The sequence below is a fragment of the Daucus carota genome, chromosome 3, assembly GCF_001625215.2.
Source record: "Daucus carota subsp. sativus chromosome 3, DH1 v3.0, whole genome shotgun sequence".
NCBI lineage: Eukaryota > Viridiplantae > Streptophyta > Magnoliopsida > Apiales > Apiaceae > Daucus > Daucus carota.
The window spans coordinates 36210005-36282093 of record NC_030383.2 but is presented as its reverse complement, the minus strand read 5'-3'; the positions used below and the strand labels follow the sequence as shown (position 1 = coordinate 36282093).

General features: G+C 35.6%; 3 protein-coding genes across 3 annotated transcripts; 1 reads left to right on the top strand and 2 right to left on the bottom strand.

Annotated features, from left to right (window-relative positions):
- Positions 1-11235: 11235 nt before the first annotated feature.
- Positions 11236-15992, bottom strand: LOC108211438 (fatty acyl-CoA reductase 3). Its single transcript, XM_017383040.2, has 10 exons — positions 15757-15992; positions 15575-15678; positions 14935-15137; positions 14451-14551; positions 14115-14307; positions 12611-12778; positions 12404-12485; positions 12055-12324; positions 11661-11788; positions 11236-11463 (listed from the first exon to the last, which is right to left on the bottom strand). Exons 1-10 carry the CDS (start codon positions 15833-15835, stop codon positions 11307-11309), a joined length of 1485 nt encoding a protein of 494 aa, XP_017238529.1. The 5' UTR covers positions 15836-15992; the 3' UTR covers positions 11236-11306.
- An 8822-nt stretch (positions 15993-24814) lies between these two features.
- LOC108212405 (uncharacterized) lies at positions 24815-25609 on the top strand. The gene has a single exon (XM_017384132.2). The coding sequence runs from the start codon at positions 24815-24817 to the stop codon at positions 25607-25609; it is 795 nt and encodes a 264-aa protein (XP_017239621.1).
- Positions 25610-32694: 7085 nt separating this feature from the next.
- LOC108212404 (subtilisin-like serine-protease S) lies at positions 32695-36708 on the bottom strand. The gene is made up of 11 exons (XM_017384131.2): positions 36576-36708; positions 36235-36326; positions 36024-36121; positions 35478-35630; positions 35273-35384; positions 34532-35069; positions 34359-34456; positions 33994-34233; positions 33796-33910; positions 33484-33688; positions 32695-33409 (listed from the first exon to the last, which is right to left on the bottom strand). Exons 1-11 carry the CDS (start codon positions 36654-36656, stop codon positions 32862-32864), a joined length of 2280 nt encoding a protein of 759 aa, XP_017239620.2. The 5' UTR covers positions 36657-36708; the 3' UTR covers positions 32695-32861.
- Positions 36709-72089: the final 35381 nt, after the last annotated feature.

Here is a 72089-nt window from a genome sequence, read left to right as displayed (position 1 = left end):
AATGCGTTGATTAATAGACCACAAAGAACTCTTCCTAGTGATACTGAGGCCAATCCGGGTAAGAAAGAGGTGAAGGAACAGGTACAGGCTGTCACCTTGAGGTCCGGAAAGGTTACGAAGGATAAAGAATCAGCAACAGAGCGAAACAAGGAAGAGAGTGATCATCAGGTTGAAACACCAGTGCTCTCATCTGAGTCTGATAGTGGAAAAACTGTTGTTGAAGCTGACAAGAATAAAATCAACGAGGAAGCAAGCAAGGATTCAGCCGAAAAGTCTAGCCCGAAAACTGATACTGGGGTAAATCAAGTATATCCACCTCCACCTTTTCCGAAGAGACTTCAAAAGCATAAGTTTGACAAACAATTCGTAAAATTTCTAGAGGTCTTCAAGAAATTACAAATCAACATACCTTTTACGGAGGCTCTAGAACAAATGCCGAGTTATACTAAGTTCATGAAAGGTATTCTATCTCGGAAACTCAAACTTGAGGAGTTGGAGACTGTGGCTTTGACCGAGGAGTGCAGTGCTGTATTGCAGCAAAAATTGCCCCCGAAACTGAAAGATCCGGGAAGTTTCACGATACCTTGTACTATTGGGCAATTATCTTTCGACAAGTGTTTGTGTGACTTGGGAGCTAGTATCAATCTGATGCCGTTGTCTGTCTTCAAGAAACTTGAGCTGCCGGAGCCGAAACCTACAAACATGCACTTACAACTGGCTGATCGGTCCATTACATACCCGAGAGGTATAGTGGAGGATGTCTTGGTTAAAGTGGATAAGCTCATCTTCCCTGCTGATTTTGTCATCCTAGATTTCGAGGAGGATAAGAAGATTCCTATTATCTTTGGAAGGCCGTTCTTAGCTACATGCCAAACTTTGATCGACGTGCAGAAAGGAGAGCTTACAATGAGAGTTCAAGATCAGAGTGTCACTTTTAAGGTGTTCAACGCAATGAAATTTCCAACCGACGAAGAAGAATGCTTTAAGGTGGAGCCACTAGAAGCTGTTGAAAATTCTGAGACGGGGCAAAAGCTAAGGCCAGGTACCTTAGAGAGAGTATTAACAGGGGATTCTGATTTCAAAGATGAAGGAGTAGCAGAGCGTAAAAATTTTCAGGAGCATCTTAAACCATCTATCAAAGAAGCTCCCATACTCGAGCTCAAACTACCAGCGGATCTCTTAAGTGATGTGCAATTTAGAAGGTTGTCACGGCGCATAGATGACATGCATGACATTCACCACCGTTTTGCAAAGGATTTGATTCAGGCTCTTGGGAGTGATTTTCGAGCCATTGGTGTTGAGGTTGATTGGCCAGTGTTTGGAGATGGCATGGTATATTCACCACCTGATCCTCCACCCGAGGAGGGTGATCCTCCCTACATCTAGGTACGTGTCTATCCTTATTATCACCTTCAATGAGGACATTGAATATTTTAAGTTTGGGGGTGGTAATCTAAGGACTAGTAGTAGTGTGTGTTCATATAGGTTGCATGTTGCATTTAGTTTAGCATATTTTCTCATATAGTTTGCATATTAGTACGTGTTTTTTTTATGCTTCTGTTTAGTATGTGTTAGTAGTTTCATATAGTTGCATTTGAATGGATCTTGAAGTTGTTTTCCAAGTTGATTTCCTATTATGAGTTTATGTGCATAATTTCTTGGCTAGTAGTCTTTATCATATGTGATGCCTTGGATTTGGAAACTGCTTGTGTGGAAATTTTTATTACACTTATGCTCTTGAGATAAGACTTAGACTAACTTATTTCTTGAGTCCTCGCGTTGAGTCGGGCGTAGAGTTTGGATTATTCCCTTTTTGAACTTAGAGTTTGTAAATCTTAAGTTTGGGGGAGTTAAGGGATGAATATGCCTTTCTAAAAAAAAGAGAAAAAAAGAATAAAAAGAATAAAAATTATCAGGTACTCCTTTAAGATCAATGGGTAAAATGCAATGTCATGTGAAAGGGACGATCCATGTCCTTGTGCTGGTATTAAGTGCAAATGTATTAGAATAAGCATTTTCTTGGTGACTTTTCACAACCCTTGATTACTGGAGAAATAGTTGATTAAAAAAATAAGCGAAGTCGAATGGCGGTCGTGACTCACTTACACTGAGAAGCGTCCCAACCTTAGACTTAGCAAGAAAAAGAGAAAAAAAAATAGAAAAAAAATAGGAAAAGCATAGGAATTCTTTAGTGACCCTAAATTGTAGTTGACTCTTTAGTAAAGAAGTGTTTAACCTTGATTCTGATTAACGGCTCATAGTGAGGACTCTGTTGAAGTTTGATAGTCTTGTCTTGTTTCACTTGAGAGCATGCTACCACACACGATGCACTTCACACTTGTAGTGGAAGAGAACATGGCTAATATGTGAAAGAGATGAATGCCGAGAATGTTGCATATTCTGAGGATTCTATGTTAACAAGGATTACACTTCAGGATTCGAGTAGACGTAGGCATATAGTTGCATTCATGCATTGCATTAGTAGTTTGTGTGTGTCTATGCTTGAGGACAAGCATCGGTTTAAGTTTGGGGGTGTGATAAGTGGATTTCATATCCACTTGGAATGCCTTCGTTTTGACTTAAATTGATGATGTGGCCTCAAGTATGTGGTGTTTTTGATGTGTTTCTTGTGGTGTTGTGTAGGTTTCCTAGAAGGAGGATAAAGGGTGGATTCAAGGCTAGAAGGTGGAAGAAACGGCGTAGGGATCGAGCGAGCAAGGAAGGAGAAAAGGGAAAGGAGGTTCCAAAAGCATTCGGGGCTGCCCAAATGGGGTCTCCACCCCGTTCTGAAGAGGAAAAATCTGCCAAGATGGGGTCTCCACCCCACTGATGGGGTCTCCACCCCACTTCAGCAGAATAGGGGCTGCCAAGACAGGGTCTCCACCCCACTGACGGGGTCTCCACCCCACTGACGGGGTCTCCACCCCATTCTGATGGGAGAAAAAGCCCAAATTGCCTATTCTTGATCCGTTTGAAGGCCTGATCGTTGTGGGACTTAAACCAAAGCTCAAGGGAGAAGTCTAACAACCTAGAACCATTCGGAGAGCACGTGACGGCTACAAAGAAGATCTAGTTTCATAATTTCATCTTTGTAATTCTTCGAAGTAGGCGTAATTGTGGATGCTCGTTCGGATTTGTTTCATAACTCTTTCTTTAGTACTTTTGTATTTGTTTTAGACATCTAGTATAATGTTTACATTCGAACCCATGATGATGAGTAGTTCGATCAAGAACTAATCGTTGTCATGGGGTTTTAGCGGATTTATCGATGGATTTCAGTAATTAATTTGTCTTATTCATATGTGATGGTTTGATTTCCTCGTATTGGTTGTGCTTATTCGTCTTGGATGCGTAGCTAACATCTAGGATTGCTTGTTAATCTTTATTGAAGCGACAGTGAATATATTGATTTAGAACTTGCCATGCGAGCATAGGTTTTGTATTCGATAACATGACTTGTGATGTGATTTTACCTGTATTGCATCGCCCTGTGTTATCTTGATAGATAACTTGCTCTTTAACCATTATGTTTTCAAATTCTATAGACATATAGGGTCTAAGCATAATTGGTGTCTGTTTACCTTCTATTTTAATTGTGGATGTGTAACAGTATGGTGCACGTATAACGACAGTTAGCGTGTATCAGTCTCGTGTTATCTGATTAGTTATCAACCATTACAATCGAATATAGGCATAATTCTGAATGAAGTTGTTAATGAAGCTAGAACTCCATGTTTTATTCTCATTAGTAATTTGATTTTAATTCTCTTAGTTATAATTCGACTTGATTTAGTTAATTTAGATAAAACCAACCAAATTGTTATTTATCCAAGCATTGAATAATAATCATACATTGGTGCATAAGTGCATATTTCTGAATACACCAGTCTCTGTGGGAACGAACTGAACTTGATTCTATACCACTTGTAACCACGTACGCTTGCGTGATTTTGTGCTAACATAAGGGTGGAGAAGGAGCAAGTGGAAAAGATTCGTCAGCAGCTGACAAAAGTTATGACAAGTCAAAAGGCAAAATGCCTGAATCTGAGAACATCTTCACTAATCAGGATTATGACAACATTCCTGAAGATGTTAATGATGATGATGCATTTGATGCTGTTTATTTTGAAGCTGAGGAAGAGGGTCGTTTCGAGGAAAGCTTTCTCTTCACTGAAAATCAGTCTGTGGATCCTGAGCACTTGGAAATGGTCAGAAAGTTTAAAGCTGAACATGAGGCTAGCAAAGCTAAGCTTCAGGAATTACAGAAACTGGTGGATGAGAAGAGGACAACTGATGAGTTGGTCAAGTTTGAGAAACAGAAGCTATGGGATGCTAAGTGCAAGGAAAAGAGAGAAGATATCTCCAGAAAAGTTGGTGAAAGCTGGGATATTGCTAGACAAATCTTCTCTGGACCTCAAAGGGAACCTTTCAATGATGGTAAGTTCAAATCTTTCATCTATGACCTGAGAGAGGCTAACCCTAATGAGGATATGTTTATGCGTGCTCTTGCTCTCGAGTTAGAATATGTGACTATAGGTGTCAAGAATCTCCTCAATGAATGGGAGATCATTATTTCTACTCAGAGAAACGGAACATTCAGAGTTTCAATTGATCTATTCAAGTTTCTATCTCTTACTGAAATCTGGGTGATTCGTAACAAGATTAGACGCAGCTCAAATCTGAATGAACTCCTTCGTGACAGACTTATGGATAATGCTATTCATAACAGTCCACAAGTTGTCATAAATCCTTATTGTGTGAAGTTTATCCACGAGAGCAAGTTTGGAACCTTCTACCTGGACTATAAACATCTTCTCAAGTATGATGTTAATCAGATGGTTCTTGTGTCGACTATTCTACGTACCAAGGGCTTCGCTATGAAAGCCAAAGCTGATGCTGATACTGAGATTGTGAATTACTGCACAAGGAGGAACATTCAACACTACTTTAGAAAGATGAAGTATATCAACCAATCTCAGCCAGCAGATTTTATCGAAGACCCTGTGGACATAGAAGTTCAATATCATCTTTCTTTGGCTCGTGAAAGAAAGAAGCGTGGAGAATCCACTGCAGCTGAAGTACCTGTTCAGAATGAGCCTTCTACTCCAATCATTCACTGTTCAGATACAGAAGAAGGATAATTCACTCGTTCTGAGTGAATAGATTGATTAGGATATTTGTTAGATATGTTCAAAGAACATCCTTTTGTAATCTATCTATGATCATGGTTTAATGTTTAATGCAAAGCCATAAACTTTTACTATTTACATTCCTATGTTTAAATCTTTGTCTTATATTTTAGTTGAGTTATCCTCTAGGAAATTTGCATGTTATGTTAACAAACAAATAGGGGGATATTGAAAGGCATATGTTCAGCCTATTTGTATTTAAAGAGGTACAACTCAACTCAGATAAGAAAGCTCAGTAAATAGCAAGTCATCGGAATCCGTACGAAGAATGTCAAATGATTTATGGGAATTATATGTCAGATAAATTCCAGGATGCTGCTGCACACCACTGAAAGAAATTCATTAATATGTTCAAGTCTCAGTGCACAAATAATATTTTGTGGCACGTCCAGGAGTTCAGAAGATATAAAGTTTCTATACTTTATTTTATCAGAAGATTCCATTCAATGAAGAAGTACTTACAAGACGAAGACTCGACGAACAAACCAATTTCTTATTGTTTATTTGACGAAGAATATTTGATTTAACTAGATACAGATGAACTAGACAGTACATCTGTGTATCAGTTATTCAAATTAAATATTTGAAGTCAAGCAGAAGTGGTAGTTCGTTCGATCGACAAATTAAGAAGAAGTTATTAAAGTTTAAAGAAGACCGGAAGCAGTTCTACTGAAGAATGGGTGATTAAATATTTAATAGATTATTATTTCACTTCACAAATAATTATATTAATTATGTAATTTATTTATTAAATTAAGTCACTCTCGAATTAATTTAATTTATGAATTTATATGATTAATATAATTAAGTGGATAATTTTCTATTTAATATATATGTCAAATTACTTTATTTAATCACCTAAACCATCTCAGCAAGACAATTCAGAATTGTCTTGCCGAGTGGCTTCATCAAACTTTCAAGACAATTCTTTCTAATTGTCTGACCGTAGGATATATTAAGGAAGCAGCAAGACAATCATTTGTGATTGTCTTACCGAAGTTCAAACTGCCAAGACAATTAGTTTGTCTTGCCAAAATTATGAAGGGCTTCCAAGACAATTGGATTGTCTTGCCGAAAGTGCTAATGTGATCAAAACATTTCTGTTTGTCTTTCTGCCATATGGATTGTCTTTCCTTCCCTCTAAATTGTCTTTCCCTTTAAGCAATTGTCTTGCTGGCGAGTTTAAAGCTTGGTAGACAATCTAAAATTGTCTTACCTTGCCTTGTGTTGTCTTGCCCAAGCCTAAATTGTCTTTACCCCTCTTGTATTTGTCTTTCCAAGCTTGTAATTCTCTTGTCTTGTGATTGTCTTTCATGTACAAGGCTTTGCCTATAAATATGGCTTAGTTTCTTCATTTCTAAGTGTTCATCACTTTGTAATTCAAAGCATTTGTAAAGCATTCAAGTTGTTCGTAACTTGCTTGATCGTTATATCCACAGTTTTCTGTGCTTTCAAAACCCGATTGTTTTAATCACTAAATCTAGCATATACCCTGTCGAATTTATTCTACGAACTTTAGTGGACATTAAAACTGAACCATATTAATTATATAACGACTTAAAACATTGTTATATTAATTAATTATAATCTGATTAACAAGTCATATTCCAATCAGATTCACTTCCGCGATTATTTGGTATCGATTGTATTCAACCCCCTTCTACAATCGTATCTGGACCTAGCAGATACTCTTAAATACAAATAGGCTTAATATGCCTTTCAATTATCCAAACCAATATCCAAAGACCTAAAGCAATGAAACTCATTGAAAATGCACCTACTACCCAAAGGACATATTGATTTTCCATTGATTGAGTGGAGAAGAGAAAGAGAGAAGATGAAGAGACGGGAAAAAAAAGAGAGAAGTGCACTAGGTTAGCCTTGATCCTTGTGTTTGATGAGATGGAGGTGACAAGTTGGGGGAAAAGAAAAAAGATGCAGAAAGATCAGACACCTCTGTAATACTCGAGCAGCGTAAACTCGTTGCAAAGTGTGTAGCAGTGCATTGCTGATGTGACTAGGGTGCAAACAAACTGGGCTAGTAAAATATTCGAATTTAATTCGGTTATAATCGGGACATTATCCAAACCAATATCCAAAGACCTAAAGCAATGAAACACATTGAAAATGCACCTACTACCCAAAGGACATATTGATTTTCCATTGATTGAGTGGAGAAGAGAAAGAGAGAAGATGAAGAGACGGGGAAAAAAAGAGATAAGTGCACTAGGTTAGCCTTGAGCCTTGTGCTTGATGAGATGGAGGTGAAAAGTTAGGGGAAAAGAAAAAAGATGAAGAAAGATAGGACACCTCTGTAATACTCGAGCAGCGTAAACTCGTTGCCCAGTGTGTAGTCGTGCAATGCTGTGACTAGGGTGCAAACAAACTGGGCTAGTAAAATATTCGAATTTGATTCGGTTATAATCGGGACATTATCCAAACTAGTATCCAAAGACCTAAAGCATTGAAATACATTGAAACTGCACCTATTACCTAAAGGACATATTGATTATCCATTGATTGAGTGGAGAAGAGAAAGAGAGAAGATGAAGAAGCGGGAACAAAAAGAGAGAAGTACACTAGGTTAGCCTTGAGCCTTGTGTTTGATGAGATGGAGGTGAAAAGTTAGGGGGAAAAAAGGATGAAGAAAGATCAGACACCTCTGTAATACTCGAGCAGCGTAAACTCGTTGCCCAGTGTGTAGTCGTGCAATGTTGTGACTAGGGTGCAAACAAACTGGGCTAGTAAAATATTCGAATTTGATTCGGTTATAATCGGGACATTATCCAAACTAGTATCCAAAGACCTAAAGCAATGAAATACATTGAAACTGCACATATTACCCAAGGAACATATTGATTTTCCACTGATTGAGTGGAGAAGAGAAAGAGTGAAGATGAAGAGCCGGGAAAAAAAAGAGAGAAGTGCACTAGGTTAGGCTTGAGCCTTGTGCTTGATGAGATGGAGGTGAAAAGTTAGGGGAAAAGAAAAAAGATGAAGAAAGATCGGACACCTCTGTAATACTCGAGCAGCGTAAACTCGTTGCCCAGTATGTAGTAGTGCAGTGCTGTGACTATGGTGCAAACGAACTAGGCTAGTAAAATATTCGAATTTGATTCGGTTATAATCGGGAAATTATCCAAAACCAATATCCAAAGACCTAAAGCAATGAAACACATTGAAACTGCACCTATTACCCAAAGGACATATTGATTTTCCATTGACTGAGTGGAGAAGCGAAAGAGAGAAGATGAAGAGGCGGGAAAAAAAAGAGGGAAGTGCACTAGGTTAGCCTTGAGACTTGTGTTTGATGAGATGGAGGTGACAAGTTGGGGGATAAGAAAAAAGATGAAAAAAGATCAGACACCTATGTAATACTCGAGCAGCGTAAACTCGTTGTCTAGTGTGTAGCAGTGCAGTGCTGTGACTAGGGTGCAAACAAACTGGGCTAGTAAAATATTCGAATTTGATTCGGTTAGAATTGGGACATTATCCAAACCAATATCCAAAGACCTAAAGCAATGAAACACATTGAAACTGCACCTATTACCCAAAGGACATATTGATTTTCCATTGATTGAGTGGAGAAGAGAAAGAGAGAAGATGAAGAGGCGGGAAAAAAAGAGAGAAGTGCACTAGGTTAGCCTTGAGCCTTGTGTTTGATGAGATGGAGGTGACAAGTTGGGGGAAAACAAAAAAGATGAAGAAAGATCAGACACCTCTGTAATACTCGAGCAGCGTAAACTCGTTGCCCAGAGTGTAGCAGTGCAGTGCTGTGACTGGGGTGCAAACAAACTGGGCTAGTTAAATATTCGAATTTGATTCGGTTATAATCGGGACATTATCCAAACTAATATCCAAAGACCTAAAGCAATGAAATACATTGAAACTGCACCTATTACCCAAAGGACATATTGATTTTCCATTGATTGAGTGGAGAAGATGAAGAGGTGGGAAAAAAAAAGAGTGAAGTGCAATAGGTTAGCCTTGAGCCTTGTGCTTGATGAGATGGAGGTGAAAATTTAGGGGAAAAGAAAAAAGATGAAGAAAGATCGGACACCTCTATAATACTCGAGCAGCGTAAACTCGTTGCCCAGTGTGTAGTAGTGCAGTGATGTGACTAGGGTGCAAACAAACTGGGCTAGTAAAATATTCGAATTTGATTCGGTTAGAGATTGGTGAGAACCTTGAAGATCAGAATATGGGAAAATATCATCCACAAATTTGACATGACGAGATGTATAATTTTTTTTGTTGGGAAATGTAAGCAATAATATGCACTTTGAGAGGAAGAGTAACTAACAAAGATACATAGCAGAGACCTATTTTCAAGCTTGTGAGAAGCATATGGACGTAACCAAGGATAACAGAGACAACCAAAATTCTTAAGTTTATAATAATATGGAGGGGTACCAAATAATCTTAAAAATAGAGAATCATTATTGAGAGTAGGAGTAGGGAGACGATTTATCAAGTATGTTGCTATACCAAAAGCATGTGTCCAAAATGTGAGAGGAAGATTAGCATGGGATAGCAAAGCGAGACATGTTTCAACTATGTGCCTATGACGACGTTCGGCAAACCCGTTGTGTTCAGGGGTGTGTGGAGGTGATGTGAGGTGTGATATACCATTTGAAGTTAGGTGATGATTTAGTTTTACATATTCCCCCCATTGTCAGAAAAAACTTGTATTATTTCTCTCTTAAATTTTTTTTCTATTAGACCTCTGAATCGTATAAAAATATCAAGGGTGTCTGATTTTTTTTTAAGGTGATATAACCAAGTGTACTTGGTGAAATGATCAACAAAAATTCATATAGTATTTAAAATTGTCATAGGAGTAAAGAGGAGATGACAAAACATTAGTGAAAATTAATTGTAGAGGTGCAGCGGAAGTAAGAGAAGAATTAGAGAAAGGTAATTTATGACTTTTATTAATAGTGCATGAATTGCAATGAGATGACACATATTTTGGCATACATAAAGGAAAATTAGAACTCAAAGTCTTAAGAACAGAATTAGATGGATGCCTAAGCCTATGGTGCCAATCGTGAATAGGTGTTTTGAAACTTGTGAAGACTCTAGGAGGACTTGGATTCCACTCATAAACCCAGCTTTATTTGGTCCTTGGAGGAGTGTTGTTCCCTTCAAACGCTCCTTGACACGGAAAAGAAGAGGTAAAAATATTTGTAAATCTCCATATATATACATTGATGTCGGTGATAGAGGCAGGAGGTGAGGGAAAGGAACCATCGACATACTTATAAAGATCATGTCCCAAGAGTTGTGCTTCAAGTTGTGCTTTCCAGGCTATATAGTTTGTGAGAGTAAGTTTAATGGTGTTGGGAAGGTGGAGAAGAGTAAAAGGCTTGGTGGGATCTGCAACATTGGTTAGTTGATTGTTGGCCATAGTAAAAAAAAGAAGAGAGAATGAAGAGGAAGAGAAAAAATAATTATATATCAGTGGCTTTGATACCATATAAATGCTGAAACAATTCTTGTTATTTCCATTAACTATTGCAGCCCTTCATATTGTTATACATGGTATATAGAAAAGATTGCCACTAACTAAGCTATTGACAAACTAACTACAACTAATTACAGGAGGGGAAAATATATAGAGATATACAGAATATATTCTATCTACAATCATGCTACAAATTTGCGTCATAGTTAATGTGTAACAGAATCATCCTTCTATACGTACCAGACGACAACTAAATAGAGCACGGTTTTCTGGGGCATCAGACAACGGGCAAAAATCGTTGTCTAATGTTGTTTTTGTTATAGGCTTTGCCTTTTTGATTTTTCTCATGATCTTTGTCTTTTAGTTTTCTCCCATTAACACTTGAAACTCTTGACTTTTCATTTATATTCCAAGACCTATATAAAGACACTTGTATGTATTGAAAAAGAGTAAGAAATAGATAGACACATTCTCTCCTCTTTAATTAGTTTTATAAAAATATATCTTCTCTTGTATTATATACATAACACGATTCACGTTTTTTACGATACTAATTATAACACATTATGGCAATAAAAATATAAAAAAAACAATTCATTTATGTGTGGTAATTAAATAATACATCACAAATTTTCTGGATTGGATGAGTACTACTTGAGTACATATTTTACAAGTCCAGCTAGATGTGTATTGACAAAGTAGTCTTCCCAGTCAATACATTTGGGATCAAAATAGAAAACATCCGTCTCAGCATCACTACTTTCTTCAGCTGCCTTCCTCAGTTTCTCAGTGTTCATGTCATCAAATCTGAGCAACAGAATTAATCAAAAGAGAACAGAATTATAAATTTCTCAAAAATATCTATATTTTCAAACTTACTTTTAGAAATACGATTAAAGTTGCAAGCCCGGTTCAAAACAGTTGATTTTCAGATTACAAAAAGTATAATTTAGGTTGCATAGGATTTTCTAAAAAAGCCCAAAATATAAGGATTTGGTACTTACACTCCCTTGAAGAACAAGTAGGGTTCATACAACTCAACCATCCTCAAGACATACTTGACTTTTCGGCTTAGATCAACGTACTTTTCTTGCAGCAGCTGGCAAAGCCCTATATTCACTAATTGCAGTCCCTGAAGAAGAGAAAAGGGAAAGAGTTACGCGAAATTTTTCAACAAACAAAAACCTAACTAGCCACATTAACCTGATCTTTCGGTCCATGCCCTTCACATGATCGATCACTTTGCATTTTCTTGCCGAAAGCAACCTACAACTATAAATTTAATTTGTTGCCAGAAAGATCACACTGATTCATGCATAATCCTAACTGATGCCATTGCACACGCATCTTAATTTTTTTCGCGAAATTAGTTAGTAGATAAAAGTACGTGAGACGTGCCTTGAGCGGGAGCAGGTAACGGATGGCCATGTATCTGCGGAAGCTGGGCATGGAGCTGAGGACAGTAACATCGCCCACTTTAACAGCCTTGCCATCCTTGTTGATCCATGGAGTTCGGGTGAAATAAAATCGACCAAAATTTTTGACGTCATTGTACTTTACCGGGTTCGAAAATGAGGATCCGACATGATATATGACTTCGCATTCCGGCTCATTTGAGTGAGCTGCCATGGCCACAATCATTGTATTCACCACCATATCCGCTGGAATCTGTTCGTCAATTCAGTTAAATCTACTTTATATGTACGGACTTAGAAGTAATTAATTTTTTTTTTGAAATAAATCTCACCAGGTCAATATTCGAATCTGGATCACCGAGGAAGCATGTTAGCTTTCCTTTACCATAGCCAACCGCTAGGCTGTCAACGGTTCTGCATGTGAATACAGGGAGCCCGTTAATTAATTAATCAGCGTATCCAAACGGCCCCATAATATTATTATCGAACCAATATTCTTCGGGTTCTTAAATGTAGTGAAGTTTAACAGGGCGTTATACCTGATGCCTTCAACCCAACCAGGAAAGGGTTCTTCGTAGGTGCTGGTGATAATGGTGGGACGAACAATAACAAGGGGAAGCTGCTTGTTGAGATTCATCTCCCCGAGTAACATCTCTCCCATGGCTTTTGTAAAGACGTACGTGTTTGGCCATCCATAATGCCTTGCCCTGTAATTATTAATCATGTTCAGTTCCCCTAATAATTGACTACTGACATGTTTTTGATAATTTTCGAACTCTCGACGTCTAGTAAAAATAAACGATATAGATGATATTTGGACTCGCGGACAGTCAATTATATTTAGTTTTCCATTAATACCCTTGCACAGCCATTACAACAGTATCATACTACCCCTCTATCCTTTACACCAACCCTTACTAAATTAGTCATAAATAGACACAACTACAAATTTGATACTGTAAAACTGAAAAACGCAATAATTCATATATCATCCAATTGGTCCACTGGTGAAATAAAACTCTGACTTTGCACTGTGTGTTCTCTCGCTCTCAAGTTCAAAAAATTAAGATAAGTGAAACGTGACACAGAATGCACATGGGATTAGGGGTGATCAGAAAACCGCCCAAACCGCATAAACCGCCCGCACCGCACCAAACCGCACCACAAAACGCGGTTTTTAATTTTCGTGGTGCGGTTGCGGTTTGAATTTTTCACAAACCGCGCGGTGCGGTGCGGGTTGCGGTTTGACATATTAGTAGTGCGGTTCAAACCGCACCGCACCGCGATATTATAATATATATATATATATGGGATGGTGTTAGACATAAATGGAAATAATAGAGTAATAGTCCGTCTAGAAAAAATAAGATAAATTAAACGGAATACGGAATACACAGAATTTAGAAGAGATGGTGGTAGCCATAAATGGAAATAACAGAGCTTGCGCAGGTAATAATGCAAGATTGTTAGATTCAGTTGCGACTTATTTCTCCTAGAAGTTGGGCAGGATATTTATGGCCGTTTGAGCAAATTTAAAAAAAAATATTTCTTACTTTAAAGTAAAAAAATGGATTAGAAGTAGGAAGTAAAGAAATAGATTAAAAGTAAAAAAGTAAAGAAGTTAATAAAGTATTTAGAAAGGAAGCAAAAGCTTTAAAAGAGAAGTTAGTATTCTCAGTTTCTTAAAAATTGTTTCTACTTATTTATACAAATGGGTTAAGAAACGCAGAAGCCAGAAATTTCTGCTCATGGAAAACAAACAACCCCATAGTTTTATGGGTGTAGAATTCAATTCTTTATGAAGTGGTACAATAATATTAAAGCTATATTAATGTTTTCATCTGTCCTGCTGCCCATTGACAGAAGACATTGTTAATAATTTATTCCTCACAAAATAATGGATCCAATTTAACCTACCTCGCTCAGTCACTCATGTAGTTTGGTGACCTACGTACACATTAAAAACAATATTAAATGCACCACTTCTACTTAGACTGTACTTGGTATTCAATTCATTCATTATCTTGTTTTTAGTCTAATTACCTTTGGATCCCCAGCTCCTTCATGGCTGCAGTGATGGCTTCATTGGTAGCGTTTTGTTGATTCAGCTGAAAGAGTGCTTCCTCTATTACTTGCTTCTCGTGGTTTACGTCGAGCCCTCGTTCTCCGTTGAGCGTCTCCCCCATTTTATACGGATCCTCCACTATCAGTCCAGTTTTTTCACCGCAAACATACGCTGCAATATCATATAGTGCAGTTAGGACAAGAAACAGAACGAGGGTCGAACCCAAAATCTGGGACGACAGAGGATAAACTCTTAAACAGTGAGCTATCCAAACGTGCTCATATTATAAGCTGTTGACAGATGCATGATAATACCTGTGGACACATGCAAAAGCAACTTTATCTTGCTGCACTTCATAGCGAAGTTGTACACATGTTCTGCACCAAATGTGTTGAGAGCTAGCGAAATGTCATACCTATACAAGATTTCAACAACCATGTTAATTATGTGTACGTTGAAATTCAATGATATATCGACTACACATGAGTAGGTGTACCCTGAAAGTACCTGGTATTCATACCCATGAGTAACTTATAAGTCGAAAAATTTCATATATTTTCGAGTCCAGAATAAGTACAAACTTGTCCAGCTGACAAAAAATGTCAGATAAACACTAGGAGCCCGTTTGGATAGGCTTAAAAATATGGCTTATTAAGCCCGGACATATAAGCCGAGGCAAACACGTTCCAGGCAGAGCCGTCCAAATCAGTTTTATAAACAGTAATTAATCGACAAGAAATGAAAAGAGTATGAACAACACATTTGTGTATACACATGTTGAAAAGAGTAGGAGCCGACCTTTCGTCGAAGTTAGTTGTGGCAGCTATGTTGACAACAATATCAACTTCTCGACACATCTCTTGGAGCATCGCGGAGTCCTTGACTCCCAAGTTCTCGTGAGTTATGTCACCAGCAACGGGGGTCACTCTTTTCGACAGATGCGTGTATAAATCAGAGCCCAGTCGCTCTTTTAAAACCCTGAACAGCTCCTTTGCTAAGATCTGCACGTAAAACATGCATGTGTAGATTAGATAAGCAAGAGCATTTCCCCTTCTACATAAAAGCATGCAACTAAAAGATATGAATAAATCTGGTGCAAAATTGTAACCTTAAAACGTCAACGATAGCTTCTCAAATTAAATCGGATAAAAAAAAAGTGCCTATTTGGACACAACCGCTCCTGGCTTTTTCTGATAAAAAGTCGGTTTTTACTTCTCTTAACCCCTTTGTGTAAAAAGGCAGAAACACTTATAGCTGAGAATGTTAGTTTTTGTTTGAGGACCTCTGCATTTTTCCCAAACAGTTTAATTTTTAATTTATTTCTCACTTCCAGTTCACTTCATTATTTTAATTAGGAAACACTATTTTTTAAGCTTACATCCCAAAATAAAACCCATCATGCAAGATGGGAAGGTGAAGAGCTAATAATAGCAAGTACCTCAGTGTTGAGACGTTGTAAAGCTGCCTTAGAGTCCGGGGCTCGCAAGAGAAGATAAAGTTTCTTCACATTTGGCTGAGCCCTGAGAATCTTCTCCACGAAAACTGCAATATTTCCATAATTGTGAAAACCATAACAACTTATCATGAAAATAAAAATGTATAAAGAGAAAGAACAAGTACTCTTCGCCAGAAAGCCAGTGGCACCAGTGACCAAAATGGTCCTGTTCTCAAGGAACTGCACAATACTTCCCAACTCCATTGGAGAGAATGAATATTGACTACGAGCACTTGATACCAAGAGGAGAGATTTATTTTTATTTTTTTAATTTCTGTAAGCTGTGCGAGACTCCCAACTCTATGTAGTGTATATTTATAGCTAGTTGTATTTTTACAAATTTGTGAACTCAACACACTATGTATAAATAGGAGTACTATACATATTTATGTACGCTGCTGTTGAGAGTCCTATTAAATGCAATAAATGTTGGAGTGCACGCAAGTAGTTGGTGGTTTCCGCGGTAGATTGACAGATATTCATATTACGACATTAAAAATATTTAACTCGGACACTATATGGACAGCATAGATAACCTACTTTTGCGTTTTCATACCTCATCTTTCTTCAGTAATTAGATACGGTATATATGTTTCGTTTTCTATTACAAGAAACTAAGAAAGTAGCTTAGCGCATCAATAAATCTAGGGCGGCAAACTAACTTTGCGCATGACCGAGTTTGACTACATCCACGGAATAATAAGCTTTTCAATGGCTTCTCTTGCATGAGGGAACGAGAGAGCGAATTCGAACCGCGTCTAGTTTTCCACGGGCAATTCGTAAATATTGGGCTGTTTGAATGGGTTTAAATAAGCGCTTCTTAACCAAAATAAAAAAGTTAACTAGAAATTTTTTTTGTTAGAAGCAAGTTAACACTTATATGTAAATAAAATATTTGTCAAATAAAGTAGAAGTCATGAAATAAAAAAATAGTATTCTTAGATTTTTATAAATAATTTGACTTTTTATACAGACGATAAGAATAAGTGCTTATAACTTATAAATGTATAAGTTGAGTTTTTAAGCCATGACCAAGCACCTAGTTTCACTCGATCAATTCTACTTTACAGAATATAATTTGCTACTTTATGAGGTTCATCTAACAAACTATCTTAATAACTCCATCTTAATAATTATAATCACGATTCATTAATAATTTGTTTCAATTTCAACAGTTTATTTTAATATATTTTGGTTTTGACAGGATTTCGCCAAATTTAAACTCTGTCAAAATTATACTGTCGACATAAGCATTTTTTTCAGTAATGATTTAATTTTTATATATTAATCATAATTAGTAAAATATAATTTATAATATTAAAAATAGGGGTTTATATCAAGTAGGTCACTCATCTCGTCAAAAAGTCTCAAGTTGCACATAGATCTCCACGGCGACTGAATTAAAACACTAATCCATTGTTAAATATCCCACTATTAACTTCTTAACTAATTTTTAATTGCAAATTTTAAATTCAAAGCTCCTCCATTAGCAACGACTATATTTATACAGATGACACTACACATGGCGGTGACTTGCAAAGGGCGTGGCAGTGATATATGTAGTCGTGACTATTCAAGATATAAACACATGCAAACAAGAATCGTCGACTGCTGCGATTTGGGGAAAATCATGGAGACTTTGTATTGCTGTGATTGAGGGTTGTAAAATGCTTAAGCTTGGTATGACTAACGATTTAGATACCAAAAACAAAGCTTGGTTCGTCACTCCACTTCGATCAAATAAGGTTATTAAGGTTTTATGAACAATGAACTATATTTTACAATTTTTAGCTCATATATATTTGAATGGGTTTTGCGTATTATGCGTTTGAATGATTTATATACTGTATGTATGTTGATTGATGAATTACGATTAAGTTAGCTCAATTGTTATATTATACATGTACTGTGTATATTTGTTAGGGTTTTGTTATAGGGTTTTTACAATCTGAAGTAGACGATGCTAATTTTTTATGTGCACCAGTATGTCAAGCTTGATGAATATTGAAGTTAATCACCTTGGTAAATCCTCCCAAACCAATATGTTACTATACTGGGGAGAAATGTGATCTCATACTAAACGTAGACACGCTGAGCTTTAGAGACTTGGATGATTGGCCTATCTAGTTTGGGTATAATTATGAGAATTTAGTGTATTTTAAAACAAAATGTGCATGATTTTAGTAATGGTTTTAGGCTCATGTATGATTATGGGTCTATTAGAGATATTGTGAATTTATGTGGTCAATATGGTAAGATTGAAGTGTATGTGGATAGTTCATTGACTGATGAGGAACTTGTTGGGGAGAATCAAATGGGGGATCAGGCTAGGGATGAGGGAGGGAATGATTAATGGGATGAAGTAGGGGTGAACAAAAAACCGTTTAACCCGCAAAACCGACCCAACCCGCTCTTTATTTCGGCAGAACAAACCGAACCGTTCAAAACCGAAAAATTATTGGGTTCATTTTTTATCAACCCGAATAGATTGGGTTGGGTTAGGGTTTTTAAATTATTAACCCTCACCCAAACCAACCCAACCCGTTTAAGTTCACTAGGAAAGAAAGAATATTATTTTCATATTATAAGTTTGTAACCATCCTTAGATTAATATGCAAATGTTGTTTTGGGATTTCTGTTTAATGTAGCAGCCTTGTAAGTTCCTGATCAATGGTCACATACACTTTGTCTCTTTTTTCTACAATGTTTGTCTATATAAACAACTAACTAGGCATTCACTTACACATTCCGTAAGTGAATGTGTTTGTGTGTTTATCCATGTGATGCATGATTATTAAACTTATTAAACCGTGCTTGTACTATATTTTGATTTGTAAACCTTGCACATTATCTTTTTACTTTATACTCCTTTTACTTTTGTTTTACAAGAAAGTAATGGATTCTGAAGTTAATGGCTTTGTCTATATGAAGAAAAGTTTGGGGTGGTGAAGACAGTGATCTTGATGACCCTGCATACAAGTATGAGAGTGAAGAAGAAACTGATGAACTTTATAGTGGAGGGTTACATGTTGATGATGCTAGTGATGAAGAGTTTACAATGAACAAGGAAAATTATAAATCTGTTAAGGATGGGATGAAATATCTGAATTACAGTAAATTTGACTTTGATAGTGATAAGTTAAGGTCAATTGGTAGTTCAAGTGAAGATGAGAACAAGAAGACATGTTATGTTGGTCCACTTGTGATAAAAAAAAAAAGAGAATTGTGATTGGTGCTTCTTCTCAGAACAGAATGAGGAGAATCAAATGGGAGGTGGCGATAACATATGATAATATGATTGAATACAGAGAACAGGTTAAGGAGTATGGGATCAAAGAAAGAAGAGCTGTGAAATTCTGTGTTAATGATCCTAACACTTGCCAAGTGAAATGTGAACCTGGGTGTCCCTTCTACACTTGGGTTAGAAAGAAGAGATGCAGTGAAATGGTTGAAATCAGAACACTGTTGAATGATCATGTACACACCAAGCCAGACAAGAATAGACTTACTAGTGTCAAGTTCCTAACAGCAGTATGATGAGAGAATAAAGAAGAATCCAACTTGGAAAGTTAAAGAGATGATTGAAACCATAAGGTAAGAAATAGAAATTGATATACCATTGATAAAAGCCATGAGACTGAGGAAGACAGCTCTAGAAGATGTACATGATTCACTTAAACAACGCTATTCTAGAGTTCAGGATTTTGGACAAGAATTGCTCGAGATAAATCCACACAACACTGTGAAGTTTTGTGTCAAAAGAGTCAATGAAACTGATGAAAATAGGTTTTAAAGGATGTATGTTTGGTATTCAGAGTTGAATAAAGGTTGGAAATCAGACTGCAGACCTATGGTAGGACTTGATGGATGCTTCTTGAGGACTGTTTGTGGAGGTCAACTTTTGAGTGTAGTTGGTAGAGATGGGAACAACCATATGTTCCCCATCTATCATTCATGGATTTGGTTAATGGAATGGATGAAAGATGATTTGGAGCTTGGTGATGGAAATGGATTCACTATCATAAGTGATCAGCAGAAAATATATCATATCTCACATCTTAAATTGTTGATGTAGTTTGTATTTCTTTTTAAACTATGTTAATGTATTTTACTTCTTTATGTGCAGGGTCTTGAAAGTGCAATCAAAATTATTCTGCCAATAGCTAAGCATAGATTTTTCACTAGGCACATTTACAACAAATTAAGAAAGAAGTAAGTATTTGTGGAATAATTTTGTTAATTTAATTTTATGCATTCGTTTGTCCTGAATTAACTTATGTTTATATGTCCTACATTCATGTAGGTACCCTTCAACAATGTTGAAAAGACAATTTTGGATTGTTGCTTGTAGCACACATCCAGTTGCTAACCAAAATGCTATGAAACAAATCTTGAAACTATGCAAGCCTGCATATAGGCAGCTTAAGAAATTGGATCCTGTAGTTTGGACAAAAACTCACATTACCACAATTCCTAAGGTTGACAACATTGAGAACAACATGCGTAAGCGTTTCAACTCATGGATTATTAATGAAAGGTACTTTTACATTTTGGTAAGTTAAATAAATAAATTATCTACTTGTATATTAATAAATTATCTACTTGTATATTTCAAGGTACTTGACTCTACAGACCATAATGCAGGAAATACGTTTTAAGTTGATGACAAGAGTTAGAAAATAAGGAAGGAGATGTTGGCAACTGATATGAAAATCTGTCCTATGTCCTAGAATCAAGAAGTAGCTTGACCAATATGTCAAATAGACAAGGGAGTGGAGAGCATCTGGGGATGGAGCAAGTAGGTACTTGGTCAAGAGTGGCACTGGAGATGTCACTGTGGCTTTGGATAAGAGAGGTTGTGATTGTAGGGTGTTTGACCTCAAAGGGATACCATGTCCACATGCAATTATTACCATATATGATAGAAGGATGCAACCATCTGATTTTGTCTCAGAATATTTCAAAAGAGATATGTAACTTGCCTCCTACATTTTCAGCATTGAGTCACTCAAAGGGAAGGACTATTAGGAAAAGCATACCTTGGAGAAGCTCCTTCCTTCGGAAGTACCTACGAAACTCATAGGAAGTCTTAAAAGATTAAGGAGGGAAGAATGAGAGAGTGACACTAGTAATAAAGAAAAACGCCCAGCTGTGACTGATGCTCCAAAAGTGCAAAGATTTAGTAGTGGAAGAGTGCAATACTATAGTATATGCAAGCCATAGTAAAATCAAGTGCCCAAAAAATAAGGGGTTGGCGATAATGTTGGTGAACCTGTTGAAAAATCAGGGCGGTGTCCATATTGTTAGTGAAAGTAATGACAATCAGGAGGTAGAAATCATGTTGGTGAAATTGCTGACAATCACAGGGCAAAGTAATCCAACCATTAATAATGGTGCTAAAAATGTGGCCAAAGGGAGGCCTTTTAGTGAACAAGGGGTCCTATAATTCTGGTGTTAGATTCTTTATGAGGAAGAAGTTGGGGATGGGAAGACCATATGCTTGTGTTAACAATGTGTTTAGGCAGAAATTGCCTATTAGAGGGCCACAATCAACTCTCACCAACATGAATCGAGAAGTCATCCAATTCAGGTATCACAGATAAATCAGGATGTCACCCTTAATTAAGCTTCAGAAGCAAATCAGGTTGTTAATCCAACTCCATATCTACCTACAGAATCAGGTGACACTTCAAATTTCATGTACAATGTGTTGGGACCTCTAAGGTATTTTGTAGCGTACACTGAATCAAAAGAGAGCACAAGGGTTTAGAATCTTTCTCCTTAAGGCTGTTCAGAACACTACCTATGTAGCAAAATCTGCAAGTGAAAGTCAAGGCTATAGTGAGAGTGAGAGTTAATAGGTAGGTACTCCTAGGAGCAATGCAAGGTTGAAGAAGGTTTTGTTCAGAAAAAACAAGCCTAACAAGATAAACACCACCCCTGATGATCCATTCATTTTGGATCCAAAGCTACTTATTTTGAATAGACCCTTTGTCCACTTTTGGCACTTACTTTTCTATTGGTAAGTCATTAGGCTATATATATCTATGGTGTCCTTTGGTTTATGTACTTGAGACAATATTGGTTAATATTGGTTTTGCTCGGACAATGTAATCTCCTTTTGGTTTTTGGATGATAATTATGGAATCAAATTAATTACTATTAGATTCATCTGTTTACATGCAATAGTTCAAGCAAAATACTCCATCTTACCACTACTTATTTCCTTCCTAACAACTAACATATCATAACAACTGCTAGCATACACAATAGCACACTACATAATTATAATATATTGAGCTTGCTTTTGTGTTTTTAGCATCAATGTCTTCTTCTTCTTTCTGTTTGCATAACGTTCTCTCTAATTTTGAAATCTTCTCTTCAAGCATCGTAGTCATGTAGTTCCGCTCGCGTATCACACTCCTTCCTCTTTCACACACTTTTTCATCCATCCACATGAAAAAATCACAACATCTTTCATTTTAAAAGATCAAAATCACAAAATTGAAAGGGTTTTAGTTTTCCTAACAGCTCCAGAAACGTCTCCTTGGGTTCTTAGTAGTCTAGGAGGTTCGAACTCGAGAATTCAAGCCACAATCACAACCGACCCAAGCTTTGTTAGGGTTCGACATGATTGGCATAGTAGATGAAGAGTTCGACATGGCTGATATGGGGGGTTTAAGCTTTTGAACGATGCTAATGTTAAGTCTAAAAGGAATTAGATAGATATGTTATATCAAAGGAGATTTGTTGAAGAGAATATTGAGAAAAACCCTAACCCAAGTTGTTATCTGTCCCCTCTTTCCGTTACTCCGTTAGTGGTATTTAACAGAACCCATTCTTTTGAAAAGCGGAGACAAAGTGCGGCCATCTTTCTGAAAATTTGAAAATCTGGCCAACTTTTTCGAAATCAGTGTAAAGTTTGGCCACAACTTTAAATTTTACTCATATTTAAATTAGGTTGTTTTAATAAGCGGACTAAATTGAGGTTAGCTGAATAGCAGATATCAATTTCCCTTCACCAACATTTGCTTCCTTAACTGGGTCGGCCCCCAACTTTTTAAAATTGTCTTTTATATTTAATTTTTTTAACTCAACACATTGAATTTTATCCCCTCCGTCTCATTTTAAATGTCCATTTTGACGGTTGATAGGTCAAATTGACCAGATTTTGATCAAAATTTACAAGTATTATATAATTGGGAAAGATAACAAAAATTATATTATTAGAAAGTATTTTTAGTCTATTTTAATATGCAACTTTCAGATTTTAAAAAGAATAAATAAATAATTCATAATATTTAGTCAAAACTTAAGCAATTTGACTTCTCAAAAACTAAAATAGACATGTAAAAGGGGATGGAAAGAGTACTTCATAATATTCAAGTACTCTTGAGATACTTTTGTCAGTTTAATTTTTGGTTAATTATCAACTAAGTAACTTTTTAGACTAGAAAATATCCAAGTGGATCACTCAGAATTTTTTGATCTCATTTGAATCGTTAAAGTTATAAAAAATATCAAATAGATACCGCTAATATCTATCCGAGAAGTAAACTTTATTTTTCACAGAGTTTCATTTATTTTTCTTGACTGTTAGTATAATCAAATGAAAAGTGAGATCTAGTATTTATGATAATATATTTAGATTTTAAGATATTTATTTATTATTTATTTGATATAAACTCAACAAAATAATTGTAAATTAAAAATTAATAGTAAATAAATTTTCTAAAAATAGGAATATAATATCATAAATACTAGAATTATTCATTTGACTATATTAACAGCCAAGAAAAATGTGTGAAACTTAATGGAAAATAAAGTTTACTTGTCGAAAAGATATTAGAGCTATCTATTTGATATTTTTTTTTATAACTTTAGTGATTCAAATCAGACCAAAAATTTTCAATTGATCGACTTGATATTTTCTAGTGTAAAATGGGACCTAATTGATAATTAACCCGTTTAATTTTTGTCCAATATCAAACTCTAATATTAACCATGCATTTTGGACGAGCTATAAATCATATTTTATTTGTTGTATGTGTTTGAATAAAGGGAAATTTGCAAAAATAAATAAATTGTATTATAAAATTAGCCCGAGAGAGTATATATTGGCTTTAAGATCATTAATACGAACGCTAACAAATACAAATTTAGTTATTTAGTTGTTTGCTTCTGGAAAGTTTGGTTCATAGAGTTGATATTTTATGTTGCTGACCAGTTGGATGTGGGCGGGACAGCTTGAGGCTTGAGTTACAATATGGTTTAGAGATGACTACGTTGTAATTTGTGTGGGCATGACTCTATGAGCTTAATTAATGTATTCTAACCTACCTACTGCTTGCTCCATTTTTTGTTCAAGTATATATGCATTGTAAATTGACATGCAACTTACGTGTTTCATCATGTTTTTCACTATTCGCGACTTTGTTCAATAAGTTGCACAGACCATCCGACTCATTTCCATTTCCAGCTACCAAAATGACTGATTTGAGTAACTTATTTGCAAGTCAAATAATCAAACTTGAAAAAGTCAGATTTTATTCGGTTCCTTTCTTCATCTTCAATTGATTCTATGAATACTCAATTTGTTGCCGTTATATTAATTGTTTTCTTTTTTTTGTTAATTGTCTATTTTTTAGGGTTCTTTTCCCTTTGGATCGGGAAAATGATTGAAAATACCAGCACAATAACTCTTCTGCAAAAGTCTAAATTTAATAACAACTACAAAGTTTAGTCATCTTCTATATATACCTTCGTCTGATCATCCCGATCCACGGATCATCTTGATAATGTTGGAAATTAATCTAACTTGTTTTGTTTAGTTGTTTTATTTATTATGTGAACGTGTATTCAGTTTTCGTGCTAGTAACTGAAGACCAGGACGTGTAGGTTGGTCGAGTAGTTTAGGAGTATTGCAGTAGTGGAGCAGTTGTAGGTGTCTAGTAGTTGTATGAGTTTAGCAGTTAGATATTAGAGTTTGCTATATATTTCTGTAAACGTATTGTATTCAGGTTTCTAAGGAGAATAACAAGGTTCTGGTTTTCTCTGCATATTAACATACACATTGAGTCTGTCTGTTTGTACTCGTCTGTTTGTGCTCTGAATTCCAACACTTGGTATCAGAGCAACCAGGTTCTGTATGCCTAAATATCACCCAAACACATAAACAAAACCATGGAGATAACCAACACGAAAGAAGGCTCGGTGGGTTTAAGCTATCCAATGCTAACGAAAAGTAACTATACAACATGGTCCTTGAAAATGAAAGTTTTCATGAAGGCTCAAGGTGTTTGGAGTGCGATCGAAGGAGACCCAAAGATTGTTGCTGATGAGAGGACGGTACAGATAGCTCTTGCAGCTATATACCAAGGCGTGCCAGAAGAAGTACTGCTGACTATTGCTGAGAAAGAAACCGCAAAGGAAGCTTGGGAAGCCATTAAAACGATGTGTGTAGGAGCAGAGCGAGTTAAGGAGGCTAAGGTACAAACGTTAAAGGGAGAGTTTGAGTCTCTTACAATGACGGAGACAGATAAAATCGATGATTTTTGTATGAAACTGAGCGGGATAGCGACCAACATACGGGTTCTTGGAGAAGTGATGGAGGAGTCAAGCGTTGTGAGGAAGATCCTACGTGCAGTCCCTGATAAATTTCTGCAGATAGCTTCAAATATTGAACAGTTCGGAGACATGAAAGCTATGACGGTTGAAGAGTTAGTGGGTCGTCTTAAAGCTCACGAGGAGAGGATGAAGGGCAGGTCTGAGAGCGCAGACAGACAACAACTTCTCTTGGCATCACATAATCAGAGAACTAAAGGTGGTTATTTCCGTGATAAGAGTAGGATCAGGTGCTACAACTGTAACACCTTGGGACACTATGCATCAGAATGTAGCAAATCACCACGGGGAAGAGAGAAGAAGCAGGAAGTAAACATGGCAGTCGTCGAGGATGATGAACCAGCGTTATTATAGTCATAAGTAGTCGTAAGTTGATTAGCCATACGGGCTCAGTTGAATAGCCATACGGGCTCAGATTATTAGCCATACGGGCTCAGTTGAATAGCCACACGGGCTCAGTCGAATAGCCACACGGGCTCAGTCGAATAAGCCATACGGGCCGGAAGGATTGCTAGACAAGTTTAGATTATGGGGGAGATTGTTGGAAATTAATCTAACTTGTTTTGTTTAGTTGTTTTATTTATTATGTGAACGTGTATTCAGTTTTCGTGCTAGTAACTGAAGACCAGGACGTGTAGGTTGGTCGAGTAGTTTAGGAGTATTGCAGTAGTGGAGCAGTTGTAGGTGTCTAGTAGTTGTATGAGTTTAGCAGTTAGATATTAGAGTTTGCTATATATTTCTGTAAACGTATTGTATTCAGGTTTCTAAGGAGAATAACAAGGTTCTGGTTTTCTCTGCATATTAACATACACATTGAGTCTGTCTGTTTGTACTCGTCTGTTTGTGCTCTGAATTCCAACAGATAAGAGCTTGACAGCACCACCATTAATTAATGGTGATAATGAATGGAGAATCTATGTCTGGGAATCTCAATCAAAAATAAATTATTATTTTTAGTTGTTTTTTGTTTTTTGCCAGATATGTATTCATATAATGACTTGTATTAGAATATAATAACCGCTGACATGAAGAAGATTATCATCTGATGGTTGGATATGGGGACATGCACCAAAATATTTAGACAATATTTTAATATTTGATAAGAAAACATCTTTATAAACTTTTGTTCAGCCTTGCTTCAAGTGTCGTGAAAAATACAAAAATATAATTCGGATACATATTTCCTATAATTAGCTTAATGTAAATCAAAAAATTGTAAATTTGTATCTGAATTTAATAATATTTTGAAAACAATATCCCAATATGAGGATAATGTTTGGACCAGGATAATATCTGAATTCGTTTAGAGTAACCACTATATGGTTTAAATGAAAAAACAACTTAATTATTTATTTTATCTTGAAAATAAGAGTGAAATATAAAATATTATTAATATTACATATTAGTATATAATATATATGTAATATAATTTTTAAAAATACCTCACTTAAGTATATGTTTACAAAATATATTAAATAATATATATTATTAATTATAATTATAGTTATTATATATTAAATATATATTTTTTATTTCTGGATTCGAATATTAACAGATACGAATATGCCTAAATTTGTATCTGAAATTCTCTGATGCATATACAGATAATATTCGTTTTATTATGAATACAAATAATATTCTTTATATTTCGGATACGAGTGTAGATATTTAGAACAAATATTGGATTTTAAGAATTTGACACCCATACACTTATGTTATCATCAAGTAGTGAATATCATAATTGACAAAAAGTAATGCACAGAATGACTTGAAACATGAGATTAAAAATGTTATAATTTTCTCAAAACTTTGGTTAGGAAACCACTTCCAATGGTTTGATTTTTGGTCTGACTGTTTGTTTGACCAAGTCAACATCGACCAAAATTTCCAACCAACCATTTTTCTATATTCTAATATTTATCATAATTTTTTGAAATTTATTTAGATCGTTCGTAGAATTGTATCATTTAACGTAAAGGTTTTTTTAATCATTATCTCGATATGCTTGCCACTCTTCTTGAATATTTTAGGTGCTCAGATTTTTGTCACATGTTGGTGATCTACTCTTGTATAAAGCTACTTTAACCCGGACTTCCCGTCATGAAACTGGATTAGTGTGAGGTTTTCACTTTATTTTGAATTTTATTTAAAATTTCATTTCATTTCTCCACCAAATTTGTCTATAAGTGCTACCCTCCCCCAACCCATTTACACCAAGCTAAGAGCCAACAAAGTGATGAGATTTTTTACAAGGGTTCATGAATTCAAGTTTATACACTTCTCTAAAATACTTCTTCTCCGGAATCTTTTCTTTCTTATATATATATATATATATATATATATATATATATATATATATATATATATATCTGTGTGTGTGTGTATTCATATATACAAGGTTTTAATTCATAAGCTATCACACACCAAACTAGCTCAGTCACCACCACTTCCCGGCCTCCATAAGGGCTGCCCAAGTTCGTCCGATAAATTTTTCAGGCGAACTTTTCCGGATATTTCTTAAATTGGTTTTTTTAGCTTACTATATATTTGCGTCTTACTAACCATATTTGTTTTAGAATTTTGTGCTTAACCACTTTTCATCTTAACAAGTTCTTTAACACAGATCTCTATATGAGTCCAAAAGATTCGAACAAGTTGAAGATATTATAGACATATTTTTTTTCTTTCTACAAGAGATCAAAGAGTTGAACTAAGTTCACGAACGTACTTAATCTCTTTTAAGAGACAAAAGACTTGAACTAGATCCAACGAGTACTTTATCTCTGCAAGAGATTTATTTGAATTGACACAAGTCAAATTTGTTATAAAAGCATCATCAACTTCCATCTATCACCTTAGTATTGTGTGGAAGAGATCTACACGACAAAGGAAAAAGAACAAGAACAAGAAAAGAATTCTTCTAAACGAGAAATTGCTAAAGAATTGATGGCAGTTGAAGAGGACGAAGACGATGTTGCTGTTGTTGATCCTCCTCCGAGAAAATTGGTAAAACATAACCTATATTCTATAATTTCTTTAGTCCGTCACACGTAAAATATAGGTATAACTAAATGGATTTATACTTATAAATCTAGGGTCCGCGCAAACATGAGATGGCGGTGGCAACATTGAAAACAAGGTAGCATCTGGTGTTGCTTTTGATGAGGGGAGGTGATCAAATGGGTACCTCTAAGATCAATATTTGTTCGTGTCCGGGTGGATAGAAGCATCAAGGGAGATGCTTTGGTTCCTGTGCCAATAGTTGGTGAGACAGAAACTGTCAACCAAGCTATTCGCTCTCATTTAGCATGACCTAGAGACATGATTATCTTTAGCTCTACTGTTGAGGAATGCTATCATCACAATAATATGTAGATTTAAATGTACATATTTTTTGGCGTACTAAATATGCTTATTATGCGTAAATATAAATTTGCAGAAAACGAAAAAAGCAAAGGTGCAGGGTGAGCTGCAGAGAGTGCATGCCCTTTTTAATTCTGTGAAGCCAAAGGAGGATGTGCATCCTCGCTTTAGGGTGTTGTACAAATTTTCAAAAACAATGATGAAAGAAAGTGGCAACTCCATACTAGTTCCATATGATGCTGAAGTCTTTGGAATGGAAAGAACGATTATTCTACTCGAAGAGAATGTAATTTCGCTGTTAGAGTTTAATATGATTGGCCAATTTGTATTATCAACATATATGGCATAAGCTTTCTTCAAATTTTGTCTCATTTTATTTTGTAATAATTTTTACACAAAATGATAATATTTCATATTTATTTTTAGGTATAATGCATTCTAGGTTTAGGGATACATCGGGTAGAGACTTATCGTCGTCATTTGCATTTATTCATCCATCCACTTATATGTTGAATGATGAATTTAACACCTATGTTGTGCAAAGGCTGAAAGATGGAGTAAATCGGATGAACTTTATGCCTTTTAATTACAAGCACGTATGACTCTCTGTCATTTTCTTATTTGTGCGTCTTATTTTATAATAATAAATTACCTTGATAGCTAGTCATCCTGTTTCAAGATGTTGGTAGATTAAATTAGGGGTGAGCATGGGCCGATTCCGACCGGTTTTTGAATAAAACCGAAACCATATAACTTCGGTCTTAAAAATAAAAACCGCAACCGTAACCGAACCGATTTTAATTTAATTATTCCAAGTGTTCTAATATAATTTGTAAATATATTAGTTGGACCTTAATATATATGTGTATTTTTTCAAATTCTCACTTTGATTTATTTATAACAAAAAACAGTTTATATTGGATTTTGGTCATGATTTTGGAAAATGAAATATTCATCCTCAATTCATTGCCTCATTATCCACATCCTGATGAACTAGAAAATGCATTAATGAGGTAATTTATTTACTTTGATTTTCTGACAGAAGTGATTTTGGTTTTGACAACGTTGTTGTATTCTACTGGCCAGTTCGATCTCATAATGTTGAGTTATGACGGGTAAACAAGAATCCAAAAGTTAAAAACCTTGCAGTAAGTTTATAGTCGATGTAGATTTCCTTATTGTCGAATCTTTATTGTTTTTCTGTTTGATTAATTGTTGTCTTTTTGTCGGATGTATAAGGATGCCCTAAAAAACCAGGTTACACGGAATGTGGGTATGCGGTCATGCAATTTATGAAAGATTAGTTGAGTACCCGGACATAAAACTTTTAGACAAGGTATATTCATTAGTTTGCCGTATATATATACTAATTTTTAAGTGTTTAAATGAGATTATTAAAATGCAATAGTTAAGTTAAGAAATGTAGTTTATTATGTCATATGAGTATACATGTTAGTAAAGAAAGATAATATAAATTTGCTTGCATGTGTGTTATATTTCCAGTGGGTTGCTAGGAGTCGCAGGACTTACTCTAAGACAGACCTCGACATCGTTCGGTTGGAGACGCTGGATTATATATCAAATCGCTTAATTAGTTTGGATTCTCATAAGTTAGACGGATAACATGTTATCGGATATTTTAGGATGTGCATTTTAAATTTATGTATGGCTTAGATAAATTTGAATGTTGGACTGGTTGAATTGGTTTTTGGTTTTACAGATTGGTTTATATATGAAAATTATATTTGGAGGTTGATTTGGTTGTACAGATTGGTTTATATATGCAAATCATATTTGGAGGTTGATTTGATGGTTTTGCAATTGGTTTGGGATTTGTTTTGTGTAATCAGGTTGTTTGACATCATTTATGCTGGAAACTAATGTCCAAATATATTAATGTGTAACATCGGTTACAAAAGATAAATGATGTTAATATATCATTATAACACTAGGTACTATAGTTAGAAATGATGTTATTGATTGTTAAAGCATGGGTTACTTTAAAGCTGAAGTGATTATAAAGGATGTGGACATTAGTTAATAGTTAATGTAACCAAAAAATTCGAATAATGTCTTTGTGGGTGATGTTAAAGGCATTAAGCTTTTTCATCAGTTAATAACCGATGTAAATGAGAAGAATAGACATCGACCAAACTTACAAAACTGATGTTAGACGGACTATTAGATATCATTTTAAGTGTTTAGAGTTGATGTTAAATACACCAATAGACATCGTGTACATAAACAAAAACCGTTGTTAACGACTACAAATGACATCAGTTAGCCTATATTTAGACATCAGTTTTATCACAGAACTGATGTAAAATAGTGCCAAAAACATTAGTCATGATAAATAACTGATGTAAATTGTAACAGTGACATCGTTTTTGAAAAAAACCCTAATAAATCAGCATGTCTAAAGTATGCTCAATTTGATTAGAATATCATATAATGATCATATTCAGAAGATATAATTGCGTCAAAAATTAAAATTTGAATTATTAATTATATCGGTTTTTAATCCAAAATAATATAATAAGTAATCTTTTGCATTAGTTATTAACTAATGTTAAAGACATGAATCTTTAACATGGCCCACAGTAACATCAGTTGAAATTATACCAGACATCAGTTTTTAAGTGATGTGTATTAGCAAGTAGTGATACATCTTCATTTGTAAGGAATAAAGGGTTAGACAAAATTAGAATTAAAAAGGATTACATGATGATGACCTTTTATATTGTAAATGGGTATTAGAAATGATATATATTTTATCTTCGTTTTATAAATATTTAATAAATATTAATATTTGTTATTATTAGTAGATCACCTTTTTTTATTTTTTTAACTAATTATAAATTATATTTTTCATATTTTTATTTTTTAGTTTATAGAAAAAAGAATATTATTATTTTAGAGTATAAAACATTAGAATCCTGAAGATTCACGCTTATTTATGTAAATTTTAAATTTTACTTCCAATTTATCTTTGTAAGTTATATATTTATTCATAATTAATTTATAATATTAATATATGTTTTTTTGATGCAATAATATTAATATATGTTAATGATAGTAAGTTTACTTTTTCTTATTTTGAACTAATTATAAATTATATTAAAAAGAATAATGGTGGAGTCTTATATTATGATACATCACAAATGTTTGTAATGATATGAAACTATTTAATGATGTAAAGGTAAGAGAACTTTTAGTTATAAAGAGACATGAGCAAATAAAAAACTTAATCCAAATCTTGGATTACAAATTATACGCGACTTGACTATTACAGTATTCCTTTCATTTCCACCAGTTGTATACATTTGATTGGGACACGAAGACGAAGAAAAAATGTAAAAAATTGGTAAAGTGAGATGAAAGGTGGAATAATGGTGGAACTTATTTATATTTAATAATCTATTTGAGATAATGAAAGTAAATAAAGAATGTAATAGTGATTATATTATTATAGAATGAAGATAGCAACGAAAATAGTTGGTGAAATTGTGTTTTATATTATAAAAATTTAACTACTTTTGAAATGTATACACCGTGGTGAGATACACTTGGCTAAGGACTAACCATGTGCAATTGTGCATAGTTTCTGGCCCCTCCAAATGTACCTCCTCTTCCTGATTGACGGTGTATCTCAGCCTACATTTTACCTACATATGCATACTCTACTGTTGATTGTTGACTATTCATATCATTTTGTATCAAATATTCTCATCTTTTGTGACCCATTCATATGCATAGTTAGGAGTTGCCTCCCTCTATTGAATTTTGTATGCACTTTCATTTGTTCACACTTGTTCAGCCTCCAAATATATCCATCCTTTCATCAAACATATATATACCCGACAAGAACGTTTTAAAGAGTATAAGATCGACATAGTTGGACGGGTCTCTCCTACTTTAAAATTTTAGATCGATTAATTATTTATCATGGTATCAAAGTCAGGATCCGAAAAGATTTCGGATCCCGGCTCTCTCTAACCCATGTGTAGCTAGGTTGGTTACTTACAGAACCATTTTCGGTTAATTCTTTCAAGTAGTTGGAATCCAAAAGGCCAAACTTATAATTCTGACTTTTTTATAAAGCTTATAACTATTCAACAAACAAACATTACTCCATGGCATGTTGTAATCTGAAAATTGGCAGCTTAATCAATAGAATAAACAGGAAATGATCTTCTCACACAGAAACATTCTGAATCTGATAGAGCTCTGAAATTGGTAAATTTTACACAGAAACAACATTGAGACTGATAGGACTTCTAACTCTGTGGATTCCATTACTCCAAGTTAATGCACCAAAAACAAAACTTCCATTGCTGCTCTTGTGAGCCTTGAAATCTATTCTATAAGATAACTCCTCCCCAGTTGTTGAAAATTTGAGCTCCTTAGGTACAACTGTAAAATGCACCCCACTTGGATAATCCAGTTGGGAAACATAAACTGAAGGGCCTTTTCCAACATAAGTAACTTTTCGCCATATGGATAAACTTCCTTTCATCTTGGAGACCCCTATTGATGGATAGTTTAGATCATATGAAGGTATTGGTTGGTTCTTGCAATAAATTTGTTCGCCTGTAAGGTTCATGAGTTGACTAGAATTAGCACCATTGCTGCAGAGGAAGTCCACTGCATCTGTGATTGTAAAGTCGTATATTAGTCCAGGATCTAGTGCTGCAACTGGATTTATGTGCCCTGATCCATATTCGAAAGGCGTGGCATGTGTAGTACTGGAAATTCTTCCGATTAAATCATGAGAATTATCAACAGATGTTGCTGCAAGAAAATGTAATATATATTAGCAGTAGTTAGGGAAATGTAAATGGGGCGCGGTTGGTATTAGAGCGTGCCTGATGTCATTAGTGCAGATTTAATTGCTGCAGGACTCCAAGAAGGATGACAGGATTTTATGATGGCCGCGACTGCAGACACATGTGGACACGACATAGACGAACCAGATAATATGTTGTAGTCTACTGATCGTCCACCAGCGGATTCTATGGCTAATGGAGACCATGCAGCCAAAATATTGATCCCTGGTGCTGTAATATCAGGCTACATTTGGGAATTACAATCGTCAGGCATAAGCTGTATCAAGACGGAAACATTACTTGTCTGATGAAAAGACACTCCTGGGAATAAGGAATCCCAGTCCAACTTACTTTGATTATATCAGGAGTTAAGGTGTTTGGACCTCTTGAGGAGAATTCAGCTATTTCGGGGGCTGGTTCTGTCATGAGAAGTGTCCTTGTTTGGGAGATTCTAGCTATCGGATTCCTATAATTTATAAAACCAGGTAGTCACACTAAAAACTGTTGATACAACTATGTCTATATCATATCTGTTTCCTGAAAAATTACCTTTCTGCGGCAATGTAGGCAAGAAGCTCTTTTGCTTCTTCAAGATCAATAAAAATAGCCTTGATTTGTATCTGGAAGGCATCACTTTTTGCAGCTGGATCAATTATTATTATTCCAACACCACCATTTTGTATTACAAAAAGACCTTTTTCTGCCCTTGCATCAGCAGCTGATTCCATAGCACAAATCACAATCTTCCCCTTAACTAAAGAAGGGTCTAGAGTATTGTTTTTGCAATAGCTAATACAAGTCGAAAAAACACTGTTTTAGAACAACTAAATATAGTATGTGCAAAGGCTTTTGAATATTTAGTGATATTTTTTGTTTTTGGAGTTCTGAATTTTCTTGTTTATAGAAGACGATACCTTGCATTCTGTGGGGGAATGCCTGGGAATGCTGCAAAACTTCCAGCTATTAAACTGTAGAATTTCGTAGACTCTGTTGGAGGGTTTACACCCGTTCCCTGGAATATATAAGTTCTTTCTGTTAGCAAATTAACTTTCACTTCATTGTTTAAAGAGCATATATTGAACATAACCTTTATGATCTTTGAATTTCCCAGATATATAAACGATTGCAGTACTCGGTCCATGGAGCTTGCAGCAACAGTCATGATCCATGGTGCAACATTAGCTACACTACCTGGAAAGTGGCCATTTCCTGCTGAAGCAGAGACAAAAATTCCTTTCTGAAACGCGTGGAAGCTTCCTATTGAAACCGGATCCATGAAATAGTCACGCAGAGGTGGAGATGGGCCAAAAGAAAGAGACATGATATCTACACCATCATCAATGGCATCATCCATGGCGGATAAAACATCTGCATCAATGCAGATGCCGAACCAGCAAGCCTTATAGATGGCAAGTCTAGCACTTGGTGCACCTCCCCTCAGGGTACCCTTACCTATTCCATAGTAACTGGCATTTTCCACCATTGACCCAGCCACGGTAGAGGCAAGATGAGTTCCATGTCCATCACTATCTCTGGCTGAGCGGAAAAAAGTACGTTTGGATTTCTCAAGAGGCCCAAATACTGCCTCTATTCCACCATAGTAAAAACGAGCTCCAATGATTTTCCTTGAAACAAGAAGTTTATATAGCTCTGTTAAATTGACAAGAGGTTTGTATATGCAATCTTCTTAAGTCTAGACTGACACGACCAACTTACTACCGAGCCTATAATTTAGATCAGCGCCAGAATACGTGTCAAGCATTATCAGAATATGAAAATAATCGATTCAGGCACTTTAGAGCTTCTTTAAAGATATACTAGTATCTACCTGTTGCAGTTGGATAATGTGAAGTTATCCCCAGTTACACATTCACCCTTAAACTTTGTGGGCACAGGGCCTAACCCGTGATCATTGAAGCTCTCGGATTCTGGCCACACCCCTGATAAATAAAAGAACGAAGTTAGTTATTGGTGATGATCATAGTGATTTCCTGAAGTAGTGAAATGGGGTAAAAAAAAACCAGGATAATTACCGGTATCAATAACACCAACAATTGTATCGGATTTTAAGTCCATTGGTAGTTGATTGTATTGCTTAATCTTGTCTACCCTGAGAAAGTTCCAGGAATTTGTTGTGTGGACTTGGTTCGTCCTACTCTCGAAGATAGAAACAACTGAATCATTTTCTGTAGCAGAAAGAAATGACGAAGGTTAGTGTAAAGTAAACGGTTCATCTAAAACCTTATGATACCAGAGAAAGGCCCCAACAGGATCTTATGCTACAACAAATATTATTCAACACGCCCCTCAATTGTATGATTGCAACATCTACTAATTACCAAATACCAATGACAATCTTAAGGTTTTAAGTAACCAAACCAGTTCATCTAAAATCTTAAGGTTTAAGTAACCAAACCAGTTCATCTAAAATCTTAAGGTTTTAAGTTTAGTATAAAATAAAAATGTGTTACTTTCCTGTAGATTTGAAGTTTTGGAAGTATCTTTTCTATTCCAATGCTTAGTACACATTTGTTATCCATTAACTTATTGCAACACACACATGTTAATATAATGCAGACCTTCGAGGTCTTGAGCTTGATCAGGGGTGAGCATGGCAGAAAAGCCTCTGAAACTTTTCGTGTAATGATGAACTGATGCTTTTTTTGCTCCATCCAAGCTGCGAAAAGTTCAACAAACAACATAAGGCAAGTATGCATTACTACAGTCTTGAAATTTCGCTATCTAGAAGGTTAAATAATAATTCTGTTTATGTTGAGTAAAGTTTCTTGCCTGCCAATGACTGAAGCAAGCATGTTGTGATTAGCTGAGATAACGGACTCTACATTAGGATGTGAGTGATGCCCCATGTAGACTATGTAGTGCTGCACATTTTAAGAGAAATTAGATTATGAATTCATCTTGTTATTTGCTCGCAGGTTTGACACACACTACAGGCATTTCTGACCACCTAATAAACCGACCGACATAAACAGTCGTAAAACGGTCATTTTTGACCACGGTTATGGACCAACAACTTCAGTCGGATATAAACATAACCGAGAGACAGTTGATGCCCGCTTTTCTTGTAATGACACTACACTTTTACAAATATTTTCTATTTTTTCCTTTACCTTTCTTGTAGTCATTGTTGTGCCATGAACAAATGCAAATCTAAAGAACACTAGAACAGCAAAAAGCTGAAGAACGTTCATGCTTGAGATGAGACATACAAAAAGATTTTATGTTCGGTTTGTATAAATAAATCTCGCGCGTTATGTAGAATATATAGGCGACACAATTGAAAGTATTTGTACGTTGACATGCAGGCTGAGACGGAGAATATTATTAAGTAAATTATATGCCGGCTTCATCAGCACTAAGATTAACAAATATTATAAAATTTTGCAATCTACCTAAATAGTATTGGTTGGAAGCTTGTAATCTTCTCATATTCCCTTTTTAAGTGGAGGTACCTCATATTGATATACCCCACAAAATACTCGATTATATTATCTAGTAGAAATGTACATGTTGAGTAAAACTCCCCTTGTAACCAGGGCCGTGACTGAGGGAACAGGGCTCAAAATTTTGAGGGGCACATGTATTGTATATGTATATGTATGTATTGTTTTAAAAAAAATATTATCTTAATAAAATTAAAAAAATGTTATATTAGTTTTAATGAAAAAGTAATTTATAATTTTTTTAAATACAATTAATAAGAAAAATATGTAATAAGAATATTAATCTATTTGATTAGTAATTTAGAATACTAATTTTAATAATTAAATACAACGGTCAACACTAGTTTTCGTTTAGACAACTTGTACATTATATTATTTTTAATAATTCAATTTTTGGATATCTAATTTATTTTAAATTAGATTTCTATTGAATGTTTATATATTCAATGAAAAAGTTAAATTAGAATTAATTAATCAGTTAGTTAAAGTTTTCATCAAAATTTAATAAATTTTACATTTAAATTAGTTTTTGTATGATTATATTTTTTATAATTATATCTTACTATTTTTGTCCTTATTTTTTCAGTTTTTTAATTTTTTATAATTATATCAAAATAGAAAAATGATTATTTATACTATTTTACATAATTACTATTGTTTTTTGTTGTTGTGGCACATATTTATAATTTTGCACATGGCACCAAAAGTCTCAGACACTTGTAATTGCACAAACTCATGCACTCGTGTAGGTTTAGAACATCTTGTACGGTCCCGATCCTCGACTTCCTCCCCAAAACACGTAAATATATACATTTTATATGATTCTTATTTCTTTGAGATGTTTATTAAAATAATTTATAAAATTATATTTTATACGGTTTTTAAATGCATATTGATTTCATGACAAACAATAAAAAAATGCATGTCCAGTTCTGTTTCAAATCTACAATCTTCCGAGTGGGAGAGGTATCAGTTAACTGCCGAATTAACTCCCGAATTCTTTAATACCTTTTTTCTCCAGATTTCTTGAATACTTTATAAACTAGCATCCCCAATAAATTATTACTATAACTATGAGCAGTTCTTGCAATATGAAATGAATAAATATCATATACCGCACAATTGTCAAATTTCTAGTTATTAAAGTGGGCGACTTGTATTAGTATCTGCTATAAATCGATTGGCCGGTACTTTGTCTTTACCTTAAACTTGATCTGTAATCTAAGAGAAAGGTTTATGTTATCCTTGTCCAAATGACAAACTCGCTGGAATAAATTTTTTATTATTGAAAAACTTAACTTCGTTTAGAGCAATTGAAAACATACTTTCTTTTTTTGAATTTATTCTGCTTTAAAACTTGAATTTAAAAAAACAATATTTGGAGAAATGCATGTTCAATCAAGCTTTAGCACTCATTATGCATTTCTTATTTTTTAAAATAATTTTTAGGAAAGTTGCAAAAAACATATAACACAATTACGTAGTTCTAAAATTTCATGTTAAACATGTGTTTTGCGTGACAAAGAAGACCATTTCTCGAGATGCGATGTTCAATTTATTTCAGATTGTGAAAGTTAAGGGGGAATGAATATTATTTGAACTAGTGTTTGCCCGTGCTACGCACACGGGTTTGTTAATTTATTGTTTTCATTTAAAAACAATCATGTTTTTTTGGATATTATAGTTGGGAAAAAAATTATAATAAAAAAAATTATAATAAAAAAAATAGTGGATTCAAGGTATCATATGGTGTGATGATGTAAATTATAACTAAAACGTTTTCAAGAAAGAAAATAAATTCAAATTGGTTCAGAAAAAAAAAAAGACATGTGTTCAGTTACATGGAAATATTATTGTAAATTACTATAAATATAATAATTTTTATGAAAAAACTTTATATTATATTTAAATTGGAGCTTGTCCTAAACATTATCAGTTGAATAAATTTCCGATTTCATCGTGTGTGTACTTTGAAACATGTAAAAAGGTTACTTGTATGATAGTTATAATATTTTACTTCTATGGTGGTTACAGTTGTATTTTGGTACGTCTAATATTAGATTAAAAAAGAAGTTTAGTAGAATTAAATTAGACAAAACCCCCAATTCGAATTGTATTACAATATCAATTACTCAAAAAGGTAAAAGGGATTACAAAATAATTTTGATACTGATAATCTGGCTTGTTTATTGATTGTGATTAATTGTTATGGTTATTATGATGTTAAAAGATACGTTGTGAGTTTTTATACTCTGACCGCATTTGTTGATGAATGGTCTATCTTGATTTTAAAAATTGTTTTTGTCGTCTTTTCGAGACTTTATAATTATTTTGTACTATTTTTCGGATTTTGAATGTGTAGCTCTGGCCATCCACCTGATCCATCTTCTACCCAGTTTTGTTTGAAAATTATCGAGGTTTCTTGTATGATTGCAAATGGTACAAATTGATGGTGTTATAGGAGATGGTTAGAGAATGTTGGTTAATAAATGCTTGGAGTGGGAATATTTTAGACAGGTGTATTAGTTATTGGATATAAGCAGAAAATAGAGTACACTATCATGTAAGTAGTTTTTAAGTTTATTTTTGCTGATAATCACAACTATTATTATCAATCAATAAAACACATCCATGGATAACAAAGTGTCAAAAGGAGATGAACTCCGTTTTGTTTGACAACTCAATCAACATGAAAAATATTATATTATGAGCAATGAAGCAAGAAACATAATCCGGTCATTAAAATAGCACCAACAAAGTTTACGCTTGAAATTTCTAACATTATTCAGAAAAAAGCTTAAAATCTCAAAAACGATAGCAAAACAAAGGATGATTAAATAAACACAAATACGTAGAACTTTCAATCCTGCATACTTCACCGCAACAAATTCTACCTCAGTTCTGCAAGACATTGAAATAGTGTCATATGTCTGTATAGTAATGTAACAGCGGTGGTATAGAAGTTACATAACTCATACCATCTTAGGCTTCTTTGAGACGGACTTAGAGGATCTTGGAGTGTCTTCAATTTTGGGCAGTTCAACGGCTCCATGCTGAAGTGTAACAGAATCAATTCTCGATTAGTTATAACTAATATACGTTGTGTGTGGTTTATATAACAATACTGAGTTGGTAGTATACCTCAAGTGGATCTGTAGCGCTGAAACCGGTATGGGCAGCCGAGGAACTTGTTCCAGAAGATTCATTGCCATAAGCATTAGTGACTTTGAAAATCTTGCTATTGATCAACACATCGTCAGAGCATATCTCAACCTGAAAATTGAACTCACGAGCAATGAGCTGGTTGATGGTTTCGGGATATTCTCCTGTTTCCAACTATTCCAGTAGACATATTTTGAAATAATTGTTGTAAGTCTGCAGGAGAACAAATGTAAAGTTTAGACAAAGTTGCTAAAAAGACCTTGAGGTTTTCAGAAAGTAGTTTGGTAGCAGTTTTGCCAATCATCCTTTTTGCAGCCCTGTCCAGTAAAAGAAAATCAAATGCCTTAGTGGAGTCTGAGGCCAACACCAGGAATTTGTAACGTCTCTCTCCAACCGTAAAAAATTTCTGGTAAGTAGTACAGCTGAAGCGTCCTTCGGATTTAGCTATCTCATTGTGGCAATGTGGACAACTATAGTACCACCATTTCTGACCAGCCTCAATATTATCAATCTTCACAAAGCATATGAAATTAAGCTGCAGTTCGAAAACAAATTACTCAGAAAACATTACACGTGGAAAAATTCAGACTAAGTTTCAGAGCTAGGCTATACCTTTTCGTCGCAAGTGTTGGTCTTCTCAGAAAGGGTTGACAAAGATATGTTTTCGATAACAGGGACCGGGGAAGACAGCAGTGGCACAGAGTGTGATTCCTCAAGAGCAGTAGTGTAACCCTCTTCCAGGAGCCTGAAACAAAACACTTAAACACGAAATAAAATGATTTAACAATTTGCGTGCTTCTGATGAGAACTCAGTGGCTACGAACCTGTCATCATCGAGGAAACAACATCATCATCCAGGTTGATATATATCTTGGAAGCAGGCAGGGTGTTAAGTTGCACAGTCTCTACAATGTGTTGACGCACAAAATGACATTAATTGCTTAGTTGACACTTGAATATATAAAAAAAACCAAAGTATGTCTGAGAGAGGTCATCGTCACCTTTGTATGTCCTCAGCTTGTTAGAAGTGAGGATGACAATCACAGGAGATTCAGTGTTTTTGTGGTATAGTTGATCAGCCTCCACAGCAAGGTCTCCCCAGACAGTAACCACATGAGAATACCTTGATTATTTATTATTTAAATCCGATCACACATCAACTCGATTTCATTGAAATTGAAAAATTAAGAAATCATCATTCACTAAATTGATTAATGCAATGAGTTCAATTAGTACATTACCTTCCATCGGTGATACGGAACTTGACAATCTTCCTATCACCGTACATGGTTTTTAGATCCCTGACATCCTCAAACTATTCTATAGCACCTATGACATCTATAATTACCAAACACAATATGATTTAGAACATAGTGTTTTATTACAGTGCGTAGATGTAGAATATACAGCTTTAGAAATAATCTAGTTAAATGTTGAACCTGTGGAGAAGGGCTGGACCTTCTCTTCCTCGTACTTGGTCGCAATGCGTAATAAACCACCGAGATCAACAAATTCGAACTTATGATTTGCAATCATAAAGTCATCACCAGCGAGCTTCTGGACCGTGGTAGAGTTTGAAAAGTTAATGATAACATTAGAATTTGTTGGCCTCATTACACCGGTTGCTGCTTTGGTGTAAAAGTTGGATGAATATTATTTGAATTTGGCTTTTAACTTTTCCAATAATGTCATTGTGGTGATGTTGGATAATATACTTTTGTTTCTTAAGTTTCTAGCATCTTAATTTCAGTTGAGCCGGTAACTTTATGTCAAAATAACTATATCATGTATAAAGAATTCAAGATTTTATTATTGAAACTATGATGCGATATAACGAGGATTTTGGTTACACGAATTTTATGAGTTTGGATTTTCAGAGTTTATGAAAAAAGAGGGCTTGACTTTGGGAGATTTCTCGATTTGTCTCGGGTATGGGATCTCATATCCCAATATGCCTGTGTACCCATGTTTTTATAGGATCAAGTCTATGCAGTTCTGTTGTTATTGAACATATCCCGAGAGACTATAGGAATACGCTATATTAAATGTTGAATTACTGGATTTTAATCTGATATAATATTCGAGTTGTGATAACTTTCCTGATTTAAAAGATATCATTCAGAAATATTTGCTGTAATAGTTGATTCATTCATCATTTCAGAGAGAGGATAATTACTTGTGGTCAAATAATTAATTATTAATCTGAATTAATAATATAATATGGGAGAATAGGCTATGCCAAAATATGGCATAACAATAACCCTCGGTTTTTCAGTGCAGCTTGATGTGCTGGAGAACTAAAAATCTTAAAGCTTCCAAATTCAAGTAGTCGCTGAAACAACTAGATGTAAAATGTCAGTAAATAGATTGAACACAACAATGCTTGTAGTATGTACGTGGATGCAAGTATGACATCATGTAAGGACCAATATCGGACATAAATCTGCCAAGGTTTTTGATGGTGCGAGTAATATCGTTTGAAAATTCATGCGGACTTTATATTATAAAGTTAGGACCTTGGCATTTTGTATAAGACCCGAATTGGTGTACACGCTCCTCAAGTGTCTAAGACAAGTCTTCGTTTCAAATAAATAAACCAGAATGAATGTGGATGACACATTGTTAGGTCTTCGATCATGTAAAAATACTCCTATGCTCATGAGAAAGCGGGGCCTTCAATAAGATATGTTTTATACGCTCGACTTTTTATGGAGAGGAGGGCCTTGGTATCCGGTAGTTACTGACCTCTTTTGGATAGTGTAGCATTTGCGGGACTTACAAATTTACTCAGACTTCCCTATTTGACAAATTCAGTTCGCAAGTTGGAAATATATTTTTTAACATATATATTACCATGACAATATATGCAAAATATTTTACAAGCGCAATCCAAAATATGATAAGCATGATGATTGAAAATTTTCACAGTGTATAGAATATTTTTCTTGAAAATATGCTACTTGTAAAATCCTTCAAAATTGTAGTTCTTACTTGAGAATGCGTAAATAAATATTTTTTACTCAAGATATGAAACTCGTACGAAATTTCAGAGCTTACAAATTATTCAAAACATCAATATCTCGTATGATATTTTCTTGTTAACGGAGGTATCTGGTGATAACAAGATTCAGGGAGAGTTGTTGGGATTAGTGGTGGTTGATGACGGTGAACGACGGAGTAGGGATGGTGGTTTTGGGTTTGGCTGAGATCGTTTGGGGATTAGAGTTTGCTCACAAGATCGAAGGAGTATTCGCTCTTACAAGGGTTGTGACCTCTTCCCAAACAATGTGCCTACGTACTATATTTATTGGGATCAAGTCAGACGTAGTTCTTGGGGAACAAGTAACCTAATCAGAATAGGTTTCTCATTCCTTGATTCCAGCGATGGGCCACCGCCTTAGATCAGACAGATATGGGCTTCCAAAACCCAGCCTCCTTCAAGGAGCATGATACTAGATGGGCTTACCCGTTCCAGATCATGTGGATCTCCCCTAAGGCGACTATGTGGGCTAGCCCCACTACGGGCTTAATGACCTTTTAACCCTTGAAGTATGGGTGGATGCTCCGATGCGGCCTCAAAGTTTAAAAGCGTACCTTTCGACCCTCAATGTTTGTACGTCGTACGGTATAAATGGGAGGGGACAGAGATGACATTATACCCCTTGTTTCCCTCCAAAATTCTGGAGGACTCCCGCCACACCCTTTTGCCTTTGATGTTTTATATGTATATATATGTATCATAACTGTGTGTGTTTGTCTTTCTTGTGCAAAACAGAACAAGAGAACTAGAATGAAAATCATTGTTTGACAATAAATTACTTGCAAAAGATGAAGTTAAAAAACATCCCCAAAAGCATTACATAAAATAGTCCAGAAAATAGTCAAAGTAGCAAATGTCATAGCATTACATAATATTATAGAGGAATACTTAAAAGAAATCAAGGCTGCTGTGTATCCTTCTCCTTTGCTGTTGAACCTGGGAGATAAGTCATCTTCAAATTACTGAGAGCCTTGGCCAATGAACTCTTTGTGATCACATTTCTTCCATGTGATAAGAAGGGTGCAGACTTGAGCTCTGTTTGACCAACAAATGTCTTGAATTGCTTCACTGGTGGAGGCTTTTTCTCCCCCAATTTCATAGGGCCTGTGTAAGAATTTATCTGCACTGGTGGAGAGTGTTCCTTGGTGTGTAGAGTATCCTCCTCAGCCTCAGCCTCATCAATGACAACTGGATTATCCTCTATGTTTGTGAATTTGCTGAAAGCAGTTTTCTGAAACAATATGGTGCTTCTCCTTGGCTCAACCTGAGAGGTTTGCATTGGCATTTTCCCTTTGTCAATCCTCTATTGCATCTCCTTTTTGACAGTCTTCCTCTTGGCATCCTCCATCTCAAGAGCTTGTTGTTCTGCAACAGTTTTTTCTTGCTGCTTTTCTGAATCCATAATCTGTTTGAGGGTCTTCAACTTTGCAGCTGCAACCATGATATGGGAATCTTTGGTTGTTGTCAACCCCAATGTCCTCAACCTCATTTGTTTAATCTTTTTTGCTGCAACTGCTAGAGGGGTCTCATCATCCGCACTTTCCTGACTTGCAACCTCACCATCTTCTTCAGCTTCATTTGCCTCAAAATCTTGACTTTGTTGAGTCAATGGTGGTCCTTGGTCAGGATACTCCATTGCCTCCTCTACAGTTTCCACATCTTCTTCCCCATCTGTAGCCTGTTCTCCATCATTTGCAGCAGAAGTTTCAACATTTGCCTCAACTGGATGAAGCTCTGGGCAAGTCCTTCTGTTATGGCCAATTGCCTTGCAATTCCCACACCTAAAAATCACAGAAGATCACAGAACATGGCAAAAAAATATAAAAATGGCAAAAAATACAAAAATGGCAAAAAATGGCAAAAAATACAAAAATTAATACCTCACAGTCAACCGAGTCCTTTTGCTTAAACTCTTCACACCTTCACTCTCCTTTTCAACCAAGTTTGGCATCTCTAGCCTTCTCCTTTTTTTGGGCCTCCCTGGTTGCTTCTCAACTGTTGGTGGTTTCATCACTAAACCACTCTTCTCCCAGATCATGTGACCATTCATGGGATAGATAATTCCAGAGTAAGCCTTTTTGTAGTTGTCTGTGGTATACACCTTGTCAACATAGTCCTCCACAGAGTATCCCAGCCTATTCAAGCAACTTATGGCATGTTGGCAAGGTATGCCACACAAGTCCCATTTCTTACAGCCACATGTCATGTTTCCTAGATGGACATCCAGCTGTAGATCTTTTAAAACTCTGTTGTGGAAGGCTTTTATTGGCCAAGAGGGGTTGATTCTGAATTCTCCTAGATATTCCCTTGCCAAGAATCCTGAATTTATTAGAGGTAACCCCCTCTGCTCTCTAGTACATGTGTGCTCTGTCAAAAGAGAAAAGCAACATCAATATAATATGCAGTGAAACAATTGGCATTGTAAAAAGACTGAAATAACCTCAAAATTTACCTGGTCCCACTTTCTTCATCTGCATGGTCTTGTTAAAGTTTAGAGAGGCAAAAAGAGACCACTGACATGGAGCTTTACACACAGCCTTCACTCTTGTTCTGTCACTCTTAACAAACTTTATCACTCTCCCTTCACTAACTGAATGCTTCATTATAGCTTGTCTGCATTGCTTGTGATCAGTGAAGACCATCCCAACTGTCCACTTTGGATCTTCTGTGTCCCTGTAGCATGGAAATGTTTTCCTTATACCAACTTCATCCTCTAAATCATTGCCATCAAAGCTTTCAAGCTCATCACTGTCCTTGCCACTCTCTTCTTCATTTTCAGGATGCATCACCACTTCTTCTCCTAATCCCAAACCAGCCCTCAATGCACCAACCCATTCTACTCCACCATCGACATTATCATTGTAAAGCATGTCATCATCAGTCATCGAGTAATCTGATTCAGCAAAATCAGAGTCATCTAATTCATCCACACTCACCCTATCTTCAGCTATATCATTCACCCCTCCAAAATTTTCCTTAAACTCCTGATTAGAATGTTGCACATAAACATCTATTTTGTTGTCATTTTCCATAGCAAATGACAACATATCTTCTACGTCTTTGTCTTCTTTCAATAAAACCAACCCCCCATCCATCTCTCTCTAAGGAATCCTATAATAGAGACACCGCAATCCCCCGTAACCCAGAGCTTTACGCCATTCTCTCAAACTCTCCATGCTAATTTCATCTTGGTCTCTAAAATGGTACACAGTCACTTTTCCCCCAACATATTCGGTGACGGGGATGCCCAATTCCAACACTCCCCATGGAACAGACTCAACGATATACAATCATCACCTTGTAATCACAAAATCACGAGATAAACATTGCAAGATAATCATAAAGAAAAAACAAAAGCAATTTGATATTGATGCATCCACAGTGGGGGGTAATCAGATTATTCAATTGCAAAATAGGGTTAAAAAATTACCAGCGGAGCTGTTGCTAATGCTAGCCATCACGATCTACAACTTCGATCCACACCACATCACTCCTTGTCTCTTATAATCTCCAGCAGCTCGATCTTCTTTAGTGTTTAGTGGTTTTCTATTCTTTCTATTCTTTAGGGTTTAAATGGTACGCTGAAACTTAACCCAAATTAGGAATTCTCTACTTTACCCCTCCGATTTATACCGGTATCATCAAAAAGGGTTAAAAGGTATGACATACAAACATTGAGGGTCGAAAGGTACGCTTTTAAACTTCGAGGCCGCATCGGAACATCCCCCCATACTTCGAGGGTTAAAAGGTCATATAGGAAACTCCCCCGTAAAGTTACATAAAGCCTAAATGGTGTTGCATAAGGAAATACGCAACACCAGTCCAGCGTTGCCAATGTGAGCGTGACCGTAGAGCCCTAAGGCAACACTTTGTGCAACACCAACAAGCATTGCAATATGCATTATACGCAACGGTAAACAGATATAAACACAACAACACTCACTATTGTATAAGGCATTAAACCACATCACCATACAGTCCACATGGCAAGTGACACGTTAGGTTGCCAGGTTATAGTGGTCCCCACATTGCCACGTCAGCAGCGGACCCCACGTCTGCCAGGTCAACAGTGGGACCCACTATGCCACGTCAGCACTGGACCCCACATATGCCGGGTCATAATTTGGGACCCACATTGCCACGTCAGCAGTGGGCCCACGGTTTATTGCAACACTAATTTCTTAATATGTTACACCGGCTTTAGCGGATATGCAACACTAATTTTACTCTTTTGCAACACCAACTTTTTAATTGCAACACCAAGGTTTTTGTTTGCAACACCATTTTTAGTCTTGTGCAACACCAAAATTTGTAAAATACAACCCCTAATAATTTTGTACAAGTACATTTATATGCAATCTGCAACACCATATAAAGTCAATTCCAACATTGGAGAATAGAAATTTTGGACATAAACTTCCTGTTTTTACATAATCCCTGCCAAAGGGGCATAGAAAAAGTCCCAACACCAGAAGTTCTAAAATATTCGTAACAAGCAACTAACAAGTTTTAGACATAATTAACTACATTAAAGAGGGCACAACCCATTCTAAGTTCAAATACATAACAGCTTGCTTGAGAAGAACAAAAGTACGATATAATAGGTAGCACAATAAAGTCCCTAAGAAGTTGCGCCGCCTTGAGTGGTTGGAGTACCATTTTCCTCACACTCACTGAAAACCGTGGCACATATCTCCTCAATATTGAATGTCATATCAGGGTTCGCTGCTCCTAGTTTTTTCAGCATGCAAGCCATGTTCTCCTGCATTCTTTTGTTGAACTTGGCTTCTAATTCACTCTCAAGATTTCTTACTTTTGCCGCTAGTTCTTGAACTTGCTATGCAGTAGAAACTTTGGAAGTTGATGTCGAATCAGACTTAGTAACTGCCCTTCCAACCAGCCAGTTTGGTCCATGATCCTTTCCATTAGGAACGATTGCATTTGCTTCATCCTCCTTTCCTTGTTCCATCAACTTCTCAATTTTTTCCTGGAAGAAATGGATACTTCAGTATTTAAAATATGACATTAATAAATATAAACTCCTTCTATACGATAAAATATACTTACAAGTTTCTTCTTCATTTTGTCGGCATCTGACTTGTACTCCCGCCTGTTTTCCCGCTTACGAGTAAGTCAATATATTTGAGCGTTGCTTGGATGCTCAAGATTTGGATCATCCTTTTTCTATCATTTAGGGGATAAATATTAAATATGTCACTAACGTAAAGCAAAACCAACTTGTACATAAATCGACAAAATAGCATTAATAATAATTTAACAACAAAAAAACATATCATAATCCATTAAAAAAATAAGATTGTGCAGGTTATAAAACATGAATTAAAAACATTAAATAAAAATAGAGTACAATACAGAAACTGTGACTTTAAATACAGGTACAAGTTCACAAACAAGACATTTACAAACTTATAAAAAAGAAAAAAAAATTAATTCAATACCGCATATATACAAATTTATAAAAATTGTCCATTCGCAAACTTGACCGATAAAAATTGCAGAGCTATAAATTCTCATGTATTTTATCTCTACACTTAGTTTTGTATATAACAAAAAGGTAAAGAAGAAAAATCGAACAAGAAAAAGTATATTAATCTACTTATGATGCAAAACAATCATTGTGTAAATCATCATTGTATTACAAAATAAACTTGCACAAGGATAAACACATACCAGTTTTTCAATTACCAGGGCCACAGGTTTACGACCCAATGTGTGCGTCTCAAGCAATGAATTACGACGCTCTGCATTATCCGCAGCAATTTTCTGTAAATAACAATAAAAACACAATGAGTCTAATAAGAAACTAATATTGTAGTTTCGTATCACAATAAATACACCTTTTCTAGTATAATTTAGTGGCCTTTTTCTTGTCATCTTGATAGAAACAGTTTACTTGGTGAAAAAACACATATTTGCATGAATAATATTTAACTGATGAGGTTTAAAAAACTAATGTGGTTTTTCTAGTTACTACCTGAACTGATGCATCCCCCCAATACTTCAAGAGCATTATAAAATCCTCCAATGGAACCCGATCCGTCCTATTCTCTGATCTTTCCTCATCATTGTCATATTTAGTGTAGTAAGTCTTCTTCACACGAGCCTTGTGTAAATTCCAAGCAACACTAAGTGTAGTATAAACCCATTTCCTTCCATCTTCAGGAATATCATACCTGGCCTGTAAAATATCAAACATAACGTGATCAATTATGTTTTATTAAATTGAATGCATAAATTTAGAAAGTTATGTAATCTATATTCATAAAGAATAGAAATCACAAGAGTATATTCCCATAATTGTTGCTTCAATTGGTCAGGAACAACGTGCCAATTGACGTAAGTGAGCGACACATTATCCCTAGTTAATGTCCCTCAAAAATTACTGATCTCTGCTACATCTTCTTCTTTGTCTGAAATCGCTTAGCCCTTTGCATTCAAAGAGATGACCACTTTTTCATTAGGGATCCTCGCATGAACCCTGCTCAACATTTTTTAGGAGCGGGAACTTTGCATACAAAAAAATTAGGCAAAATTAGTCAAACTGGATTACTAAACACATAATGCAATTTAACTGAAAAGAGCAATATATGTTACCTTCTTCGACTTCCTCGTCTGCATTTTCTTCCATTTCAAATTCAGCAACATTCTCATTTACCGGAGCTGCATCATTATTGGTTCGACGTTCTCGTAATGCTAAATAAGCAGCAACTGTGCCAGGAGGTGGTCCATCAGTACTGCTAGATTGTCTAAAAATTTTCGTACATTGTTGGTTTCACAGGTGGTGGACAATTAGAAACTTTAACTGCCCTCTCTATTGCAGTACTGGATGTTGTGGATTTCTTCTCAGTTGCAGGGGCTTCATTGGTTCTTGATCGAGTCCTCGGTCCAGGTTCAATTTTCTTAGTCTTAACTGATTCGATCTCCTGTAAATTGTGAGATGTGCAGAAATAATTAAGTTCATGGTATTAAAGTGCATTAAGCCAAAAACAAGCAATAAAAATTTATTTGAACAATGTACCTCAGACAAATCATCACTTTCTACTTCACCCTCATTTTCTGGAATATATTGTGAGTCAGATTCCTCAACATCTTTCTCTTTCTCTTTCCCTTTTTTACCTTTTGATTTACTATTCAAAGCTGCTGATGCATTAAAAGAACTAACTATTTGTGGCAACCCAACTGCTCCAAAAATTTCATTGTTTGCCCTAACTTTTTCCCTCTTTAGTTTTTCATAATCACGTAGCGGTGTTGAGGATAACCACAAGACATGAGCACACAATTATATGCAGATGGATAAATTATTAAAATAATATTTGATACGTAAAAGAGGTGAATATCAAAAAAAGGCATGATTAAGCGATAAAACATATGTGAGATAACTTTACCATCCCTTCTACATTGATCCATTTTCATTTTTTCATACTCACTAAGTGGTGGTGGTGGTGGGGGGGGGGGGGGGGTTAACTAGAAGACATGAATTAGATGGAGATCAAAAAAAATTTAAGAAAAACAATTAATACCTAGAAGATGTGAAAATCAGAAAAACGTATGACTAATCGATAAAAAGTATTTGAGATAACTCAACAATACCTTTTCAACAACATCAATATTTCAAGTTTTCTCACCATCCCCTCTAAATCGATCCATTTTTATTTTTATAGACTCATTGATCTGTAGTTGTGGTAACTACAAGACATGAGTAGATAAATCATTCCGTTTGTTTAATGAAAAAATTTAAGCGAACAAAAATAACAATACAGGATTTCTACAGCATATATGAACATTTAAATTGTTCTATTTTATTTAAAAATTTAAATTGCTTTTTATTTAAAGAAAAGAGTGAACATTTAGATTGATTTAAAAAAAAACAAGACATGATATATTTAAAAACAATTTATACTTGAATGTGGTGAAAATCAAAAATATGCATGATTAATCGATAAATTATCAATTCAAATAACACTAAAGTATATACTTCTCAGCAACATAAATACATCGAGTATTTTCCTCATCCCCTATACATCTTTCTAACACTAACTTTATTTTCGCACTTTCTTTTTTCTTGACAGGTACATCTTGTTCATGACATACTGAAGCAGGCTTTGCTGAAACCTCGGGAGACTTCTTATTCATTTTCTTTTGTTGCTGCTGGAGTTGATGTGTGTTAACAAACGTACGCTTCACAGGTTTCTTAGCGGAAGCTGTAATAATTATTAAATTCATGATGCATACTGTTATGTGAGAACTGAACATTACATATATATATATATATATATATATATATATATATATATATATATATATATATATATATACATATATATAGATATATAGATATACCTTGGATTATGTTTTCCCTCGGCCGACTGATAACGTGAGGTTGCATTTGAGGAGCTAGTTCAATTGCTTTGTCAACGATGTTGTCGATGTAAAAGTTTACTAAATCGCCAGGAGCACACTCTTCCACAAGTTCCATGACTTCCTTATCATTTGACAACAGCTGCCAACCCCTTTCCTTCTTTTGTTTGCATAGATTCCTCCAATTTCAGAGTAATGGAGGTTATCTATGATGAATTCCATAAGCACAGAATAAGAAAAGGATTCAACTTCGACAGCTGATAGAACCAGATGTTTTCCACCAACATATGTTGTTTTCTTAAATTGTCCTTCATAGTGCAGCCTGAGATTTATTGCTTCTCATCCATCCTGTTCATATTAAATCATTAGATTCAGAATCATTTATGTAAAAAAGGACAACAGACAATAAATAAAATTATAACCTAAACTGAATATATTACAAGTTGTTAGGTCCAGATACGATTGTAGAAGGGGGGGGGGGGGGTTGAATACAATCGATACAAAATAACCGCGGAAGTGAATCTGATTGAATATAACTTGTTAATCAGATTATAATTAATTAATACAACAATGTTTGAAGTCGTTATATATTTAATATGGTTCAGTTTTAATGTCCACTAAAGTTCGTAGAATAAATTCGACAGAGTATATTCTAGATTTAGTGATTAAAACAACCGGGTTATCAAAGCACAGAAAACTGTGGATATAACGATCAAGCAAGTTACGAACAACTTGAAAGCTTTACAAATGCTTTGAATACAAAGTGATGAACACTTGAAATGAAGAATACTAAGCCATATATATAGGCAAAGCATTGTACTTGTAAGACAATGCAAAGACAAGACAATCTAGAAAGGAAAGACAATTACAATTGTCTTGCAAGCATAAATCACAGCAGTAAGACAATCCATTCCTTCGGTAGGACAATTTAAATTGTCTTGGCAAGCTAGTTTCATTCGGCCAGACAATTTAATTGTCTAAAGGCATCCACTTGACATTGTCTTGCAGCAACACCATTCATTCGGTCAAACAAATTGTCTTGCTGACATTTCTAACCTTCGGTAGGCCAATTAGAATGTCTTGCTGACATCCTTAGTCATTCGGTCAGACAATCCATGATTGTCTTGCAAGATACTTGAAATAGTTGGCAAGACAAATTCAATTGTCTTGCGGCGGCCACTGTTTCCTTCGGTCAGACAAAGAGATTGTCTGATCAGTTGATGACACCACTCGTTAAGACAATTCTAAATTGTCTTGCTGAGTTGGTTTAGGTGTAATTTGTAATTTATATTAAATAGAATATTATCCACTTAATTAAGTTAATTATATATATTCATAAATTAAATTAATTCGAGAGTGAATTAATTTAATAAATAAATTACATAATTAATATAATTATTTAAGAAGTGAAATAATAGTCCATTAAATATATAAACACCCATTCTTCAGTAGAACTGCTTCCTGTCTTCTTTAAACTTTAATAACTTCGTTTTGATCTGTCGAACGAACGAACTACCACTTCTGCTTGACTTCAAATATTTAATTGGAATAACTAATACACAGATGTACTATCTGGTTCATCAGTATCTAGTTAAATCAAATATTCTTTGTCAAATAAACATTAAGAAATTGGTTTGTTCGTCGAGTCTTCGTCTTGTAAGTACTTCTTCATTAAATGGAATCTTCTGATAAAATAAAGTATAGAAACTTTATATCTTCTGAACTCCTGGACGTGCCACAAAAGATTATTTGTGCACTGAGGCTTGAACATATTAATGAACTTCTTTCAGTGGTGTGCAGCAGCATCCTGGAATATATCTGACATATAATTCCCATAAATCATTTGACGTTCTTCGTACGGATTCCGATGACTTGCTATTTACAGAGCTTTCTTATCTGAGTTGAGTTGTACCTCTTTAAATACAAATAGGCTGAACATATGCCTTTCAATCTCCCCCTATTTGTTTGTTAACATAACATGCAAATTTCCTAGAGGATAACTCAACTAACAGATAAGACAAAGATTTAAACAAAGGAATGTAAATAGCAAAAGTTTATGGCTTGCATTAAACATTAAACCATGATCATAAATAGATTACAAAAGGATGTTCCTTGAACATATCCAACAAATATCCTAATCAATCTATTCACTTAGAACGAGTGACTTCTCCTTCTTCAGCATCTGAACAGTGAATAATTGGAGTAGAAGGCTCATTCTGAGTAGGCTCTTCAGCTGCAGTGGATTCTCCACGCTTCTTTCTTTCACGAGCCAATGAAAGATGATATTAAACTTCTATGTCCACAGGGTCTTCGATGAAATCTGCTGGCTGAGATTGGTTGATATACTTCATCTTTCTCAAGTATTGTTGAATGTTCTTCCTTGTGCAGTAGTTCACAATCTCAGTATCAGCATCAGCTTTGGCCTTAGAAGCGAAGCCCTTGGTACGTAGAATTGTTGAAACAAGAACCATCTGACTAACATCATACTTAAGAAGATGTTGGTGGTCCAGGTAGAAGGTTCCAAAACTTTCCCTCGTGAATGAACTTAACACAGTAGGGATTTCTGACAACTTGTGGACTGTTATGAATTTCACAATCCATAAGTCTGTCACGAAGGAGTTCATTCAGATTTGAGCTGCGTCTGATCTTGTTACGAATCACCCAGATTTCAGTTAGAGATAGAAACTTGAATAAATCAATTGAAACCCTGAATGTTCCGTTTCTCTGAGTAGAAATAATGATCTCCCATTCATTGAGAAGATTCTTGACACCAATAGTTATGTATTCTAACTCGAGAGCAAGAGCACGCATAAACATATCCTCATTAGAGTTAGCCTCTCTCAGGTCATAGATGAAAGATTTGAACTTACCATCATTGAAAGGTTCCCTTTGAGGTCCAGAGAAGATTTGCCTAGCAATATCCCAGCTTTCACCAACTTTTCTGGAGATATCCTCTCTCTTCTCCTTGCACTTAGCATCCCATATCTTTTGTTTCTCCAGCTTGACCAACTCATCAGTTGTCCTCTTCTCATCCACCAGTTTCTGTAGTTCCTGAAGCTTTGCTTTGCTAGCCTCATGTTGAGCTTTAAACATTCTGACCTTTTCCATGTGCTCAGGGTCCACAGACTGATCTTCATTGAAAAGAAAGCCTTCCTCGAAACGACCTTCTTCCTCAGCTTCAAAATAAGCAGAATCAAATGCATCATCATCATCAACATCTTCAGGAATGTTGTCATAATCCTGATTAGTGAAGATGTTCTCATAGTCAGGCATTTTGCCTTTAGACTTGTCAGCTGCAGAAGAATCCTTTTCACTTGCTCCATCTCCACCCTTATCACTCCTATCAGTATCTCCATCCTTATTACTCCTATCAGCAGCATCAGCATTGCTGTGATCATCTTTGTCATACTTATCATCCTTATCCTTCTCCCCCTTAGTTGAGGGATCCTCTGGAGTAGACTGAGATGTTGACGGATTAATCTTTAAGTGTTGAACAACTTGAGCCAGAGTTTGCTCCAAGTTGTCAAGCTTTGTCAGACAGAGCTCCTGAGACTTATCAAATTTGTCCATCCTAGAGTGAATGCCCTTTACATGATCATCAAATTCCTTTTTCAGAGAAGTAAAGGAAGGATCTACATCTTTCTCTTGCAGAGTCACCAGCTCTCCACTTCTGAATCTGGCATTTTCAGCATTCAACCTTTCTATCTCAGCTTTCAGAGCAGCCATTTGTTCCTGTAACAGATTTGTGTTGGTGTGTGCACTCACCTCACGAACACTCAAAGATTTTTCACTATCCTCTCGTGCATGTGTTTCGCTCGGTGTTTGCCTGATTTCACTCGTAGTTTTCACACCGGCACCAGAACCTGTATATACAACCATAGTTCCCTGAGATGGAACTGTAGGAAGTGAAGGAACAAATTGTCCTTCAGATGCCTGTGAAGGCTGATGTACTTGCAGGTTGCCACGTAGATCCTGATCCAAAAAGAAAGAGTGATCAGAAAATTTTTCATATAACATGTTTTGAAATTCTGTGCTCTCTCTAAGTGAAGAATCAAAAGACACAGGTTCAGTGTTTACTAGCGTGAGTGCTAGTTGTGTGCTTGACTCTTTACAGGATACCGCGGTCGGACGGCCAATTTCAATAAATGCATTCTGTGGAGAGAATGAATCTAGAGACTGTATATTTACCGTTTCAGTGTCCAAATATTTTTGGGAGGAAATGGATGCAGCTGCAGTTGTCTCTGGTTCTGCCACCCTTTGCTTCTTATGAGACAGAGCTGCGGGATCTCTCAAAATTGCACTCCCACTCCGTTTCTGGGCAACGTTTCTAACAACAGGGGTTGTAGTAGTGTTGTTTGAAGTGTTTGAGGAAGAATCAGTGGTTGAAATGGAAACGTCAGCTTGGATATGAACCTGGGTGTTTTCAGGTTCAATGCTGGGAGTCTGGAAATCAAATCCAATATCACAATCAAAATCTGCAATATCAATATTAAAGGTATCAGTGAGATTAGAAAGTACCTGAGCTACCTGTAAATCAGCCCTGAAGTCCTGTAGGCCTGGATTGATAGCAGAATCAGCAGGCAGTGGCTGAGAGGTAGATTGTGGTTGAGGAATGGTATGTGTATGTGTAGGTGAAGGTGTTGGTTCAGATTGAGAGGGAAAGATGGAGGCTTGTTGGTCTGGGAAGAAGTTGTAATGTGGAGTGGATTGGTTTGGAGATAGGTGAGGAGAGTTGTATGATGATTGGTTAGGTGATTGATGTGGTGAATTGTAAGGAGGGTTGTAGGGAGAGTAATGTGAGGATTGGCTGGATGATTGATAGTCTTGAAGGAGTTGAAGTGGTTGAGGGTTTTGTGGAGGTGATTGTTGTTGCAGTTGTTCTGGTTGAATGTCTGGATGAGCTTGTTGTTGAGCTTGATATTGTTGCTGTTGTAGAGGTTCAGGAACTTGAATAGGTTGAAATGGAGCACTGAATTGCTCTAGCATGAAAGGAGTCACCACCAGTGGCACATTGTCATGCTTTTTCTTGTTTACCAGCCTGGTCTGGTTCTTAGCACAAGTCCTCTGAATAGGAACAACAGGAAAATCGACGTACATGTTCCTATCAGCTTCATTCATCTTATCATTCAGAAATAACATCAGAAATCTTGGATAGAAGCATTCAACTTTCTCATTCTAATGAATTGATCTCTGTGTAACAAACCCCATCTTTCTGATAATCTCCCTCAGCAATATCTTCCCAAAGTTGATCCGTCGGTTATAAGCTATGCTGAATCCAAAGATTTGCAGCATCGAAGATATATTACCAAAATTCTTTCTGTTAGTGGGAGCAAACACCTTTGCAAGGGTGTCAAAGAACACATCCCATTCAGCCTTCAGATTTCCCTTAGACATCTTAGGGAGAAAAATCTGAGCTTGATAGTGAATATCCTAAAAGAATTGTCTGATTTCATCATCTGAGGGATCTTGCTCAAAATTGTCCATTGGAAATCCTAGGATTCTGTTAACATCATCAACAGTGATGACAATCTTCTTTCCGTTAGGTAGATCCCCTATAATCTTGTAGTTCTCCAGGGTCGTAGAATTGACAGCATTTGAGTAGTAGTCGAATAGAGGTTGCACTTTAATCGGAATATCTGCTGTGAGTGCAGTACTGACTAGACTCTGTCTCGAAAGAAATCAGACCCAAGTCCGGAATCTATCTGAGCGGTCATCAGGGTTATAGTTAGTCTCAGCAATCACGAATTCTCCGGCCATTTTTAATAATTAAGAATTGAATTAAGCGAGAATTTTTCAAATAAAATGAATTCTTAAATGTCTCGCAAAGTTCAATTAATAATTAAAATTGATTAATTAATTAATAATTCGAAATATATGAATAATATCGAATTAAAAGTTAATTAACTTAAATGGCGCTTAACAAATCAATTCCAAGAACTAGTAGTCCAAACACGTCCTTAAGTCGAAAAAATCCCCAAATTCAAATATCTTCAAGCCAAACGCAGCCTTAGCCAAAGAACCCTAAAATTGATTTCAAACCCAAATTCCAAGCAAACAAACTCGGTAATAGATCACACAAGCAAAGCAGAGGAATCGAGTCACAAACAGCCACAACAAACAAAGTTGAGAAGTTCCAAGCAAGCACAGTCGAGGTGCGAAATTCCGATCAAAAACCGGCAGAGTTCCGGCTGAAATCGAGTGATTTGGAGTAACACAACAAGCGTTTAAGCTTGAAAACGTGATCAAAGCAAGTTTTTATCGATTAAACTTGAAAAACGAAAACAAACGGTTGTATATATCTGTATGTACGCGTGTGTGTATGTGAGGAAGAAGAAGTGAAGGCAAGACAAAATGAAATTGTCTTGAGGGGTTTTGGTTTAAGTAAGAAAGACAAAAACGTTTGTCTTACGAGTTATCAAAGTCTCGGTAAGACAATCAAGATTGTCGTCCCGAGACTGAGATAAGGGGGCGCTAGACAGACAAACGAGATTGTCTTAGGCGAGGTTTAGAAGCTCAGTAAGACAAAGGGAAATTGTCTTACCGAAGCAAATCAACATGGAATTTGCAATGGTCCAGTAAGACAAAAGAATGTCTTACCGAGACCGACTGACTTGAAGGTCAGTAAGACAAAAAGTTTGTCTTGCTGAACAGAAAAGTAGAAAATAATAGTAATATGATTTTTTTTTGATTGATTTAAAAGATAAAACAATTTGGCAATTAAAAAAATCTATAATAAAAATAATACTATATTTTACACAAATATTTTGTAAATTTCAACTTTAATTAAATATAAATACTTATGAATTTAATTTTAATTCAATGAAATGAATTAACTTAAACTCAAGTATTTATTCTTAATTAATTTTGAAACATACAAAATAAATACAAATAATTATCTAAATGTCTAAAAAATATTACAGGGGAGTACATGAGCACTTAGAAAATTACAAAAATATACAAGCATGCATAGCTACTCAGAATATTATCAGATAATATACAGAATATCATATAAAATCTAATAATATAGATATAATTACACAGAAAATTCACAAAAAATATACAAAAAACATATAATACATATGAAAAATATATACAAGAGAACTATGTCATATTTAACATCCCTAACTCACAAACCAGCTTAGAGAAAGTGGATTCATCCAGTGGTTTCGTGAAGATGTCAGCAATTTGCTCAGTCGTGGGTACAAAATGTAACACCACTGTACCATTCATGACATGTTCTCGAATGAAATGATACCTAATATCAATGTGCTTGGTTCTTGAATGTTTAACCGGATTGTTGGAAATGGCTATGGCACTTGTATTATCACAAAATATAGGAATTTTGTTTACTACAACACCATAATCATTTAGTTGATTCTTGATCCACAAGATCTGAGCACAGCAACTACCAGCAGCTATATACTCACTTCAGCAGTAGAAGTAGACACGGAGTGCTGCTTCTTGCTATGCCAGGATACCAACCGACGTCCTAGAAATTGACAGCTTCCAGACGTACTCTTCCTATCAATTCTGCATCCTGCATAATCAGAATCTGTATAGCCGGTTAAGTCAAAACCAGTATTCTTAGGGTACCAAATACCTAATCCAGATGTACCCTTAAGATATCTAAAGATTCTTTTGACGGCTATAAGATGTGATTCTTTAGGATCAGCTTGGAACCTAGCACACAAACATGTTGCAAACATGATATCTGGTCTACTTGCAGTAAGATAAAGTAAAGAACCAATCATACCTCGATAGCTTGTGATATCAACTTTCTTACCAGATTTATCCTGGTCAAGCTTTGTGGCAGTGGCCATGGGTGTCTTTGCCGGTGAAGAGTCTTCTAGATTGTACTTTCGAAGAAGATCTTTGACATATTTAGATTGGCAAATGAATATTCCATCTTCCTTTTGGCTTACTTGAAGACCAAGGAAGTAGGACAGCTCACCCATCATACTCATCTCATAGTTACTCTGCATCAACTTAGCAAATCTCTTGCACAAGTTATCGTTAGTAGAACCAAATATAATATCATCAACATATATTTGTACAAATATCATATCCTTATCATGCAATTTGTAAAAGAGTGTTTTGTCTATGACACCTCTAGTAAAATTGTTTTCAATTAAAAACTCAGAGAGAGTGTCATACCATGTCCTTGGTGACTGCTTGAGTCCATAGACAGCTTTGAATAGGAAGTATACAAAATCAGCAAACTCTGGATTGTCAAAGCCAGGGGGCTGTTCCAGATATACTTCTTCTTCCAGCTTTCCATTCAGAAATGCACTTTTCACATCCATTTGATAAACCTTGAAGTTGGAGTGTGCAGCAAATGCAAGAAATATTCTGATGGCTTCAAGACGAGCAACTGGAGCATAGGTTTCATCATAATCAATTCCTTCTTCTTGTGAATAACCTTTTGCAACCAGTCTGGCTTTGTTCCTCACAACAATGCCATCACCATCTAACTTGTTACGGAAGACCCATCTAGCTCCAATGGTAGATTTTCCTTTTGGTCTTGGAACCAGGGCCCAGACTTCTTGTCTCTCAAATTGATTGAGTTCTTCTTGCATGGCAAGAACCCAATCAGGATCAGCAAGTGCTTCTTCTATTTTCTTTGGTTCTAGTTGAGATAGAAACCCAGAGAATAGGCATTCATTTGTCGTAGCACTTCTAGTCTTGACACCAACATCAGGATCATCAATAATTAAATCAAAGGGATGATCTCTGCTCCAAATCCTTTCCCTTGGAAGATGTGTCCTTGATGATTCAGCAGTATCATCATTGAGCTGAAATGTGTGACTAGTTGATCCATCAGCTCCCCCTGAGTTGTTGCCAGGTTGACTTGATGATCCACCACTGGCACTAGTGGAATCTCCAGTGTTTCCACCATTTCCTCCACCATGGCCTGGATCATCACCATTATTGTTGTCATCTTCTGTTGCAACCTCAGGTGGTAAATCATCATCTGAATCAGAGTCTGGATAGTTGTCAAACTTCAGAGACTCAGATGGATCAGCAGATTGTAGACTTGGAAGTTTAGTGTCATCAAATGTAACATTGACACTGACTTTCACTGACAGAGTGTCAATCACAAAAACTCTATAAGCAATTTTGGTATAACCAACAAAGATTGCTTCATATGCCTTTGGCTCAAACTTACTTGAGTTCTCTTCACCATCTTTAAGAACAAAGCACTTGGCTCCAAAGACCAAAAGTAGCAGGCAGTGCTCACAGTTGAAAGGGAGTTTTCATGTGATCCTTATTGATCAATGTTCTGTTCTGGGTGTAGCAGGCAGTGCTCACAGCTTCAGCCCAAAAGTACAGAGGAAGCTTTGCTTCAGCAATCATTGTTCTAGCAGCTTCAATCAGTGTACGATTCTTTCTTTCGACGACTCCATTCTGTTGAGGAGTCCTTGGTGCTGAGTACTGTCTGTTGATTCCCTTGTCAGAGTAAAAGTTGATTAAGGTTTGATTCTTGAACTCAGTTCCATTATCTGATCTTACAGCTTTTACAGGAACACCCTTTTCCAACTCAACCAACTTGATATGATCAATTACTGTCAAAGGAGTTTCATCCTTGGAAGCTAGGAAGTAAACCCAAGTAAACTTTGAGAAGTCATCCACAATGACCAAAGCATATCTTCCTCCATCAATTGAAGTAATATTCACTGGGCCAAATAAATCCATGTGCAACAGGTGCAATGGTTCAGTGATACTATTGATGGTCTTGCTTTTGTGAGATGCTCTCTTTGCTTTTCCTTTCTGACAAGCTTCACAGAGATCATCAGATGTAAATTCCAGGGAAGGCAAACCTCTCACCAAATCTCTCTTGACCGGAGAGTTTATAGTTTTGAAATTGAGGTGTGAGAGTTTCTTATGCCATAACTGACTATCTTCAGAAGATGCTTTTGCATAGAAACAGTGATATTCATTTCCTGGTCCAGTAGATAGATCAGCTACAAATATGTTGCCTTTCCTGATGCCACATAGTGAAGGACGTTTATCCTTGGTATGTTTGATTATACATATTTCCTTTTCAAAGTGAACATAATAACCCTTGTCACAAAACTGGCTGACACTAAGGAGATTATGTTGTAGTCCTTCAACTAGTGCAATTTCTTCTATGATGATCCTTCCAACTTTATACTTGCCATATCCAACAGTACGACCCTTGCTATTATCAGCAAAAGTAACTATAGGTCCAGTTGCCTCTCTAACTTCTGTCAGCAGGGATCTGTTGCCAGTCATGTGCCTTGACGCTCCATTATCAAGCACCCAAACAACTCGAACAACTCCACTGGCACCCTGCAAAAGACAACTTGATTAAACATTCTTTGGGACCCACACTTGATTGGGTCCAGCAAACTTAAAGAACTGATTTCTGTCAGGTGTAACAACAGAGCCTCTTGGACTGATACTTGGTTCAGACTTGACTGAACTTACTTCCTTAACAACAGCCTTATAAACCTTAGTTTTAGGCTTTGGAACATAAGTCTCCTTCCTAACACGAGGAGGACTAGCAGTCTTTGCCCTAGCATACTTCTTGTTTGTGTGTTGTCTTGGTGATGTGTTTTCATTTTTAGCATGCAAATTCTTAAAATAAGCAGACATAGTATTGAAAGCACATAACATACAATTATCAACACCACAATATTTATGGCATGCATCAAATATAGGAGCAACAGGAATATCAGTCACAATAGCAGGAACATCAACAGATTCTACTCTAACATTGTTAACAGTTTTAAAGTTCTCAGTAGAATGGGATCTATTGTTTCTGTTCTTACTATTCACAAAGTTATTAGGCTTGTTGAACTTAGTTCTTTCTGAGTTGACACCTAAACCAGCTTTAGGCAACCTACCATTGCCTTTCACTTTGATTGGTTTCAGGTTTGTCAGAATCTCATCTCTCATCTCATTACTCTCTTTCATTTTAAGGTCTTCCTGTTTGAGTTCATATTTAATGACAACAGGAGTTTCTAACAGAGGTTCAGCTACTGAGGATTTAAACAAAGGATGAGGGGAATTTTTCAAAACAAAAGGAATTCCTCTCTCCTCAGCACTCTTCTTAAAGGGAGTAATGTTACTAGCCTTACCTACAGATTTGTTATAGTCAAAGCCTATTCCAACAGTTCTCTTGATCTCTTCTTTATCATTAAGCTCTTTAACTATAGTAGAGGCATCTTTAAAGGCCTTACATTTCACTTTCTTTTCGTCTAGCTGAAGTTTTAAAGCAATCTCACCTTTTTCTAGAACTCTGACTTTAGCAACTTGTAATCCTAAATCCATAGTCAGTTGTTCAATTTTAGGTTTCAATACATTCATCTCATTCATCTTATAAGCATGAATATCTAAGACTAACGTATCAATTTTAAGATTGGCAGCTTTCAACTTCTTAATAGCATCATCTCTTTCAAGTCCTAATTGCATAAACAGTTTAGGGCATGTAGGATCTACCTGAAAGCTTCCAACAGGAGGAGGTGAAGATGATCCAGTATTAGCCATGAAAGCAACATTCCCTAGCTGCTCCTCTTCATCACTATCTGTATCATCCCAGCTTTTGCCTTCTGCCAGATAAGATTTGCTTTTGAAGTTATGACCTCCAGAAGTTCCCTGATGCTTTCTCAGTAAGGCATCATACTTCTGCTTCAGCTCGTCATACGAATCCTTTCTCTTTCCTTGAACCTTGGGCTGCTTGCACTCAGTTGCAAAGTGTCCAGGTTCACCACAGTTGAAACATTTAAATTTACTTCTATCCACCATCCCAGTCTTGTATCCTCCTTTGCTTGTAGAAGATGAATAACCTCCCTTCTGAAACTTACTAGCAGTAGGTTTGTATTTGTAGAAAGGGTTCTTCCGGAATCTCATGTTTCCAAACTTCTTGGCTAACAGTGACAGAGATTGATCTTCTAACAGTTCTAGCTCTTCCATTGTATAGAACTCATCATCACCACTGGAAGAAGCAGTCTGACCCATCTCAGGTACAACAAACTCCTGAGTGGTTTTAGAAGGAACACAACATCCTTCTTTTCTTCCGGTGTAGGTGATTTAACAACTAGAGCTCTTGAGTGGTTCTGTGTTTTACCCCATCCATATCTCTGCTTTGTCTGAGCTTGTTCCAGTTCATAAGTCTTCAGAACTCCGTAGAGTCTTTCCAGAGATATCTCATTCAGATCTCTGCTTTCCCTGATTGCAGTGATCCTGTGTTCCAGATGTTCAGGAAGGGTTAAGAGAAACTTCATGTTGACCTCTTTATTATCGTAGTATTTTCCATTCAGATTTAAGTTGTTAATCAGATTATTAAGTCTGATAAATACATCTGAAATCCCTTCACGGGAATTGGAACCAAACTGTTCATACTGAGCCATCAGTATTTCTTTCTTGTTCTCTCTTACTTCTTCTGAGCCTTCATTGATGATTTCTAGCGTATCCCAGATTTGCTTCGCATTAGTACAATTAACAACAGCATTGTACATGACAGGATCTAGGGATTCAACTAAGATCAGTTGGAGAGTGTCATCAAGGTTCATCTGTTCACTCTCTTCATCCGTGTACTCAGAAAGTTCTTTCGGAACAGTTTTATGAGGCATTAACACACCATCCTCTTCGTGTGCTATTATAAGCTTCATCGGAGTTGAAACACCCTAGTTCAAAATCCCGATGTATTTCCTGTTCGCAGTGCGGAGGAATAGTAACATGTGCCTCTTCCATAGGCCGAAGTGTTCTTTGCTGAACGGTGGGATTTTTATGCTACTAATCTTTTGTGTACTCATTTTTTAAAGGTTTAAAGTGAATAGTGTTTGGATGAGATTTGGATTACTGAAAGAAAAATATTTTAAATCAAAATTAAATTCGAATTAAAATATTTAGATTTGAAGTGAATAGTGTTTGGATGAGATTTGGATTTTTGAATGAAAAATATTTTTAATCAAAATTAATTTTTGGAATAAAATTAATTCGAATAAAAAATATTTGAACGTTACAGAGTGTGTATAGGATCTGATACGGAAAAATGGTATCAACCGCTCTGATGCCAATTGTTAGGTCCAGATACGATTGTAGAAGGGGGGGGGTTGAATACAATCGATACAAAATAACCGCGGAAGTGAATCTGATTGAATATAACTTGTTAATCAGATTATAATTAATTAATATAACAATGTTTGAAGTCGTTATATAATTAATATGGTTCAGTTTTAATGTCCACTAAAGTTCGTAGAATAAATTCGACAGAGTATATTCTAGATTTAGTGATTAAAACAACCGGGTTATCAAAGCACAGAAAACTGTGGATATAACGATCAAGCAAGTTACGAACAACTTGAAAGCTTTACAAATGCTTTGAATACAAAGTGATGAACACTTGAAATGAAGAATACTAAGCCATATATATAGGCAAAGCATTGTAATTGTAAGACAATGCAAAGACCAGACAATCTAGAAAGGAAAGACAATTACAATTGTGTTCCAAGCATAAATCACAGCAGTAAGACAATCCATTCCTTCGGTAGGACAATTTAAATTGTCTTGGCAAGCTAGTTTCATTCGGCCAGACAATTTAATTGTCTAAAGGCATCCACTTGACATTGTCTTGCAGCAACACCATTCATTCGGTCAGACAAATTGTCTTGCAGACATTTCTAACCTTCGGTAGGACAATTAGAATGTCTTGCTGACATCCTTAGTCATTCGGTCAGACAATCCATGATTGTCTTGCAAGATACTTGAAATAGTTGGCAAGACAAATTCAATTGTCTTGCGGCGGCCACTGTTTCCTTCGGTCAGACTAAGAGATTGTCTGATCAGTTGATGACACCACTCGGTAAGACAATTCTAAATTGTCTTGCTGAGTTGGTTTAGGTGTAATTTGTAATTTATATTAAATAGAATATTATCCACTTAATTAAGTTAATTATATATATTCATAAATTAAATTAATTCGAGAGTGAATTAATTTAATAAATAAATTACATAATTAATATAATTATTTAAGAAGTGAAATGATAGTCCATTAAATATATAAACACCCATTCTTCAGTAGAACTGCTTCCTGTCTTCTTTAAACTTTAATAACTTCGTTTTGATCTGTCGAACGAACGAACTACCACTTCTGCTTGACTTCAAATATTTAATTGGAATAACTAATACACAGATGTACTGTCTGGTTCATCTGTATCTAGTTGTCAAATAAACATTAAGAAATTGGTTTGTTCGTCGAGTCTTCGTCTTGTAAGTACTTCTTCATTAAATGGAATCTTCTGATAAAATAAAGTATAGAAACTTTATATCTTCTGAACTCCTGGACGTGCCACAAAAGATTATTTGTGCACTGAGGCTTGAACATATTAATGAACTTCTTTCAGTGGTGTGCAGCAGCATCCTGGAATATATCTGACATATAATTCCCATAAATCATTTGACGTTCTTCGTACGGATTCCGATGACAAGCTATTTACTGAGCTTTCTTATCTGAGTTGAGTTGTACCTCTTTAAATACAAATAGGCTGAACATATGCCTTTCACAAGTACATTTAGGATAGTATGGTACAAAGAGTGTCAAATAGATTGATAACAAAACATGAACAGAAAGAGTGAAAATAAAAAATAAATTGCAATCTAGTAATTCCAAGTACATTACTAATGATGGTAAATTAAATTGCAAATAGATAATGGCAAATTCAGTTTAATCTGAGACGGACCACATTACTAAAATTGAGTAATTTAATCCGCTTTAAGAAACAACAAGTTATTTGATCTAAGAAGACAGAAATGGAATTTGTATTTGAGGGACATCATCTCTGAAGTAATTCCCATCACCAACTTCAATTTCTATTCCACGATCAATGTTAATATCGTCTAAAGTAGGGTTCCTGATCTCTTTTTCAGTTGCATTCTCGTTCTCCGCGTCACACCCGTCCCTTGACAACTTCTTAACAACATAATGAACCATTTTCTGAATTGGATCTTCAACATAAAATACTTGTTGCACTTGCAATGATAGAACATAAGGATCATTTTTGTGGCTTAACTTGTTAAAATTTACTTTAACAAGACCATATTCATCCTTCTCTTCTTGGTACCAACAACATTTAAAAAGGACTACATTAAAAACCCCCCAATAATCTATTTCGAAAATTTCTTCGATTGATTAATAGTAGTTGACATTCCCAACTATTGGATTTCGGTCTTTCAAACTAGCAAAACTATTGGTCTCTGCAGTTAATAAAACACCACTGTTTTGTGTGGTACATCTAGAATCTCTAGATTTGGTATGGAATTTATATCCATTGACTACATAGCCAGTAAACCTCTTTGCTGCTCGATTAGGACCCAATGCAAAAACCTTTAAATCTCTAGAAATCGTATCCTTCTTCAGAATATCTTGTTTTAACCATATCCAAAAATCATTGGTGTGCGCTCGTTCCCTTTTGAAACTTCTTGCATTTCCCGGACCATCCAACAGAGATCTATGCTCCCTGCAAAAAATTAAGTTTGCACAGTCTAAGAAAGGTAATAATTGATGACATAGTACTGAATAAAATGAAAAAAGGACTTAAAAGCTTACTTGATCAGACTCTCTATTTTGTTATTGCCAGAGTTGAACAAAACATAGTGATTAGATGCCTTCCAATCTGCATGTTTCAATTTAAAGACTTTTCCGTCTTTATTCTTTCTCGTTCCAATATAATACTCTGAATTTGCATATCTTGCAGAATGAGTAAGGTACATGGTATTTTTTGTTTCTCCTTCACCAGTCGAAATCTGTGAACAAAATGCAACACATTCTTCCGCCAAATAACCCTCTACAATGGAACCTTCTGGTTTACATCTATTCCGGACGTAAGATTTTAGTATTGCAAGGTACCGCTCCATAGGAAACATGGACCTAACGGATACTGGTCCACCGTATTCCACTTCGCGGCACAAGTGAACAAGCAAGTGGATCATTATGTCAAATAATGCTTGTACAAAAATCATCTCAAATTCGCAAAGTATGTAGACAATTTCTTTTTCCAGCTTTTGTAGGTCATGTAAATCGATAACCTTGCTCCATAGACCTCTGAGAAATACACCAAGTTTGATTAGAAGTAACGCCACCTCTGGCTTTAATGTTCTCCTCACGGCAAATTGTAGCAAATAGTGAAGCATGAAATGAGCATCGTGGCTCTTATACCCAACCACCTTTCTCTCACTAATTCTTACATACCAACTAATATTCGCAGCACAACCGTATGGCAGCTTGACATTCTTCAATACTGAGCAAAAGATTTCTTTCTCCTTTTTCGTCATGTCGAATATTGCTGGTCTAATTTCATAGGTTTTACCATCAGCAGATAAAATAGGATGAAGGGGCTTTCGTATATTTAGTTCTTGTAAATCAAAACGTGCTTCTAAATGATCTTTTGACCCGCCACTAATATTAAGTAACGTACCTAATATTTTGTCACATACGTTCTTTTCTATGTGCATAGGATCAAGGTTATGTCGAAGTGGATTATGTCTCCAATATGATAAATAAATAAAAATTGACTTCTTTTTGAATGGAGAATCATTCTTAACCTTTTTTTTGGCTTTCCCGAAATGGTTTTCGAACCCCTGCAACAACTCTTCAATATCAGATCCTGATAGAATCGGCGGAATTCGTCCCATTTCAATCTCACCATTAAATCTTTTTTTTATCCAGCCTCCACTTATGCGTAGGATCGAGAAACTTTCCATGGTTCATGTAGCACATCATTCTGCTGTGTTTTAAATAACAAGAAGAAGTCTCATAATGGCACACCGGACACGCTAGTTTTCTCTTCGTGCTCCAGCCGGACAACATTGCATAACCAGGAAATTCGCTTATGGTCCATACCACGCGTGCAAGTAGCTTAAAATTCTGGTCATTCAAGGCATCGTAAGTTTCGATGCCGAAATCCCATAATTCTTTTAACTCCGCAATCAAAGGCTGCATATACACATCTGTATTATTCCCTGGTGAATTCGGACCTGATATTAATGTGGAGAGTATCAAATTTTCTTGTTTCATGCACAGCCAAGGTGGAAGGTTATAGTTGACCAACACAATTGGCCATGTGCTATGAGTTAAATTCATTGCACGATAGGGGCTGAATCCATCAGCCGTTACAGCTAAGTTCACATTTTTATTTTCCGAGCAAAATCTGGATATTGAGCATCCATCATCTTCCAAGCCTTGCCATCAGCCGGATGTCTGAGTTTCCCATCCTTTTTCCGTCCTACTGCGTGCCATGTCATCAGTTGGGAAAAGTCTTTGTACATGAACATCCGTTGCACCCTTGGTTTTAGTGGAAAATACCTCATTACATTTTGCGGCACTTTGTGAATCAGCTTCTCGGGCTCGTTATTAGCAGCACTACCTTTTTTCTCTTGTACAACCCACCTCGAAACTCCACAAGTTTTACATTTATCTTTATTTTCATTTTCTGCCCATTACAACATAGCTGTTTGGGCATGCGTGTATTTTCTCATAATGTATCAATATAAAATATATTTATTTTTACACTTTTCAATAATATTGTATGATTAATGTAATATATATATATATACATATATATATATATATATGTATGTATCTATATATATATATATATATGTTAATATAACTGTATTATATTAGAAACATAATTCTTGACAAAGCTAGTTAACTGGAACCTATGTTGACCACTGATTGACTATTATAAAATCACATCACACACACCATAAAAAATTCAAAAAAAAATCACAACACTAAAATCAATAGATTTTAACATCCGTACGGTCGGATCGTTGAAAAAGAATTATAAAAAATTATAATCATAGTTCTTGACAAAGCAAGTTAACGGGAACCTGTGTTGATCACTGTTTGACTATTATAAAATCACATCACACACATCATAAAAAATTCAAAAAAAATAATCACAACACTAAAATCAATAGATCTAAACATCCGTACGGTCGGATCGTTGAAAAAGAATTATAAAAAATTATAACCATAGTTCTTGACAAAGCTAGTAAACTGGAACCTGTGTTGACCACTGTTTGACTATAATAAAATCACATCACACACATCATAAAAAATTCAAAAAAAAATCACAACACTAAAATCAATAGATTTTAACATTTGTATGGTCGGATCATTGAAAAAGAATTATAAAAAATTATAATCATTGTTCTTGACAAAGCAAGTTAACGGGAACCTGTGTTGATCACTGTTTGACTATTATAAAATCACATCAGACACATCATAAAAAAATTCAAAAAACAAAATCACAACACTAAAATCAATAGATCTCAACATCCGTACGGTCGGATCGTTGAAAAAGAATTATAAAAAATTATAACCATAGTTCTTAACAAAGTTAGTCAACTAGAATTTGTGTTGACCACTGTTTGACTATTATAAAATCACATCAACAACATCATAAAAAATTCAAAAAACAAAATCACAACACTAAAATCAATAGATCTTAACATCCGTACGGTCGGATCGTTGAAAAAGAATTACAAAAAATTATAACCATAGTTCTTGACAAAGCTAGTTAATTGGAACCTGTGTTGACCACTGTTTGACTATTATAAAATCACATCACACACATCATAAAATATTCGAAAAAAAATCAAAACACTAAAATCAATAGATTTCTCCATCTGTATGGTCGGATCGTTGAAAAAGAATTATCAAAATTTATAATCATAGTTCTTGACAAAGCAAGTTAACGGGAACCTATGTTGATCACTGTTTGACTATTATAATATCACATCACATACATCATAAAAAATTCAAAAAACAAACTCACAACACTAAAATCAATAGATCTCAACATTCGTACGGTCAGATCGTTGAAAAAGAATTATAAAAAATTATAACCATAGTTCTTAACAAAGTTAGTTAACTAGAATTTGTGTTGACCACCGTTTGACTATTATAAAATCCCATCACGCACATCATAAAAAATTCAAAAAAAATCACAACTTTAAAATCAATAGATTTTAACATTCATACGGTCGGATCGTTGAAAAAGAATTATAAAAAATTATAATCATAGTTCTTGACAAAGCTAGTTAACTAGAACCTCTGTTGACCATTGTTTAACAATTATAAAATCATCACACACATCATAAAAAATTCAAAAAACAAAATCACAACACTAAAATCAATAGATTTTAACATCCGTACGATCGGATCATTGAAAAAAAATTATAAAAAATTATAATCATAGTTCTTGAGAAAGCTAGTTAACGGAAACCTTTGCTGACCATTGTTTGACTATTATAAAATCACATCACACACATCATAAAAAATTCAAAAAAAAAAATTACAACACTAAAATCAATAGATTTTAACATCCGTACGGTCAGATCGTTGAAAAAGAATTATAAGAAATTATAATCATAATTCTTGACAAAGCTAGTTAATTGGAACCTGTGTTGACCGCTGTTTGACTATTATAAAATCACATCACACACATCATAAAAAATTCAAAAAAAAAATCACAACACTAAAATCAATAGATTTTAACATCCGTACGGTCGGATCGTTGAAAAATAATTATAAGAAATTATAATCATAGTTCTTGACAAAGCTAGTTAACTAGAACCTGTGTTGACCACTGTTTGACTATTATAAAATCACATCACACACATCATAAAAAATTCAAAAAAAAATCACAACACTAAAATTAATAGATTTTAACATCCGTACGGTCGGATCGTCTACAAAAATTGTTAAAAATGTTGATAATCGTTATGGTAAGAGAAATTATTTTAGAAATAAGTTCAATGTTAAAGGTGACACAACTTACAACCGAATGCAACACCAAGAACCTGCCACGTCAACAATGCCACGTCAGCAAGGTGGGGCCCACTGGTGAGGCCTACCTGCCACGTCAGCATGCCACGTCAACAAGGCGGGGCCCACACGTGAGACCCACCTGCCACGTCAGCGAAGTGGGGCCCACCTGCCACGTCAGCGAAGTGGGACCCTTCTGCCACCTGAGCATGCCACCTCATCATTTCTGGAGCCTAGAGAGGCCATGTCAACAATAAATATTTATTTTAAATTGCTAATGCAACACTACTGTTGCTAGTGTTGCACTCTGCGCAATAGTGTTTATAATAAGCATCTGTAGTTTAATTGTATTGCAACGCATACAATGCTGTGTTGCAATAAACTTAGTTTTATATGGAAAATGCAACGTTTGCTAAAAACCGTTGCCTATATGGACTTATGGCGTAGTGCCTTATGCCCTCTCCAAGGACGAGGATGATGGTGGGCCTGAGCCTAAGATATATTAACAATAGGACTTGAGAACTGAGCCTGATTGGCCTCTTCGATATCAGGCGAGGATAAGACTGTTGGGCGAGGACCAATAGCATAAGGCGAGGACCTGCTGTTACTTTCTTTCACAAGTTGGTTAGTTGGCAGTTTTCCGGTACTAGTAATCTAACGAGCTTCATATTCAGGCGAGGAATCCATTAATGAACTGTGTCGTTAAATGATCAAGTATCACGATCAGGACATGCCTTCAGGCGAGGACTAATTGAAGGCAAGGATGTAATAAGTCTCGCACTCTGATTAGCTAGTTGCCAGA

Bases quoted from the DNA above. Each gene is read 5' to 3' on its own strand.
- LOC108211438 (XM_017383040.2), bottom strand. From the start codon at position 15,835: ATGGAGTTGGGAAGTATTGTGCAGTTCCTTGAGAACAGGACCATTTTG. The intron at 12,779-14,114 runs GTAATTAGACTA...TAATAATTACAG, and splicing joins AAGGAGCTGGGGATCCAAAG to GGCAAGGCATTATGGATGGC. The intron at 11,789-12,054 runs GCACGTCTCACG...TCTCTTCTTCAG, and splicing joins GTTACCTGCTCCCGCTCAAG to GGACTGCAATTAGTGAATAT.
- LOC108212405 (XM_017384132.2), top strand. From the start codon at position 24,815: ATGGAGATAACCAACACGAAAGAAGGCTCGGTGGGTTTAAGCTATCCA.
- LOC108212404 (XM_017384131.2), bottom strand. From the start codon at position 36,656: ATGAACGTTCTTCAGCTTTTTGCTGTTCTAGTGTTCTTTAGATTTGCA. The intron at 35,631-36,023 runs GTCTGCATTATA...TTTCTGCTACAG, and splicing joins TCAAGCTCAAGACCTCGAAG to AAAATGATTCAGTTGTTTCT. The intron at 33,689-33,795 runs GTAAGTTGGACT...TCCCAAATGTAG, and splicing joins TAACTCCTGATATAATCAAA to CCTGATATTACAGCACCAGG.